We start from the raw sequence: 72,089 nt of genomic DNA on the forward strand, positions 1-72,089 counted from the left end.
ATGTTTGTTGAGCCAATGGAGCAACGGTCAACTACGCCCAACGGTCGACTGCGGTGAATAGTGCATAGTGCATAAGTCAGAAGTCAGAACTGTGAAGTCAGAACACACCGGACTGTCCGGTGTGCCACTGGACTGTACGATGCCGCAAGAGGACAAAAGACTTCATGGTCAACCGCTCCAAACCCCAACGGTCTGCTGATGTGGCACGCACCGGACAATGAACAATGCCATGTCCGGTGCACCACCGGACTGTCCGGTGTGACCGTTGGCAGCAACAGCTAGAATAGTGGTTGGGGCTATAAATACCCCCAACCACCACCATTGAAGCCATCCAAGTTTTCAGACCTCAACATTCAATACAAGAGCAAAAGAATTCATTCCAAGACACAATCTAAAGATCAAATCCTCTCCAAGCCTCAAAATCAACTCAATTGCTTAGTGACTAGAGAGAGGGTGTTTTGTGTTTCTTTTATTGCTCTTGTTGCTTGGATTGCTTTCTCCTTATCATTCTAATTCTTCTAAGTTCTTTGTATAGCTAGCAGGAGACACCTAAGTGTGTGGTGATCCTTGCGGGGTCTTAGTGACCCAAGTGATTAAGGAGAAGCACTCGACCGGCCTGTGTGACCGATTGAGAGCGGGAAAGGGTTGGACTAGACCCAGCCTTTGTGGCCTCCTCAATGGGGACTAGGTTCTTTGGAACCAAACATCGGTGAACAAATCGTCATTTTCATTTGTGTTGATCTCTACTCGATTTGTTTCCCCTTTTTCCTCTCTTTAAGTTCCCTTGCTCATATTGATTTGAGTTTGCTCCCAAGGTTATCCGCATTGATTGAGCAACTCATAGCAAGAGGAACAATCTTCCTGTAACACCCCAGGTGTTACTCATGATTTTCCCTCCACACCAACATTTGTGAACATTATCACATGTGAATTAAGTTGAGCAAACGACACCAAACTTGAAATGCTAAAACTAAATCAAGCCTTTTCATCCCAAGAATCATACCCTAACCACATCATGCACCCCAAAGTGAGCAAAATTCTCAAACCCTAAAGCTAACCTATTTAAGCCTTTTTAAGTACCACCAAGAAATTTAGTGAAAAGGCTATGAAAAAATATAAAATCATGATTTGGACCAATTAAAAAGTTGTAGTACACTAAATAAGCTACAAAATATAGTAAGGAAGTTTAATCAAAAGGGTTTTGCAAAATTCTCAAAACAGCCACTTAAGTGGAGCCTTCAAATGAAAATCAGAAATTCAGAATTCTGAAATCTAACCTTCTCATCAAAATCAACTGTGTTCACCTAGTTCCAAGGCTCAAATCTGCAAGGACCAAATAACAAATTGGCGCCAAATTACCTTAGGCATGCCCTGACAAAATTTGGAGACAAACCCCGACCGTTTGATATGATCTTGGCATGGATTTGCCTCGGAACGCAACAGCTAGACACTAACGACTCGGTGACGCGACAACTCTCTCTACACGAACGAAAACCTCTCGGCTCCCACACAAAAACAACAAAGCATACCCCAGGGAACATATCTTACAATATGATCTTGCCCAAATTCGCGAAGATATGAAGCCTATGGGTGTTGGAACAGGAGCAGAAGTAATGTGCCACATGCTCGACCGTGACTGACGCGCCGGTGCATGCCTGCCCGCGCGCCTGCACCGAGCCACACCCACCCGCGCGCCAGCACCGGTCCACGCTTGACCGTGCACCGCACCCACGCCTATAAGAGCAGCACGGCCTCGGTCGTACTCCCTCCACACCGCACCCAACTCCCTAGAGCCAGCCCGTAGCTCCGGTGACCTCCCCATGACCCGCCACCACCGCCAGAGCTCGGCCACCATGGCCAGACCCTTTCTCGACAACCTCCAATCAATCCAGTGCCTCGGCTAGGATCCCTAGAGCCCCGTAGAGCTCCCCGAAGCAAGAAACCGAACACTACCTCATCGGAAACGCTATTCCACCCTCGCCGGAGTTGTTTCCCCCGCCAGCACGTGTGGCCACGACTAACCGGTAAGACATAGTTCAATTACTCGCGCCCATGTATTCCCTGACACCCAGTGAAGCTCGTTGCATGGTTTAATCGAATCCTATCGCCGTGGTTAGGCCGGAACACTCGCCGCCGACGAGCTCCCCCGCCTGCGCACGAGGTCCGACCGACTCCGACTACCGCCAGTGACGTGCCGACCATCGACGTGACCGTCGTGACCTCCCCAGCCTCCGTGGACACTTAACCAGAGCTAGATCGCCGTCGGTAAGCCCCGTCGTCTTTTCCTCCGTCGTGGTTACTGTTCCTGTAAGGTTAGGACCGCGGTATAGATTTAGGTTAACCCTAGGGGGTTAGGACCAAGGGCCAATCTGTGAGAGAAAGGGGAACAATAGAACCAGGGACTTCAGCGCAAATATGATTTTCTTTTTCCTTTTTGAATTTCTCAGTTATTAAATCTGCAACAAACTTGATAAATACATAACTTGAAGAGTATTCATCCAAATTTGGTCAAATTAATTTTGCTAGACTTTGTAAAATATGAACTATCAAAAAAATAGTAAACCATATCTTTCCTGTACTATTTTTAGAGTTTTGAATTAAATTAGAAAACTGCACAGATCTTAATAATACAGAGAAAAATATAAATACTTCTAGACAAGGCTTGAGAAAAATTGTGGAGGTACTCACCTAGTAGTTACACTGTTTAAAAATAATAAACACTACAGTATACAAGGCTAAACAAGATATATCTATTAAAGCCTATTTCTGCCCAAACTTTAGGAAAATGAAAAAGGGGGTAGAAAATAGAAACCAGAGGGTGACCACATTTTTTCTAGAATGCCTAAGTGATGTAGTTTTTAGGAAAAATATATGGAACCCTAGTCCAGTAATGATCTGAGTTTATAATTTCAATTAGGTGTTAAGAATTTAATAAAGACCATGACTAAAAATATAAGGGCACATGCAATAATGGCAAGAAAAATTCAGTAGACCCCTGACCACTAATATACCACTGCAAAAATGATAACCACCCCAAACGATAACAATTAGTGGGTTAAACAAATAAAACTTGGATTTTCCCCATACTTCAAGTAAATCAAAAGAAGGACTAAAAATGGGAAACAATGAGCAACCCTATTTTTACCTAAGTACTATGTATACTACAAGAGAAAAATATAATACTAAGGTAAAAATGTAATGGAATACACCTCACCCCCTGCCCATGAAAAAGACCATATATTCCAAGAAATCTTACAACCCATTCCCTATAAGAAAAATTAACCAACTTTAGGAATGATTGGTCTTGCACAAAGAAGAACCTAGAAAAAATAGAAAATCTGTTGTTTGATATTTTTCAAATGGCATGATAGTAGGAAGCACCCCTAAGCCCTAAAACTTTAGAAAATCACCATTTATTAACCATTACGTATCTTTGGCTAAAATTTGGCATAAAGTCATATTATTACACCTAGATACCAGCAAAAATAGACCTTAGGGTAAAATCCACTCATAGAAGAGAGTTGTAGTTCAAAGCATCTCCTCTGTCCTAAATTTTAATATTTTTGTGTAGAGAAAACCATTCTCATTTTAAGCCTCAATTTTTGCGACTGAATTATATAAATCAGTGAAAGGTCACTGTAATTTTTACAGGATTTTTGTAAATTTTTAAATCAATGTTGTAGTTCAATCCCACTCTAAAAGCCTACTTAGAAAAAAGGAAAAGAAAGGATTAATGAAGTACTAAATTAAGCCATAATAACTTCAGCCAGAAACCCTATTAAGTCTTCACTAAGACATTGAAGGTTTGTTGAGTACAACCTTAATCCAACTTCCTAGATTGGCCACACCTACTTCTAATTACCAAGTATACCACTAAAATTTTCAATAGTAAGACTAAGACTCGTCTTGCTAACTCGAGTACTTCACCTAGCATTTTAATTATTAAACTTACATACCATAGCATACATGTATCTTACTCATTGCATTCATTTAGATTGCAACCTCGCTGACGGAGAGTACGTGCTCATCCCCGAGCAAGAAGTTGCCCAAGAGGAAGTCCAGGAGCCAGCTCCAGAGCCTGCCACCGAGGATCTCCCTACAGCCTCAGCTTTTGAAGGGAAGCCCCGATTTTATGCCATCGAGGATCTCCCTGCCACCGAGGATCTCCTAGCAGATCACGAGACGAGGAAAAACTCCTTTTCTGTCTATCCAGAAACAAGGACGTCTTCGCTTGGTCTGCCCTCGATCTGGTCAGGGTCAGCCACTCTATCATCGAGCACAGCCTAGGCATCGACTCGTTAGTGCGCCTGAAAAGCAATGACTGCAGAACATGTCAGATGACAAAACTAAAGCAGCCAAGGCCGAGGTGCACAGCCTATTGGAAGCCAGGTTAATCGAACCAATTGCTTATCCCACTTGGCTCGCTAACGTGGTCATGGTACAAAAGAAGAGTGGCAAGTGGCGCATGTGCATAGACTTCACGAGCCTCAACAAGGCTTGTCCAAAGGATAACTTCCCCCAGCCACGGATCGACAAAATAGTCGATAGCGCAGCAGGCTGCGAGGCCATGTCCCTCCTCGATTGCATTTCCAGGTACCACCAGATTTACATGAAAGAGGAGGACAAGGCAAGCACAATCTTTATCACACCCTTTGGCACGTACTTCTTTGTCTGAATGCCAGAAGGACTCAAAAATGTCGGGTCAACCTTTTCTCGCCTCACCAAGAGGGTCCTCGAAAGTCAAGTAGGCCGCAACATTTTCACTTACGTAGACGACATCGTCGTCGCAAGCAAAAAACAAAGAGGATCACATGGCCGACCTTGCAGAAACATTCGCCAACATGCACGATGCACGACTTTGGCTCAACCCTAAGAAGTGTGTCTTCCGAGTTAGCTAGGGGAAGATACTTGGTTGCCTGGTGTTGCACCGAGGGATCATGGAAAACCCAACTAAGATCCAAGCGATCATCAACATGGCACCTCTGCAGTCCACCAGGGATGTTCAGCGACTGATAGGCAGATTGGCGGCCCTGAACAGATTCATCTCCAAATCCGCAGAGCGTAGTCTACCTTTCCTCAAGACATTGTGTGGTGCAAAAGACTTCGCTTGGGGACCAAAGCAAGCGGCGGCCTTCGAGTCGCTCAAACAACACCTGTCCGATTTAGCTACCCTCACAAGTCCCGACCCTTCGCTGCCTCTTCTTCTATACATCGTGGCTTCACCATGTGCAGTCAGCGTAGCGTTAGGCCAAGAGCAGGACAGAGAGGGCACAAGTCAGCAGTGCCTAGTATATTATGTCTCCAAAGTCCTCACGGCTTCTAAGTGCAACATGACTGAACTAGAAAAAAATTCATATGTAGTTGTTATGGCATCGCACAAACTGCGACACTACTTCAAGGCATTCAAAGTACGGGTCACTTCGGACCGGGGTCTAGGAGAATTGTTCAGGAACCCGAAGGCATCCGCTAGAATCGCTAAATGGGCAACCAAACTCTCCGGGTATCACATCACCTTCGAACCTCGAACAACGATCAAATCACAAGTCCTGGAAGACTTCTTTGTCAATTGGACAGGACCACCATGGCCACAAGAAGAGTCCCTAGAGAAAGTTTGGATCATGCACTGCGATGTCGCATGGTGCCATGCGGGGGCAGGGGCCGCGACGATCGTCACATCACCCACAGGCGTTAAGCACAGATACGCAGCGCGCCTCAGCTTTGCATTAGAGTTCGACAGGTACACTAACAACATAGCAGAGTACGAAGCCATCATCCTAGGCCTTCACAAATTATGAGCACTCAGTGTCACCACATGCATAATAAGGACAGACTCCAAAGTCATCGCCGACTAGGTTGAGATGGAATACTCGGCAAAAGAGCCTGTACTCATGCAATATATCACCGCTGTCCACAGCCTCGAGAAACAATTCAAGGGTTTCACCCTGCAGCATGTCGACCGCAACAAAAATGAAGAGGCTGACGCATTGGCCAAGGCAGCGGCCAAGGGCGAGGCCTTGCCCTCCGACGTGTTCTACCACATCATTGGCACGCCAGCTGTCCGCAAAACAAAGGTCTGCAAATAACTCAGGACACCAAAGGCCACTGCATTGTCAACCTCATCATGGCCGAAGACTGGCAGCCCCAATAACACTATACCTGCAAGGCCACTACCATCCAACCGATCACAATGAGGCCAAACGAATCAAGCACAGGAGCAGAGACTTCGCACTAGTCAAGGGCCAACTGTACAAGAAGGGGATCAGTCAGCCCATGCTAAAATGCATAACCGAGACTGAAGGCATATAAATCCTCCGCGAGGTCCACAACAAAAGCTGCGGCTCCCATTCAAGACCCAGGGCCCTCGCTGCCAAAGTGATTTGTCAGTGATTTTACTGGCCCGCAAGAATCTGCACTGCCAATCGAGTCACAAGGTCTTGTGAAGCATGCCTGAAGTTCTCCCCTCGCTCAGGTCACCCTTCGCAATTCACCAAGCTCATCGCCCATACATGGCCACTTCAACAATGGGGGTAGGACAACGTCGGACCACTGCCCACAGCTCAAGGGAATCTCAAGTTCACCTTCATCATCGTTGAATATTTCACCAAGTGGATTGAGGCCAAGGTAGTCTCCACAATGACATCGAAGACTGCCCAAAAATTCTTCTGGCAAAACATTGTTTGCCGCTTCGGAGTCCCGTCCGAACTCACAGTTGACAACAGCAAACAGTTCGACAGCCAAGACTTCAGGGAATTCTGCTGTTCCAATGCCACGAAGCCTGTCTTCGCCTTTGTGTACCACCCACAATCCAATAGTGTGGTCAAGCGCGCCAATGGCAAGATTTTTAGCGCCATCAAGAAAAGGCTCCTTGACGACAAAAAGGGCAAATGGGCCAACCAATTACCCGAAGTTGTATGGTCCTTGAACACGACAGAGTGCCGGGCAACCGGGTTCACACCCTTCCGCCTAATGTATGGATCTGAGGCCATGACGCCGCAAGAGTTAAAGCATGGGTACCCCCGAACAAATAAATCAGTCGTGCCCGACGTCGATGAACAAACTTCCAAAGATCTCATCGACGGTGACCGTGTCCTCGCCCTACAGGCCCTCGACAAATATCAGGTTCAGACCAAGGCCTGGCGCGACAACACAGTCGTCCCAAGAGAATTCAACGAAGGGGACCTCGTACTCGTAACAACCACCCAGACAGAGTCACGGGGCAAGCTAGAGCCGAAGTGGGAAGGTCCATTCATAGTCAAGATGAACGCATCCCCCAGTGCTTATAGGTTGGCAACGTCATCCGGCGAGGACTTAGAACATTCCTGGAACATCGATAATCTCCGGAAATTTTTTGTTTAAGTCCCGGGCCTACGCGCCTTTGTAATTCTGCAAAAATGCTATTCAGGCTCGCACTCTTTTCCTCCCGGGGGGTGAGGTTTTTAATGAGGTGGCGCCATGTAATATACCAGTGAAAAGCCCCCACATAAAATTTCAAGAATCACCTCCATGTCGAAAAAGACTGCTCCGACGGCCTTTGGCATTCGACCGATTCGAGGTCACCGCGACAGGTAGCATAGACTACCCTCGTGTGAGACAAAATCCGTGCAAAAGTCGCCTAAGGGTGCAGCCAGACGAGCACAATAAGTGCGCGATACGAAGTCTTTACTAAAAGTCAAATCCGCGCAAAAGTCGCCTAAGGGTGCAGCCGGATAAGCACAATAAGTGCATGATGCGAGGTCTTTACTAAAAGACAAATCCGCGCAAAAGTCGCCTAAGGGTGCAGCCGGACAAGCACAATAAGTGCACGATGCGAGGTCTTTACTAAAACACAAATCCGCGCAAAAGTCGCCTAAGGGTGCAGCCGGACAAGCACAATAAGTGCATGATGCGAGGTCTTTACTAAAAGACAAATCCACGCAAAAGTGGCCTAAGGGTGCAGTCGGACAAGCACAATAAGTGCACGATGCGAGGTCATTACTAAAAGACAAATCCACGCAAAAGTCGCCTAAGGGTGCAGCCGGACAAGCACAATAAGTGCACGATGCGAAGTCTTTAATAAAAGACGAATCCGTGCAAAAGTCGCCCAAGGGTGCAGCCGGACAATCATAGCAAGCACGAAGGCCCCATCTCATTCAACAATATCGCATGGACAAGCGAAGGGTTACCGACCACATTACACACAACAATGTTGTCGCAGATTACATACATACAGTGAAGAGTCGCCAACCACAACACACGAATAAGTACAAATCGCATTTCATCGCCCTTCCCTCTTTATTCTGAGGAGGGGGAGGGCAGCGTTTTTACTCACTACCGCAAGACAAGAGTGAGGGCAGCAAACATACTACATCGGCTCAGCCTTCGGAATAAGGCCCACCTCCCGAAAATTAAAAAACATCATTTCCAACTCCTCACCCTAAAAAAGATTACGCAAATCCCCCTCACCAATACTCGTCCCGAGCGACGAGGACAACAAATCTCGTTGGCCACCTCGATCTACACGAAGGCGGGTTCGCTCCATCCCCATCTGACGACACCTACCACTTCGCGACATCTCGCCAACGCTATGTTTCGACACTACTTTTCGTCGTCGACGATCTGTCCTCACGCCAGCCGGGGGATCAAATGCTTCGCACACCTCCAGCCGCGGCGAGGACTCCACCGCAGCCACATCTAACGCAGCAAAATAATCCAAATCTTCATCCGACGACTCAGTCAACGAAAACGGGATCCCAAACTCACCACCATTAGATGACCAAGACCCAGATTCAGAACCAGACAAACTATCATTAGCAGGCACTGCATTTGCGGCCGCCATAAAATTAGTATCGTCAGTAGGGGTTGCTTGCGCAGGCCTAGACGTCGGAACCTACGCAGCAACCGACTTTCAGTATCACACAAAAGGCCCTAAACACAACACCCATAACACAACCCCGCCACTTGCGAAGGAGCGGTCGGCACTGCAGGGTCTTCGGTGGCTGTCACAGCCGCCGCTGGAGCGTCTTCGCCAGGTAGGATGGCCTCCACCGTAGGATCCTCGCAAGGGCCGGTCGGCGGTGCCGGTTGTTTTCCATCGTCCGTCCTCACGTCTTTTGCCTGGGTCACCGAGCTCTCCAAGCACTACAACACATGTGACCTTCTATGACAAATATGTGATGACACTAGTGAGAATCGTCATTAGATCGCTCTGTTTATGACGATTTCAATGAGACGTGTAAGTTTAATGACAAAAAATTAACCACCGTCATTAAAACTGTCATAACTCATTCTAACATACTTTTTGTGACGATGATCCATGACAATATGGGCTCGTCATGAGAATAAATCGTCATATTTTGCTCTACATCAGACTTGTGACAATTGTATGACAAGCTCATTCATCATTGATATATGTGATAGAATTTTTAAAATGAAATATTATATAATCGATGTAACGAGAGGTCCACCATCAAGGCTAAATGGGTTCTGCATGAGGTGCTTATTGATGTAACACATTAAATTATTTTTTTAATTTTTCATCTATTTATATTAAAGTGTCTCTAGTATATAGCTAATCTATAGGATTTTGCCTCCTATCACCTTGTTTTTTAGTCCATAATATATTAACTTGCCCACGATGACAAATCTTTCGCACCTACGCATATGGTCAAGCTACTGTTTTATAGATGTGGAGAGGCAAGGCCAACTTTGTTACACATCTTTTAATTCTCAACCCATCTAGCGTCTTTGACTAGGAGCCCTCTTCAATTGAAGAGTATTCAGTTGAATCCTATTGTTGTTTTCAACACAAGTTGCATATATATTGCATAATTTATATCTATCAAGATTTCCATGATTTTCTATTCACCCCAATAAATATAACGACGATGAATAAATATAATATATAATATAATGTCGACGAATCAGAGGAGCGCATGCTACGTTTTTTGTTGTAACACTTGTGGCACTACATAAGCCTAGACTTCATTTCCCACACCTTACAAACATGACCTGATACAACATTTGCTTACACACACGTCAGAGCAGACAAATCAGCTAGCTGTGTCGTCGACTCCTTGGTGAATGATTTTACTGCCTTTAGAAGCGACCCAGGCAACAAGGCCCAATGGCAAGACGTGTCCAGGTGCATGGACGTCCAGGTCCATAAACAATGCGGGTAGTTCTGTTGCCCAAACGTCAGGTATCCCGCAGGAGCTTGAAGCCGTCGAACCTGGGAACCCAGGCAACATCGCCCAATGTCGTCTAGTTCTGTTGCCCAAATAAACAATGCGGCTACTTGTGATCCACGTCTAGTTCTGTTGCCCAAATAAACACACGCAGGAGCTTGAAGCCGTCGACGGCTGTTCTGGCGCTATCACCGCGGCAAGGTGTTTCCTGCCGTACAAGGGAGAAGAAACATCAAAAGGTTTGTAGATCTTAAGTACACACACAGATTCACAGCTACATGCATGTCTTGGCAGATATGGCCAGTACTGAGACTCAGAGCACGCTAGCACGAGTCAAGGAACTGATCGCGCAGGGACCTCACGACGAGTGGTTGGCGGCGCGGATCGTGCCTGAGCTGATGATGCACGGGAGCAGGGACGAGGCTGCGGCGTTGATCGCCGAGTTCAACCGTCAGATGGAGGAGATCGCTGCGTTGCGGAGGGACCTTGAGACACGCGAGAGGCAGCTTGTTCAGCTGCTTTCTCTAGTACTTCGTTGACCACTCACTCCGATGATGCATGATCTGATGACTGTCAAGTCTGAACAATGTGTTTGTGACACTAGAACAGTCATCATCTACTCCTATATAGTTATAGCCTTGTTTGCAGCTTATTTCTATAGAATTTTGCTGGGAGGTTGGCTGTCTCGATCGATAATCTATCTGTCTGTTTGGCTAGAAAATCTGAACAATGTGTTTGTGACAGAAGGGCACTAGAACAGTCATCATCTACTCCCATATGGTTAGCGAGAGCGTGCCACTACCCGTATAACTTCGGTAGAACAACCAACTAGGAACTGAACCAAGAACGATGCTTTTTAGCTCTACAACTGTGATAAGAAGATCTGTTACCTTCTCTAGAATGCCATTTTGTACCATCAAATTAGTTTCCTGCAAGATGGGATTCAAATATACAGAACTTTCAGTTACTGTGTAACCTCTCAAAAATACAATCATGAGAATAATAAAGAATTTGAAGAAGTAATTAAAAATCTAAAACTGGATCAACATTCTGGCTACCTTGCAATTGAATAAAAAATGAAGCGTTATCTTCATGGCTAGTATTATATTTAGTTGGTATTAGTTACATTTATTAAGAAAATTTTTAGTGGGTTAGAATTTTAATTTATCTAACCTACATTCTTTTATTATTTCAATGTATGGCAGTTGGACAGATCTTGGATCAATTCTAGGCTTTTCAGCAACAAGTATCTCGCCGGAGTGGATGAGTTCATGAAGTTTGTTGAAGAGCGGTTTCCTGATGCTGAGGATATCCTATGCCCATGTCGACAGTGCTTGAATCAACTTTCTAAACATAAATCACAAGTAGAGGATCACTTATATATTAATGGGATGGTGAGCACATACACAACATGGATACATCATGGAGAGCCACTATGGATAAATGAAAATGCTGACCATCTAGATGAACAACCTAGTTTGAATGAGGATGCTAGTATGAATGAGTATGAACAAGATAACCCTGGTGATAGATTACCAGATATGGTGCATGAGTTATTCACATCTGAAGAAGGTACAGGGAAGTCCATGTTTGCAGTTGTGTTATATGAGATGAAGCAGACACTTCACCCAGGTTCACCATTCACAAAATTTTCTTTTGTGGTTCGGTTACTTCATATCAAGTCATTTTATCGGATCAGCAATGTGGCATTCAATGCAATTTTGAAGTTATTATCATTGTCGTTCCCACAATATAGCCTTCCAGCATCTTATAATGAAGCAAAGAAACTTATTCGTGTATTAGGACTCGGATATGAGTCAATCCATGTGTGCCCAAATAATTGTGTTTTGTTTCGGAAGGATTATGCAAAAAAAGATGAATGCCCAGTGTGTGAAGAATCTAGATGGAAAGATGGTGAAGGTAAAAATAAGAGTCCTCAAAAGGTACTGCGGCATTTTCCTTTGATTCCTAGGTTGAAAAGGATGTTTTCCTCGAAAAAATATCTGAGGAGGCACAATGGCATAAGTTGAAGAGGAAAGTTGTGGAAAATGAGCTCAACCATCCAGCGGATGGTAAGGCATGGAAGGACTTCGATAAGCAACACAGTTGGTTTGCAGAAGATCCTAGGAATATCAGGCTTGGTCTTGCAACAGATGGTTTCAATCCATTTGGGAAAATGAGCTCCTCTTATAGTATGTGGCCTGTTTTTGTTATCCCTTACAACTTTCCTCCATGGGTATGTGTCGAGCAATCAAACTTCATGATGTGTCTACTCATCCCTGGCAAAGAATGCCCAGGAAAGGATTTTGATGTCTTTTTAGAGCCACTAATTGACGAGTTGCAAGATCTTTGGTTGGGTGTCAATACTATTGATGCAAGAGCTGGAAAAGAGTTTATTCTACATGTTGCGGTGCTATGGTGCATACATGATTATCCAGCGCTAAGCACATTGTCTGGTAGAGTCACCAGAGGGTATTATGCTTGTTTGCATTGTGACAAAAATCCCTGCTCTAGAAGAATACGGAATAAGATTTGCTATATTGGGCATCGACGATTCCTTGAAAAGGATCATCCATGGAGAAAAAAGAAAGACTTTGATGGGAAAGTTGAAAACCGTGACAAGCCAGAGGCATTTAGTGAGGTTGAATTGAAGCAGCAGTTGGACAGTGTCAAGGATGTTAGACCAGGAAAGCATCCTCAAAACAAGAAGAGAAAGCGGGATGCAAATGATGGCCAATGTTGGAAGAAAAGGTCGTGTTTGTGGGATTTGTCTTACTGGACAGGTTTGAAGCTGCGACATAACCTTGATGTGATGCACATCGAAAAAAATATATGTGAGTCAATTCTTGGTACATTACTAGGTATTCCTGGGAAGTCGAAGGATACTATTAATGCTAGGCTTGATATGGAAGACATGGGCATACAAAAATATTTGCACTTGAAGCGTGATGGAGATTCATATAGCGCTCCTCCTGCTCCATACACAATGGATAAAAAGCAAAAGCTTGCTTTCTATGACTTTCTAAGAAGTGTAAAGTTTCCAGATGGATATGCTTCTAACCTAGCAACATGTATTACAGCTGATGGACGCAACCTCCAAGGGTTAAAAACTCATGATTGCCATATAATATTGCAACGTATTTTACCTGTCGCTCTTCGAGGAATCATGGATAATGACATGTACATAGCAATTGCTGAACTAGGTAACTTTTTTCAGCAATTATGTGCTAGGACATTGAAGTTAAATATTTTGCATAGAATGAAAGACGAAATCCCAATTGTTCTATGCAAGCTTGAGAAAATATTTCCTCCTGCATTTTTTGATGTCATGGTCCACTTGACTGTCCATTTACCTGATGAAGCTATCCTGAGAGGCCTAGTGCAATATGGTTGGATGTACCCCGTCGAAAGACGGTTATTTACTTTGAAGCATTCTGTTAGGAACATGGCACGACCTGAAGGCTCAATTGCTGAAGCATATGTTGCTAATGAATGCTTGACTGCTTGTTCGCGGTATTTTGATGATCTCGACACACGACATAATTGGGAGGGCAGGAACAGAGAGCGCGTTGATATGAGCAAGGGTGATTTATCTGTTTTCCAACATGGAGTCGATTTACTCGGAGGGCATAGGATTACATACCAAGAAAATATATATGAAAAGATGGTTTGGTATGTGTTAAACAATTGTCCAGAGGTTGAACAATATATAGAGTATGTCTTCGTATCCACAATTTCGCTTCATTTGTCTACAAACCTACTAATTCGATGTGCTAATTGTTTGTTTAAAAATGCTCTGCAGGTTATATAGAAAGGAGCTACAGAATGAAGGAAATCAAGATAATGAAAAAACCATTGAGAAACAATTTGCTACCTGGTTTAAGAACCATGTGAGTTGTTGTTGCATATTTTCTTTAACCATTTTTAGTGGTTGAATATGTTTTAACCAGCTTGGGAATTATGTGTACAGATTGCAACTCTACGATTTGTGAATGGTGAAGATGTAAGTGGTGACCTATACGCTTTGTCATGTCAACCAGATCTGCGAGTAAGAATATTTTCAGCATGTATTGTTGGTGGTGTAAGGTTCCACACTATTGAGCGTGAGAAAAATAGAAGGACACAGAATAGTGGAGTTATGGTTCATGGCACCCATAATGGAGAAGATGTTGAATTTTATGGTTGCTTGAAAGAAATAATTCAGCTGCAGTACAATGCAGACTCTAGCGGACATCGGTCAGTGGTTCTATTTCGGTGTGATTGGGTTGATACATGTAGTAACAGGGCAAGGATGAAAGATGATGGATTCTTTAGAAGCATCAACCATGCATGTATTTGGTACAAGGATGATCCTTTTATTCTATCCACGCAGGCGACAAAGGTATTTTACTTGGAAGACACCAAATATCGTGGAGACTGGCGAGTTGTTCAAAAATTCTCACATAGGCATTTGTGGAATGTGGCTGAAATTTCAAGCGATGAAATATCAAAGGGTGTGGAGCTGTCATACCAAGACGATGAGTGTGTTGATTTTCATATTCAAGATTGTGATGTCAATATGGACAATGACGCGTTGGTTGGTGAAAATTCTTTTACTGTTCATGCAAGTATAGTTCAAGACCTTCAAAGACAAAGGGAAGATGAACCGGAAGATTTATTTGAAGACGAAGAAGACGAAACATTTCTGCAATATGCTAGTGATAATAATGAAGAAAGAACAATCCATAACGGCAAAGATGATGATAGTGATTAATGATGGAGTAGTGCATTTCTTGCTGATTAATGATGATGCTCATAGAAAAAATAAGCATCATTATGTAAGGCCAGAAGATTGCTTTCAGATCATCCCATTTGTTTCTATATTTTTTTTACCATTTCCTAAGAGACCAATAATGTCCATGTTACCTTTCCTAATCAAATAAATATTTTATAGAGGTATACACAACAACGCTAACAGTTACGCTAATACTATGAAGATACTTGTACCCAAGGATCAAAAGACTCAGATTGACTTACTAATTTTCCATCATGATTCAGAGGCTTGAATGGACCACCAATGGCTGCAGTGCCAACTGATTGTCCACGCTTCACATCTCCATTTTGTCATACTGCAATGGTGTCAATACAAAAATACAAGTAAGTGCACAATATCTTAGTTTAGCTGATCGTTTCATGGTCAAAAGGATTGAGGTTGTCGAACTACAAAGTATCTGGCTCGTTTAGCTACCTTGAGAGGACATGGCATTTGCTGAAAATAGGCCTGCAACCAGTGAACACAATTTCAAGCTTAAGAAACATGAGCTTAACTATCACTAAACACTAATGCAAAAACAACATATACCTGCTGGCAATACTAGAAAACATCAATTTGGTGACCATACCAACCTCCGGAAGAAAGATGGTAGTGACTCATCATGAAACAAATGAGATTTGATTGGTGGCTGCAAGACAAAAAAGGGTTATGTATTGCTGTGTTAAAACTCAGCATGCATTCAAATGTTGCTGCAAATAATGGATTGCATACTGTAGTGGGGGTCACCTTTACTAGCTTCCCAAATTATGCTATTGTTGTCAACTAATGCAGACATTTCCCGTCCTGGCATCGATCTCCCATAGGAAAATTCCCCAAAGCCCGAAATAAATCAAGCAGCAACCACGGAATGGCCATTTCGCACAATCGGCACAAGACGTTCATGGCCTCCGTGCCCCAGGCCACACCGGTCGCCGTGAATGTGCACCAACAGCAGCACTTCCACCAATACCCCGCCGCCTTCTTCTAGGGAATTCAGCGACGGTGTGATGAGGGGGCAGCTCAAAATCCGATAAGTAGGTGAAGTGAAACTGTCGTCAGATCCTCACTACAGTACGCCGGAACTGCACACTACCTAGCTCCACAAGCTTCTTGCACAGACAGTGGATGGGGGGCGAGTCCTCCTACTCCTTTCCTTCTCGATTCAACGCAACAGCACAACTGCTGAAATACCTCGAGAACCCTCCGGGCAAATCGCTGCTATCGTCACCACTAAAGAAATGAGTTCACGATGCGTAGGGAAGCACGAGAACGAGCGCAAATCCTAGGAAGAAAAGGCAAGATCTGAGAGCAGGAGAAGGGAATTGAAGCAGATTCGTGATGTGCCCGCTTACCCTGTCCGAAGTGCCGGTCTCTCATCGCGCCTCGCTCGCGGCACCTCGCCGGATCCGAGTGCTCACCTCCTCAAGCAGTGGATTTGGGGAACGACTCGGATCAGTCCAGTGAAGAAAATCTTATTCTCGTTGACATGTGGGTCACCCACGGACAGCGGGCTTTTTACCGCGTCTGCTCTCCAAAAGCTGTAATCTCGCGCCACTTTTTTAAGAAGAAAAACTAATATGCTCAACCGTATTTAAACCGTATTGAAACCTTATTTAGTGAGAGATGTGACCGCCTGTGAACAATCTACAAACCAACTTTTGTATAATCCTCTGATTTTTTTATCGCAAGCAACTAGAACCAAGTTAAGACTCCATGCCATGTTTCACTATTTTTTGACCACCTTTGGTATTTATTTGATTTTTTCGGATTGGAAAGGCATTTAGACCATAGAAATCAATAAATAATCCGAAATGGGAGATCTTCAGAGGAAATACGTTTGTAGCGGTTAGAAGAACAGATGGTACACTTTTCAAGCAAAAAACAAGCAAAGGTATGAAATATGGCTCAAACCGTGAAGTACTACTCCAATGTTATGGATCTTAGTGAGAGATGTGACCGCCTGTGAACAATCTACAAACCAACTTTTGTATAATCCTCTGATTTTTTTATCGCAAGCAACTAGAACCAAGTTAAGTGATATGACCACGCCATTAAGCAACATGTTACAACCCCCAAGTCATACTACATCAACTCAAGTACAACCAACATCATCACCAACCCAAGTCTTTGATGGACCAGTTACACGTAGCCGAGCTAAGAAGCTACAGAAAGAGGTGCACGCGCTACTTTATGAATTTCATTTAAACACTAATGAGAATTTTATGCTACCTAAGTTGTGTATGTTGATATTACTTAGGTTCACTAAAGAGGAAGGACAAAACATATCAAGGGCGAATCAGCAAGAAGAGCTATATCCGAGTCAGTCCAGCGCAACAGAACCGTCCAAAAGAAACAGTCATATCTTTTGATTCCCAAAAGCTATGAAGGCCCATAAGTACTTTTTTGGAAAGCTCTTGAAGTCTACTTTCCAATGCTTCTAAAGCCGACTTAACCACATCTACCAGAAAGGCAGCCGACCTACTTTAGTGCCGACTGGTCAGAAGGTCAACAGTCAGCTTGATGACCAAGTTTTCGTATTAAACTGCATAATTCTACGAAGTTTCATTAAGCATGCTATATATGGTGAGAAAGCTTATCAAGTTAGCTTTCCAATGCAACCAGTCCCACGTCATTTGAAGATTCCTAGAAGAAGTTATTGTCAAAATACTGAAGACTGCGCAGAAGTCAAACAGCCACACGGAAATCAACTCTGCAGATCTCCCGAAGAGGCTCCTTCACATTAGCTCGTGAAAATACTTTTGTTTTGTGTTTATACCTCGCTAAGGCTGGTTGTTACTAGTATAAATACCCCCCTATGTCTATGATGTAAGGGAGCTTATGATAATCTAAAACAGAACCCCTTTGTTCAGCTGTGTGCTAACAAATATTGAGAGTGATCTCTACCCCTTTGCTCTTGTGAATTCCTTCGCGGGATTGCAGAAGCGGCGGCTTCATCCGCTCCCAATTGGTGCTCCTACTCCCTTCGAGGTCTCCTCGATTGATTGTAGGCTGTGTTGGTTGGTTCTTTGAGAGTGTGGTTGGGCGAATCCTCGATTCAGGCTGCTGGTTAAAGACGGTGGTTGGCTTCGAGTTTTATTTGTCTGGTTGCACTAGTTATCGCTGCTTGCAGCAAGTTATCTTGGCTTCTTTGAAGCTAGTTATCTGAAGATTGATCCTACGTCGTGAAGATCGGGCATCGTGACGCATCATCTGGTATCAAAGCCTCAGTTGCCACGGTAGGATTCTTTACCCTTAGCTACATATATTTGGTGTTCGTCCTATCCACCAAAAAGCCATAAAATATTTTTTGCCATAGCCTTTGTTTCAATCTGTTGTTCTAGTGAGTTTTGTTAAGTTTCAGTCCTTAGAGTCTTTGTTTAGTTGCTGATCACTCTATCCTTTGTGTTCCCTTTGAGCCTCGTATATATATCTGAAAATATCCACAAAAAGAAAAATCTGAAAACTCTCATCATTTCCTTCGCGTTAACTTTGATCCTATTTAAGTTATAGCTGCTGGTTGAGTTCTTTGTTAAGTATTATAAAGTGTGCAATATCATATCAGATCTCTGTGTTTAGTTCTATAAAAAAAATATCAAAAAAAAAGAGAAGAAAGAAAAGTACCAAAGAAAAGTGTTGAACAAGATTGTGAAAGAAAAGTAGAACAATCAGTTTGTTTATGTGCACAAGTGCTGAAAATTTTATCAAGTTATTCAACCAGTTTGCTATTGTCATTTGGTGCAAAAATTTGGTTGGATCTGATTGCAACACTTGCATTCCAATCATACTCCTTGTCTGCATCAAATCTGAAATTTCTTGCGCGTGTGTTTGATCTATTTACATCACTCGAATCTTGTGGTCAGCACTAGGCAGGGAACTTCTAGTCGGATGGTTATTTAACTTAACAACAACTAGAATTCAGATTGTATCCCTTGTTTATTAATCCCCACCAAGCTCCACATATAAGTCATCGTAATCGGTACTCTGGTCTTGTATTCGCTTAACCACCACTTTCTTGTTACCACCACACATTTTCTTGCAACCCGCAGGGAACTCATAAGATCTTTGGTTGGTAAGAGTGGTGAGGTTGTGAGATTCTATATAGCTTCATATTCCACCTATATTTGTTGCCTTGTTGCCACTAACTTCGCAGGAAGATGGATCCCAACGTTGAGATTGAAGAATGTGTCACCCTGATACAATTCAATGAGCTCAAACAAAGCATAGAAGCCAAGCAAGATCTGTTGGCACAAGATCTTCAGACACTTATGGCTGAAATCAGAGTTCGTCGTCGACTCCTCGACGGTGTAAGAAACCATGATGAAGATGGGGAAGAAGATGAAGGAAATTATTCTAGAAGAGCAAGTGAACATGGGAGGAGAAATCAAGGTGCTGCATATGGTAGAGGAAGAGGTCGGAATCGAAGAAATAATGACAATGAAGAATCTGAATTTGGGGATGATCAGTCTCAACATCGCTATGGTCGTCGTCACCATAGAGGCATCAACCAAGAAGAGAGATTTGGGAAACTTAAGTTTACCATGCCAAAATTTGATGGTAGATCTGATCCTGAAGATTATTTCACATGGGAATTGAAAGTGGAGAAAATCTTCTGCCTACATAATTATTCAGAGGAGAAGAAACTTGCAATGGCATCTCTTGAGTTTGAAGGATATGCTCTGATTTGGTGGGAGCAACTTCTTCGTGATCGTGAAGAAGATGGAGAGGACCCTATTATTACTTGGCAAGAGATGAAGCGAGAAATGAGAATTCGTTTTGTGCCGAAGCATTATCGGCGTGATCTTTTTGATAAATTGCAGAATTTGAGGCAAGGAAGTTTCTCTGTTGAGGAGTATTATAAGGAGATGGAGAAGGCCATGATTAGAGCCAATGTGTATGAAGACGAAGAGCAAACCATTGCACGTTTCATGGCTGGGTTACACCGCAACATTCAGCGTATTGTTGAGTTTCAGCCGTACCAAAGTCTTATTGATTTGGTACATCAAGCCACCAAAGCTGAACGCCAGCTGCAACAAGATGCAAAGAGCAGCAAGCCCTTGTCATATGGTGCACGAACCATGACTGGAGGAAGCAAATCGATCTCAAGGTTTACTGCTGCATCGTCAGCAACGAAAGGTTCAACTGGAGGCTTGCGATCCAATATTCAAGGCAATTCTAGTGGAAAGAACGGTGCTGCTCCAAACACGAGTTATAAACCAGCAGCATCCACTTCAACATCAGTGGGTTCAACAGCCAAGAGTAGTGGTATTCAGTGCTTCAAGTGTGGAGGTCGTGGTCATGTCATAAAGGAATGTCCAAATAATCGTGTGATCCTTGTGACTGATGATGGAGAATATACATCAGCTAGTGAAGAGGAAGCTGAAGCAGGAAATGAAGATGACATTGATAAATCTGAAGAACATACGGGATGTGAATTTGAGCATGGTACTACTCTTATGGTAACACAAATCTTGAGTGTTCAAATGAAAGAAGCTGAAATTGGACAGCGACATAATCTTTTTCAAACGTGAGCCAAAGTGCAAGACAAAGTAGTAAAAGTGATCATTGATGGAGGGAGTTGTCATAATCTTGCAAGTCGTGAGATGGTTGACAAGGTTGGTTTGAAATTGCAGCGACACCCTCATCCTTATCATGTCCAATGGTTGAATGAATCAGGAGATATCAAGATTGGTTATAAGGTGAAAGTTCCGTTCAAGATTGGAGAGTATGTTGACACAGTGGAGTGCGATGTTGCACCCATGTCTGTGTGTCACATGCTGCTAGGAAGACCTTGGCAATATGACCGATATTCTCAGCATTATGGAAGAACAAATCAATACACGCTAGATCTGAAAGGGAGAAAGTTTGTACTCAAGCCTATGACCCCTCAACAAATCATGGCTGAACATTTACAAAAGAAAACTGAAATTAGTGCAGCAAGTAGAGGAGGAGAAGAGCAAAAGAAATTGAGTGCCATCCACAATTTGGTGAGCGAGTGCTACAAGCCAAATTCAAGAGATAAAAGGAAGGAAGAGGGAGAACATCTAGTTATGCTAGCCACAAAATCTGAGCTGAGAGAAGTGAGGAACAACCCATATCAAGTACTCTTTGTACTTGTGAATAAGGATATTTTGATTTCTCCTAACGACATAACATCTCTTCCTAGTGTTGTGGCTGATCTTTTGCAGGACTTTGAAGACGTGTTTCCACAAGAAACACCGGCTGGACTACCTCCAATTCGAGGGATTGAGCATCAAATCGATCTTATTCCAGGGGCTGCACTTCCTAACCGTCCACCATATCGAACCAATCCCGAAGAAACTAAGGAAATACAAAGGCAAGTACAAGAACTTCTTGATAAAGGTTTTGTTCGTGAAAGCTTAAGCCCTTGTGCTGTTCCTGTGATTTTAGTACCTAAGAAAGATGGATCTTGGAGGATGTGTGTTGATTGTAGAGCTATAAATAATATTACCGTTCGCTATCGCCATCCTATTCCACGACTAGATGATATGCTTGATGAATTAAGTGGTTCCACAATTTTTACTAAAATTGATTTGAGAAGTGGATACCATCAAATAAGAATGAAAACTGGAGATGAATGGAAGACTGCATTTAAAACAAAATTTGGGTTGTATGAATGGTTAGTAATGCCCTTTGGGTTGACTAATGCTCCTAGTACTTTTATGAGATTAATGAACCATGTCTTAAGAACTTTCATTGGAAAATTTGTTGTTGTCTACTTCGATGATATTCTAATTTACAGCAAGTCTTTTGATGAACATGTGAAACACATTCGACAAGTTTTAGATGAGCTTAGAAAGGAGAAATTATTTGCTAATCTTGAGAAGTGCAGTTTTTGCACAGACCATGTTGTGTTTCTTGGCTTTGTTGTTTCAGCAAAAGGAATAGAGGTGGATGAATCCAAGGTGAAAGCCATCAAGGATTGGCCAGCTTCAACGAATGTAAGTCAAGTAAGAAGTTTTCATGGTCTTGCTGGTTTTTATAGAAGATTTGTGCGAGATTTCAGTACCATTGCTTCTCCTTTAAATGAATTGACAAAGAAAGGTGTTGAATTTAAATGGGGAACTCACAAGAAGATGCTTTTCAAGAATTGAAGAAACGTTTGACTGAAGCACCTGTACTTATTCTTCCTGATTTCACTAAAACTTTTGAAGTAGAATGTGATGCTAGTGGGATTGGGATAGGAGGAGTTTTAATGCAACAAGGAAAACCTATAGCATATTTTAGTGAAAAATTGGGAGGTGCTCAATTAAATTATTCTGTATATGACAAAGAATTGTATGCTTTGGTCCGAGCGCTTGAAACATGGCAGCACTACTTATGGCCAAAAGAGTTTGTTATTCATTCCGATCATGAAGCTTTGAAGTATTTGAAAGGGCAAGCCAAACTGAACCGTCGCCATGCCAAATGGGTTGAGTTTATCGAAACATTTCCATACATTGTGAAATATAAGAAAGGTAAGGACAATGTGGTCGCTGATGCCTTGTCTCGAAGGAATGTGTTGTTGAATCAACTAGAGGTAAAAGTTTTGGGTCTTGAAAATTTGAAAGAAATGTATAATGATGATCCTGAATTTTCAGAACCATACAATCATTGTAAAGATGGAAAAGGTTGGGAAAAATATCATATACATGATGGATTTTTGTTTAGAGCTAACAAACTTTGTGTACCAAATTCTTCGGTTAGATTGCTTTTATTGCAGGAGTCACATGGAGGCGGTCTAACAGGTCATTTTGGACAAAGGAAGACTTATGAAATGCTCAGTGATCATTTCTATTGGCCCAAGATGAGGAGAGACATCATCAGATTTGTGGAGCGTTGTGTCACCTGTCACAAAGCTAAGTCAAAATTGAACCCTCATGGTTTATATACTCCTTTACCCGCTCCTAAAATTCCTTGGGAAGACATAAGCATGGATTTTGTTTTAGGACTGCCGATGACTCGAAAAAAGAGAGATTCTATTTTTGTTGTGGTTGATAGATTTTCAAAAATGGCTCATTTTATTCCATGCAACAAGAGCGACGATGCTTCACATGTTGCTAATTTGTTTTTCAGAGAAATCGTGAGACTACATGGAGTGCCCAAGACCATCGTATCTGACCGTGATGTGAAGTTTGTGAGCTATTTTTGGAGGACATTTTGGGCAAAGCTTGGGACTAAACTTTTGTTCTCCACCACATGCCACCCCCAAACTGATGGCCAAACTGAAGTGGTGAATCGTACATTAGCAATGCTCCTGCGAACAATGGTAAAGAAGAACTTGAAGGATTGGGAGGAATATTTGCCACACGTGGAGTTTGCTTATAACAGGGCAGTACATTCTACAACTAATTTATGCCCCTTCGAAATTGTATATGGGTTCAAACCTATTGCTCCCATAGATTTGTTGCCCCTTCCATTGCATGAAAGAACCAATATGGAAGCTTCCAAGCGTGCTGCATATATAAAAAAGATACATGAGAAGACTAAGGAAGCAATTGAGCTCAAAGCAGTGCGCAAGGCTGCAAGTATGAACAAGCATAGGAAGAAAGTGTTATTTGAGCCGGGGGACTTGGTTTGGATTCACTTGCGCAAGGAGCGTTTTCCTGATCAGCGCAAATCCAAATTGATGCCACGAGGGGATGGTCCATTTCGTGTTCTTGCCAAGATCAATGATAATGCATACAAGATAGATCTTCCACCAAGCTATGGCGTGAGCAACACGTTCAATGTTGCTGACCTCTTACCATATACAAGCGAAGACATTTCAGAGTCGAGGACGACTCCTTTTCAAGGAGAGGAGGATGATATGACCACGCCATTAAGCAACATGTTACAACCCCCAAGTCATACTACATCAACTCAAGTACAACCAACATCATCACCAACCCAAGTCTTTGATGGACCAGTTACACGTAGCCGAGCTAAGAAGCTACAGCAAGAGGTGCACACGCTACTTTATGAATTTCATTTAAACACTAATGAGAATTTTATGCTACCTAAGTCGTGTATGTTGATATTACTTAGGTTCACTAAAGAGGAACGACAAAACATATCAAGGGCGAATCAGCAAGAAGAGCTATATCCGAGTCAGTCGAGCGCAACAGAACCGTCCAAAAGAAATAGTCATATCTTTTGATTCCCAAAAGCTATGAAGGCCCATAAGTACTTTTTGGAAAGCTCTTGAAGTCTAGTTTCCAATGCTTCTAAAGCCGACTTAACCACATCTACCAGAAAGGTAGCCGACCTACTTTAGTGCCGACTGGTCAGAAGGTCAACAGTCAGCTTGATGACCAAGTTTTCGTATTAAACTGCATCATTCTACGAAGTTTCATTAAGCATGCTATATATGGTGAGAAAGCTTATCAAGTTAGCTTTCCAATGCAACCAGTCCCACGTCATTTGAAGATTCCTAGAAGAAGTTATTGTCAAAATACTGAAGACTGCGCAGAAGTCAAACAGCCACACGGAAATCAACTCTGCAGATCTCCCGAAGAGGCTCCTTCACATTAGCTCGTGAAAATACTTTTGTTTTGTGTTTATACCTCGCTAAGGCTGGTTGTTACTAGTATAAATACCCCCCTATGTCTATGATGTAAGGCAGCTTATGATAATCTAAAACAGAACCCCTTTGTTCAGCTGTGTGCTAACAAATATTGAGAGTGATCTCTACCCCTTTGCTCTTGTGAATTCCTTCGCGGGATTGCAGAAGCGGCGGCTTCATCCGCTCCCAATTGGTGCTCCTACTCCCTTCGAGGTCTCCTCGATTGATTGTAGGCTGTGTTGGTTGGTTCTTTGAGAGTGTGGTTGGGCGAATCCTCGATTCAGGCTGCTGGTTGAAGACGGTGGTTGGCTTCGAGTTTTATTTGTCATGTTGCACTAGTTATCGCTGCTTGCAGCAAGTTATCTTGGCTTCTTTGAAGCTAGTTATCTGAAGATTGATCCTACGTCGTGAAGATCGGGCATCATGACGCATCATTAAGACTCCATGCCAAGTTTCACTATTTTTTGACCTCCTTTGGTATTTATTTGATTTTTTCGGATTGGAAAGGCATTTAAACGATAGAAATCAATAAATAATCCGTAATGGGAGATCTTCAGCGGAAGTAAGTTTGTAGCGGTTAGAAGAACAGATGGTACACTTTTCAAGCAAAAAACAAGCAAAGGTATGAAATATGGCTCAAACCGTGAAGTACTACTCCAATGTTATGGATCTTAGTGAGAGATGTGACCGCCTGTGAACAATCTACAAACCAACTTTTGTATAATCCTCTGATTTTTTTATCGCAAGCAACTCGAACCAAGTTAAGACTCCATGCCAAGTGTCACTATTTTTTGACCTCCTTTGGTATTTATTTGATTTTTTCGGATTGGAAAGGCATTTAAACCATAGAAATCAATAAATAATCCGAAATGGGAGATCTTCAGCAGAAGTAAGTTTGTAGCGGTTAGAAGAACAGATGGTACACTTTTCAAGCAAAAAACAAGCAAAGGTATGAAATATGGCTCAAACCGTGAAGTACTACTCCAATGTTATGGATCTTAGTGAGAGATGTGACCGCCTGTGAACAATCTACAAACCAACTTTTGTATAATCCTCTGATTTTTTTATCGCAAGCAACTCGAACCAAGTTAAGACTCCATGCCAAGTTTCACTATTTTTTGACCTCCTTTGGTATTTATTTGATTTTTTCGGATTGGAAAGGCATTTAAACCATAGAAATCAATAAATAATCCGAAATGGGAGATCTTCAGCGGAAGTAAGTTTGTAGCGGTTAGAAGAGCAGATGGTACACTTTTCAAGCAAAAAACAAGCAAAGGTATGAAATATGGCTCAAACCGTGAAGTACTACTCCAATGTTATGGATCTTAGTGAGAGATGTGACCGCCTGTGAACAATCTACAAACCAACTTTTGTATAATCCTCTGATTTTTTTATCACAAGCAACTCGAACCAAGATAAGACTCCATGCCAAGTTTCACTATTTTTTGACCACCTTTGGTATTTATTTGATTTTTTCGAATTGGAAAGGCATTTAGACCATAGAAATCAATAAATAATCCGAAATGGGAGATCTTCAGCGGAAATACGTTTGTAGCGGTTAGAAGAACAGATGGTACACTTTTCAAGCAAAAAACAAGCAAAGGTATGAAATATGGCTCAAGCCGTGAAGTACTACTCCAATGTTATGGATCTTAGTGAGAGATGTGACCGCCTGTGAACAATCTACAAACCAACTTTTGTATAATCCTCTGATTTTTTATCGCAAGCAACTAGAACCAAGTTAAGACTCCATGCCAAGTTTCACTATTTTTTGACCTCCTTTGGTATTTATTTGATTTTTTCGGATTGGAAAGGCATTTAAACCATAGAAATCAATAAATAATCCGAAATGGGAGATCTTCAGCGGAAGTAAGTTTGTAGCGGTTAGAAGAGCAAATGGTACACTTTTCAAGCAAAAACCAAACAAAGGTATGAAATATGGCTCAAACCGTGAAGTACTACTCTAATGCTATGAATCTTAGTGAGAGATGTGACCGCTTGTGAACAATCTACAAACTAACTTTTGTATAATCCTCTGAATTTTTTATCACAAGCAACTAGGAACAAATTATGACTCCATACCAAGTTTCACTATTTTTAACCATGTTTGGTATTTATTTAAATTTTTGGCTTGGAAAACCATTTAAACCATAGAAATAGAGTTGTTTCCATACAAATAGATTTGTTTCCCATACATCAACGAATATCTCAGTTAATGCAATGGTATATCACAACATCTCACGCTGCAAGACCTCCCAGGTTCGAATCCCGGCTGCAGCGGAGAACCCATTTTTTTGATTAATTACAGAACCATTTTTTTGCATTTTGTAATCGCTGAACCCGCACGTCCAGACCCCACGTCTGCTGAGCAGCATCTTTTCTTATCTCCTTCGCAGCATCTTTCCTTATCTCCCTGCAACTTCCCCAAACGGCGGTGGCGGGAGGGACTTCCCCAAATGGCGGCGGCGGGAGGGACTTCCTCAAACGGCGGCGGCGGGAGGGACTTCCCCAAACAGCGGCTTCACGGCTCCAGGGAGACACCACCTGCACGGGCGACTTCACCTGCACGGGCGACTGCACGGGCGACTTCACCTGCACGGGCGCATCCTTCGGCCGATCCGAAGACACCATGCCTCCAGGGAGGAAGGGAATACGAAGCACAAGGGAACCCCCACCAGGTAAATTTCAATCGCTCTCGGATTCGACAGGTCCAGTCAGTAAGAATCCCCACCTTTTGTATCTCTTTCAGTTTAGGGTACTGGATCTTGTTTTTCCTATGCTGCAAAGTGTACCTTATTCCTCTAATCAGGCGTTCATTTGTTCTAGTGATGGGCATGGTTCAGTACATAGCGAGTAAAATGTATGGATGAGGTATCCAAAACTAACTATGCCAATAATGAAGCAACCGAACAAGGATAGCAATTTTATTCAGTGTATTAGTCAGAATATTACATCATAATTGTAAAGCTAGAAAAAAACATTGACATAAAACAGTGAGTCATCTTTATAAAATACTAAAAAGGATGTTTTCCAATTACCTTAAGAGTCATAAACCCTCATCATGTATCTGATGTCTTGACCACACAGGGGGCACAATGGATGAGGTGTACGCTCTATTGTTAATGCGCATTCGGAACAGCAGACAAGATGCCCACATGGAATAAAAGCTGCTCTCCTTCTCTTCCTTAAGCACACAACACATAGTTGCCCGTCTCCTATTTCATCATCATCACTAGAGTCATCCCTGTGAATAGCATCTTCAGCCTCCTCAAACATCTGTCGTGCCTGCCTAGCCTCTCTTCGTAGTTTGATTCTCGTCCAGCCCCTGCAACATTATAAACTTCAAATTGTCAGAGGACTGCAAAAACTGAAATTGAGTCCGAGATTGGTACCCACGACTGACCAATGAGCAGGGCCTATTCAGTTTGTTCCTTTTATATAGTAAGTAGTAATAAGTATTAATTGTAATTTTTCAGTCGAAAGTTCTGAGGCTTGTACAGACCGTAAATATTGAGTCCGAGAAATCTCACTACGTTCAGTGTTCTGAGGCTTGTACAGACTGTAATTTTTTCAGTCGAATGAATATGAGTAAGAGTCTTCGTTGGATCAATTGGTAGTTATTTGCTGGGGCTTAGTCCAAATTACATGAGTTTTGCAAGCTAGTTTTCTAAACAATTAGTTGAAAGTTTTGGCTAAAAACTTAGCCCAGTTGTGGCAGATACACTCCAACTAATGTTCTTAAGTGCATCCCTTGAACATTTTTTACCTAGTTCAAATGTGGTTTCTTTGTTCAGTATTTTTTACCACTACCAGCCAGTTTTTATAAATGTCTCATATATCAAAGAATAGTTGTTGCCTTGCCACTAGTAATAATAACATACCAAAGAAATTTCTCTACTGTGTACAGTACTAATACATTATCTAGTGATTATTCCATCCATTTTCAAATTGGGATTTCATTCCTTCTTTTCTAATGTTTTTAGTGTTTTCTTTTTTTGCTACTGTGCTCTTGTGGGTCAGTACATGCATTTGTATTCTATTAATTTTTAGAGTGATTTATTATTTATCAAATCATGTCATTAATGTACAGAAATCACTTCTACTGAGTATGAGAAACAAAGGGCAGCAAATGTGATGAGGAACAATCAGATGTTCCAACGGCTTGGGATTAATCAGTTACGCACAATGATGACTGCTACAAGAGTAAAGAGCAAATATGATGGTCCAGAGGAATCAGGGTCTTTGTTTGATGGCGAGGATAGTGAAGGCTCTGAGCCAGAGGAGGTAAGCAAGTTTCTAATTCATCTATTTGTTTCCTCATGTTATATATCATTACACTTGCATTTGCAAACAAATTGATATGCACATGATTATTGTGTTATACCTACAGGATTCCCATGTTGCACAAGGTGTACGTAGCCACAACCCAACTCATGTTGCTGACAAACCTACACAACAAACACGAGATTCCAAAAGGGTTGTGGCCCCTGATGTTCATGGACAACAGATTAGATTCACTAGGCAAAGGAGTGCTGCCATAAATCAACAATCCTCCCTAAGCCTAACTACTACTACACAAGCTGGTTCAAGAGCCACCACAAACCAAGAATCCACCCAAAACTTGGCTGCTGCAACACAATTTACTTCAAGTGTTGCCACTGAGCAAGATTACACCGCAGGCCTGACTACTACTGCACAACCTACTTCTCCCACACAAGCTGAGGTCAATGACAACAATAGAGATGAAGGCAAGTGATTATTTGTTATTCAATGCATTTATTAATGTATCAAATAATCTAAAATTTCTCAAATAAATTAATCTGTCTTTCTCATGATCTGTAGTAGCTATATATAATATTGATAAAAAGCCTGAGCACAAAGATCTTCGTGTAACAGAGTGCCTGTGTAGGTAACAAATCCTCTATATACAGATTTCAGTTATAGAATGCATGTGTAGGTAACAGATGCAACTAGTACTTGATTTTTGATTATTGGGCTGTTAAACATAGAGCAAGGCTAGAGCAATGAAGTTGCATGTTTGTCTAGATATTACTGTATGTTCTGCTCTGTCTAGGGAAAATGCTCACATGCACCAGAACCCATTTGATCTTTGCCATTCACTAGATTGTTTCTGCTAGTTTGAAAATTTAATATCTTTTTGCCTTTTATGATGCTAATCACCAGAATTGGTACCAAGGCAAAGAAGTAGGGGCAAACAACTTGAATCCTTGAGCAGAGGGTTAGGCACTAAGATTCCAATCCAAATCTCTAATGGGAAGCGAAGGCCAGAGCCACCTATTCAGACTGCAAAGTTTGCATCGGAGGGTGGGATCATATTGAGGCAACACATTCCAATATTTCCGCACTGGAAGGAGTACAAGAAGCAAGAGAACGAGGGTAAAATTACAGACTACATTGGGAAGCTTGCTGTAAGTCATTTTTCCCTCACTTGTTCAGTTACAGTTCATTGCCCTTTTTAATTGAGTATCATAGAGTCACCACTTCTTTGCTAGGGTCAATTCACCATGGATGTTGAGAGTAATGCAGTAAAAGATGCATGTGTTGATATGCTAAAGGGTGGACAGCGCCAAATGAGGTATAGGCTGAAAAAAAAGTACTTCACTGGAGTTCCTGCAAATCAAGTGAGGACTACATCACCTGTTTCATGTATCACTGATGATCAATGGAGAGAGTTGGTACAAATGTGGTCTAGCCCAAACCACAAGGTATTTGCGATCAAGCTCCACTTATCCGTCTATATAAATAATATTTTCATTTATGAAGTGTTTGGAATGCAACTTTTCTTTTTCTTGAGAAAATTGTTCTTTGTTAGTACTATTTGAGAACCTAGTGGTTGATTCCACCTCCAATAGTTCAGTAATCGTTTATGTGTGGCCTGTATTGATCATTATCAGAGCTTCTTGCATGTTACTTCATTTAGGACATGAGAACACTAGTTTGCTACAAAATGAGCAGTTTCCTATTGGCTACAAAAACACCTTGTACGTCACAGAGATATTTTTTTGGCCAACATAATTTAATTGAAGCAGCAAGAATTCTGATGCTAGCAGCAAGCAACATGATTTCTAAAAATTATGATTAGCAACAACAGCAAGCAGCAACTAGTTCATTTTCAATAGCAAGCAGTTCACTTGCAAGCACACCAAAAATTGTTTTCTGATAAGCAAGAACAGCAAGCAGCAACCCGTTCAGTTTCAACACCAAATGGTTCAACAACTGTTTCAGGTTCAACCAGTTTTCTGTCTTACTCGCTGCAAGAACAGCAAGCAAGCAACCATTTCAGTTTCAACCAGTTTTCTTAATTTCTGAATTTTCCATGTGATATATGAGTTGACAGACTTATTATTTACCTTCACTCAATATTAATGTAACCCAAGACAAAATTATTGAAGTGTCTTATATGCTTTTCAATGTCCATATTATCTTCTAAAAGTAGTCTGTTTTTGTTCTGTATTTATGATGAAAAGATAGCTCCTACAATTTTGAAAATATGTTGCAAGCTGCACTAGTTTCATGACTCACGTTGATTGTATATTCATAAACATAATATATTAATTTATTATCGCTATTTTGTCTACCTTACAATTGTATTTTACATACAGAACAATTGTGTGAAGAACAAACTTAATCGTGAGAAGGTGCAATTTCCACAGTGCACAGGATCTCAATCATATGTTGCAAAAGCTTATGTAGTGGTAAGAAACTAATTATGTTATGCTTGGAGGAACTTGTTGCTTCTCACAATCTTGGTTATTGTATGAATGGCTACTGCTACCAACACAATCGCTTCATTATCTCTAATATTTGAGTCACATCTTTTGTTTGTTAGTGTATACACTGATTCCTGGTTGTCTATTTTTTTCAACAATATTTTTTGTGTATTTATAGTAGTGTAGCTGCATCTATTTAAGTGGCTTTTTGCTAGCAGCAGTGTGTATTTATAGCATTGTTCCTAGTTCCTGGTTCCTGTTTGTTACCGTATACACCTGAATGAAGCACATAATCATGTTCATGGCATTGTCCACTGTTGTGTGCCAATTGTCTTCCAACATGTTCACTTGTTATTGTTTTGGAAGCAATTGCATCCTGCTGCTGCATTGCAGTAACATCAGGCCAACAACAGTTGCACTGTAGCAACTGTAGGCGAACAACACTTGATGTATTAGTTGTTGATAGCTGATGTATAATTTTGCATAGCAGCTGATGTATTAGTAGCTAAGAATTCAGATCTGATAGTTGTATTAGTAGCTGATGTATACTTTTGCTGTCATTTAATTACTCATGAGAAAACCTTGCTATAGTTAGCTTATGTTTTCATCTCCATGCTGATCAAATTGTTGCATTGAAATTAATTTATGTTTTGATCTCCATGCTGATCAAATTTATTTGACTTCATTTCAGAGACAAGAAAAATATAAAGATGTCGAACCTAGTGCAATTGATCTTTTCAAGGAGATGCATTGCAGCAAGAAAAAAGGATTTAGTGAAGTTGTTCAGAAAGCCATAGTAAGTACATGTTTTTCTCTTTGTTACTACATTCCAATTTGTATTACACTATATTAAGTTTTAATACTTATGCTAGGGTGATATGGAAGCAATGGTGGCAACACCAGCTGAAGATGGACAGCTTACAAAGTCTGCAACAGAAGTTGTTTCCAATGTACTGCCTGGTTCAAGTAAATTTCTTCACAATGCTGGCCTTTTGCCCTCCTCCAAGAGAAGCAACACAGGGACTGTTTCAGCAAGAATGCAAGAGCTTCAGTCTCAATTGGACAATGAGAGGCGAGAAAAAGATGGACTTCGAGAAGATATGGATACCTTAAAAGCCAAGTCACAAGCATCTGAGGCAACCATTGCTAATCAATCAACTGAGATTGCAGATTTAAAGAAGTCCTTAGCAGAAAATAGCATCCTACTTCGACAGATATTAAGTATTAGTCGTGATCAGCTGAATCCTTAAGCATGCTTGCTAAGATGCTGGTGTCAACCATCCTGAATACACATCTCACAAAACTGTGGACCTCTTTTTATCCTTATGTTTGCTATATGGAACTGCAACTTACAGTCTATTATATGTGTTCTCTTGCTATAGAGTTTTAGTACTTGTCTGGTTAAAGAATTATGAACCATGTTCTTTTGTGTGTTGGACATATTATGCTTGAAATATATGGATGTTGGAAAAAGTTGTGACTTTGGATGATTGTGAAATATATGCATTATGTTTTGGATGGTTGTAGGCATCAATGTATTTAGTGATGAACCAAAATATCAGAATATGATTGCCACGTCACCTGCCATGTCATCAACCATACAAGTGTTTTGTGACAATAAATTTCGTCATAATTTATTTGACACGTCATCTGCCACGTCATCCATTTTATGATGAAATTTATTGTCACAAAGTTATTGCCACATCAGCATCCACATAAGCTTATTTATGACGAATATATCTGTCATAAAATTTTGCCACGTCACCTGCCACGTCATATCGCCACGTCATCAGCCATGTGGCAACCTGTCCAGTGCTACACTTAATGACGTTTTCCCCTCATCTATGATGATTTGGAGCATCATAGATTTAATGACGAAAATATGTGGTCGTCATTAAATCTGTGACGTTTCTTAACCATTCGTCATAAAAGGTGCTTTAACACGGCACTTCTGTGACGACAGTCTTTTTGTCATAAAGTCGTCACAACCACTTATGCTATGACAAAAATACCATTGTTGGTGACGTAATCTAAATGTCATAGAAGGTCTTCATTGCTTCCGAAATAGGAACAGTCTCAGTAGCTTCGGTCTCATCTCCCTCACGATTGACCTGAGCAGTAGAGCGAACTCTGGCCATTTGATTATGACTTGAAATTTTTTGTGTTGACTTTTCTGTTTTTTCCAAAGCTATTACTCTTGTGCCGAAGCAGAATCACAAGCGAAGTTTCGTCTGAGCACGATGATTAAGCTTCGGCTATGACTAAAAATTTGGCAGCAAAATAGTGCAATAGCAATGAATGCAGTGGTAACTTCACACCTACCCATCTGTTTATATAGTGCCGCAGGTGGGAAGGTGAATCAGCAAGGTCTCCAGCACCGAACAAACAGTCACCCGCACTCACTGAACGGTGGGCCATAGGGTCCGAGAAGGTGAATCGCTGGCGCGCGCGTAATTGGTGCAAGATGGGGCGCGCGCGACGATTATTTTAATCGTTTCTCGCCAACGAGCTCAGGGAAGGTGTTTTTGGATCTTCGGCGTCCCGAAGCCTAGAATACTTTTTCACAGATCAAGCTCGTTACGAAAAATGATCTAGCACCGCGAAGGGGCTACTGTTGGGGGTATGCTTCGTAGCCGAAGATCCTAAAAAAGAACACCTTCGAAAGGTCTTCTCAGAAGCAAGCGCCGAAGCTATTATCTATAATGCTTCGGCACAAAGACAAATCTCAAGATGAAGGGTCGAACCGACTTAAAGATGGATTGACTTAAAGACCCATGATGTTTTGTGTCATTATTATAGTCGATTGTAAAGGTCATAAATGTAATTTTGCGCAGGTTGCATCCTGTGCCTATAAATAGGTGAACAGTATAACAACACTGTTCACACGATCCTGTAATCACTGACACGTCACGCTTGGATTATTGCTATCCATCAAGGCGAAGGTATAAATGTGCCTAAATATTATGTTTTAACACTTGGATATTCATATAATAAAACATGTGAATATATTTTATACTTTATATTTCGTTTTTCATTGCTTGTTGTCTTACAAATATGGTCACGAAGGTGAAATCTTCGTGATACTTTACTTATGACCTTCGTCCGAAGCTCATTAAATCCTTAGGGAGATAATGCTTCAGCGGACGAAGGGCATTTATACTTAACATCTTTGTGTTGCCTTGTTCTTAATTTGAAGCATTTGAGAACAAGTCCCCAATAGCTAGTATAGGCCAAGTGCTTGATCTAGAATAGAAATAAATCTAGATGCATGCGCAGGTAACTACTTAACCTGATAAGTAAAACGAATTCTTAAGGATCCACTCATAGTAAGCTTTTTCTGCAAAAAGAGTCTTTGAATCTTGATAAGCTTTACCTTGATTCCTAACAACCAGCATATCCTTGAGAGTCTTTTTCCTTTGACGAGTAAGACTTGCGAAAGTACACTCCGTACTCAGGGTTTCCAACCCATGTTGTTGTAGGTGATGAAACGGTTGAGTTCTGCTGTTTCTGTTCCAAGGTGGTTCCCAAGCAGGAGAATGAAAACTAAGACTTATTTGGGAAGGTGTTTTGCCTTCTTGTGATGTAATAATAAGTTTACGCACTCAAGTACCCGAATATGTAATAACCACTCTTTCTATATTTTTCTTATGAATGTAAATTATGTTATTGTAATCCTTTCCGCTTACTCCTTATTTCGATGATGTGTAATGTCTGTGTGATGGGTTAAGCGCTCTTGGGCGATGTGATGGAGATATAGATAACAGAACATGTTGAATCATTATGCACACCTGCATGACTGTCTGAGGTCCTTAGGACACGGACATCTGTAGGTGGGCCTAATACCTTCGGAGGTTCCATGACACTAAGGCCCTTTTCAGAGTTCGTGTCCAACCCGCCCGTTCAAGATGGGAGCCCAGACGATAGAGTGCAACCTTCTTCGGATGAAATTGAGGTACTCATCACCGCACACAAGGGTTTTCCTGAGGAGGAGAGACAGACCCACTTCCGGATGCAATATGTTGCTAATGATGCTGATACGAACGCTGTTCTAAGTGCATTGGCTGGGGAATCGTCTGTGTCTGTTCGAACTGAATCAGTAGATGCTGTACTCCAACGTCTATGCGATGGGGAGAAAGGAATTTGCAGCCTTGGTAGTGCTCGTAAACGGACACGCCAGGTGGGCTCCCCGGTTGTGTTATCCGAAACGAAGAGGAGAAGAAGAAAACTTCGGCGCTTGTCCGGCTTGGAACTGGAGGCTGACTCCACAGCTCCAAACCCTGGTGATGACACAGTGAATGCCGATCTTGAAGATGACATGGAAAATTGGGGTGGCGTTAGGACCAGTAGATATGTTTCGGAAGAGGAGGAGGATGAAGAGGACGTGCCCTCCTTGGTTCATAGAAATCGTCATAGTAAGGCTAGCAACGATGTTCCAGACCAAGCTCTCTCGGGGCTAGTTAGCCTCCAAGGAATGACAATGTCTGCCATTGACAACGTGCTAGAGGAGGTTATTCCTGAGGACCTTTTGTTGGAGCTTTATTAAACTGGAGCTACCGACGTCCGTATAGAGAGCCTGGACGGCGCACCCTCTGCTAGTTTTCTGGCTGGATGACAAGCAACCCAACTAGCTTGTCATGTATCTCCAGCCATCGAGGGTACTCCGGTTCATGAAGATGCTTCGGCCCCCGAGGGTGCAGTTGAAGATGATCCAGCCCCTGAGGGTCCTAGGACCGGTTCTCCTTCAATTGTCTCCATGGATGTCCGTGTTGGGTCACCGCTGATTCGGTCTGAGGAAGATGTGGTGATGGGTTCTGGTCTTCCTGTTAGCCAAACTGGCCTGGTGACCTTAGAGGTTGATGGTCCTGGCACCGAGGATCTGATGGATGCTCCTGGAGCCAAAATTGCACTAGGCGTCACGCTTAGCATGGACTACAATCTTCCTTTGGTGTCTAACCCTGCTCCTAATACTGCTGATGTCAGTGCTTTTCCGTCTGATAGTATCTCGATGCCTCTGGCCCTGGGATTTCCCATGTTCCTTTCCAACCTTCAGGTATGTGCATCCCTACTCTGCTCTACCCTTATTAGTGGATGTTTTCCTTGTTGAATTTTATATCTACAGAGTATTCTAGACTCAGTATCGGCTCAGCTGAGGTCATGAGGCACTCCTATTCCTGAGTAGATTTCATCTCTATCACCATGGAACCCTCTTCTTCTTTAGAGGCAAATAGATGATCTGAAAGCTTCGAACGTCGGTTAGTGAATTGATAACTCTTGTTATGCTTGTTGCTTTTCTAGTTGTGTCATAGATTAATTTTGCTCGTTTTTTCAGCGTTGATTCGGCGGTGTTCTGATGCTGAGGAAAGGTGTGCGTAGAATAAAGCAGATCTTGATCAAGTAACCATGTTCCTTAATGGTGCCCGTGCTATGAACTCTTCCTTGAATGCCAAACTTGAGATGGAAAAGAGAGCCCATGGGGTAACTTGTTGAGGACTTCAAGTATCTTGTTCTGTGTTTTTGCTTTGATATCTTGGGTCCACAGAAGAAGATGCAGAAACTTCTTGATTCTCGGGACAATTTGGACAAGTTGTATCGAGACGACAGCACTTCTCTCACTACCTTGGAGAGGAGCCACCGCTTTACTATGTCGAATCTGGAGTGCTAGAGAGTTGAGTTAAAAATCTCCCAGGATGAGGTATCAAGACTCAGCAGGTCATTGTCTTCAAAGGATTCCATCATCAGAGAACTTTGCGCCTCAAATAAACTTGTGTCACAGGAGCCGGAGGTTGCTCGTCGCGACGTGGAGGCTGCTTGTCATGATATCATGGTCTTGGAGGACGACCGTGCTATCATGAAGGCGTCGTGTGACCAAGCAATGGATAAGGCAGTCTGAGCTGGCTAGATTTTGATGAAGAGGTCTGGCGTTGTGGTGCCTGATGACATTGTAGCTGATGTACTCGCTGCATCGGGTACTTCGAGTAATCCGTCTGCTTCTGGTGATCTTGTGTACAAGGTTCCTCACGAGCATGCTCCTACACAGTAACCAGAGAGTGAAAGCGAACATTGATTTGTTCAAACAGAATACAACTTTTCATTGAGATGGTATTTTTTTCACGGTTTTTGAACTCTTGTCGAACATTGAGTTACTCTCCTTCGTTGAGTGTGAGTAGGGCATAGTATGCGCTCTGAGCTTTTTGCTGTTTAATTGATCGCGTCGCACCGACTTAAGGCATTTCGACTTAAGCCGATTGTTGCGTTGGTGGTGCATAGTAATCACCCTAAGTCATGTATGCATGAACATGTCGCACTAACTTAAGGAGTTTCCGTATTAAGCCAATTGCTCCGTTAGCAGGGTATAGTAGTCACCCTAAGTTATGTATGTGTGTGCATATCGCACCAACTTAAGACGTTTCCGACTTAAACCGATCGCTCCATTGGTGGGGCATAATAATCACCCTAAGTTATGTATGCCTGAGCATGTCGCACTGACTTAAGGCATTTCCATCTTAAGCTGATTGCTCAGTTAGCAGGTTATAGTAGTCATCCTAAGTTATGTATGTGTGAGCATGTCGCACCGACTTAAGGCATTTCCGACTTAAGCCAATTGCTCCATTGGTGGGGCATAGTAATAACCCTAAGTTATGTATGCATGAGCATGCTGTGTCGGCTTAAGGCGTTTTTGACTTTAGCTGATCTCTACTTGAGAGTTTGTTTGTATGTGGACGAACACAGAAGCTTTATTGATAATGAGATCTCTAGTTTACAATGTGTAGCTCACCATCTGGAGTTTATGGTGTTACTACGGGTAAAATTTCCTGAGATGCTCGATATTCCATGAGTTTCCTACTTGAGTCCCGTCCATCTAGGTTAGCTGGTAGGACCCAGGTCGGGTGACTTATGCGACGATGAAAGGTCCTTCCCATGGCGGTGACTTATGCCCAGGCCGAGCACCCCACGAACTGGCCGCTCTTGGGTTTTCACAGAGTCGCTCCACTATAAATCATCGGATTGTCCAGCATGCTCCGGACATGTTCGTTGAGCCAATGGAGCAACGGTCAACTACGCCCAACGGTCGACTGCAGTGAATAGTGCATAGTGCATAAGTCAGAAGTCAGAACTGTGAAGTCAGAACACACCGGACTGTCCGGTGTGCCACTGGACTGTACGATGCCGCAAGAGGACAAAAGACTTTATGGTCAACCGCTCCAAACCCCAACGGTCTGCTGATGTGGCACGCACCGGACAATGAACAATGCCATGTCCGGTGCACCACCAGACTGTCCGGTGTGACCGTTGGCAGCAACAACTAGAATAGTGGTTGGGGCTATAAATACCCCCAACCACCACCGTTGAAGCCATCCAAGTTTTCAGACCTCAACATTCAATACAAGAGCAAAAGAATTCATTCCAAGACACAATCCAAAAATCAAATCCTCTCCAAGCCTCAAAATCAACTCAATTGCTTAGTGACTAGAGAGAGGGTGTTTTGTGTTTCTTTTATTGCTCTTGTTGCTTGGATTGCTTTCTCCTTATCATTCTAATTCTTCTAAGTTCTTTGTATAGCTAGCAAGAGACACCTAAGTGTGTGGTGATCCTTGCGGGGTCTTAGTGACCCAAGTGATTAAGGAGAAGCACTCGACCGGCCTGTGTGACCGATTGAGAGCGGGAAAGGGTTGGACTAGACCCAACCTTTGTGGCCTCCTCAATGGGGACTAGGTTCTTTGGAACCAAACATCGGTGAACAAATCGTCATTTTCATTTGTGTTGATCTCTACTCGATTTGTTTCCCCTTTTTCCTCTCTTTAAGTTCCCTTGCTCATATTGATTTGAGTTTGCTCCCAAGGTTATCCGCATTGATTGAGCAACTCATAGCAAGAGGAACAATCTTCCGGTAACACCCCAGGTGTTACTCAGGATTTTCCCTCCACACCAACATTTGTGAACATTATCACATGTGAATTAAGTTGAGCAAACGACACCAAACTTGAAATGCTAAAACTAAATCAAGCCTTTTCATCCCAAGAATCATACCCTAACCACATCATGCACCCCAAAGTGAGCAAAATTCTCAAACCCTAAAGCTAACCTATTTAAGCCTTTTTAAGTACCACCAAGAAATTTAGTGAAAAGGCTATGAAAAACATAAAATCATGATTTGGACCAATTAAAAAGTTGTAGTACACTAAATAAGCTACAAAATATAGTAAGGAAGTTTAATCAAAAGGGTTTTGCAAAATTCTCAAAACAGCCACTTAAGTGGAGCCTTCAAATGAAAATCAGAAATTCAGAATTCTGAAATCTAACCTTCTCATCAAAATCAACCGTGTTCACCTAGTTCCAAGGCTCAAATCTGCAAGGACCAAATAACAAATTGGCGCCAAATTACCTTAGGCATGCCCTGACAAAATTTGGAGACAAACCCCGACCGTTTGATATGATCTTGGCATGGATTTGCCTCGGAACGCAACAGCTAGACACTAACGACTCGGTGACGCGACAACTCTCTCTACACGGACGAAAACCTCTCGGCTCCCACACAAAAACAACAAAGCATACCCCAGGGAACATATCTTACAATATGATCTTGCCCAAATTCGCGAAGATATGAAGCCTATGGGTGTTGGAACAGGAGCAGAAGTAATGTGCCACATGCTCGACCGTGACTGACGCGCCGGTGCATGCCTGCCCGCGCGCCTGCACCGAGCCACACCCGACCGCGCGCCAGCACCGGTCCACGCTTGACCGTGCACCGCACCCACGCCTATAAGAGCAGCACGGCCTCGGTCGTACTCCCTCCACACCACACCCAACTCCCTAAAGCCAGCCCGTAGCTCCGGTGACCTCCCCATGACCCGCCACCACCGCCAGAGCTCGGCCACCATGGCCAGACCCTTTCTCGACAACCTCCAATCAATCCAGTGCCTCGGCTAGGATCCCTAGAGCCCTGTAGAGCTCCCCGAAGCAAGAAACCGAACACTACCTCATCGGAAACGCTATTCCACCCTCGCCGGAGTTGTTTCCCCCGCCAGCACGTGTGGCCACGACTAACCGGTAAGACATAGTTCAATTACTCGCGCCCATGTATTCCCTGACACCCAGTGAAGCTCGTTGCATGGTTTAATCGAATCCTATCGCCGTGGTTAGGCCGGAACACTCGCCGCCGACGAGCTCCCCCGCCTGCGCACGAGGTCCGACCGACTCCGACTACCGCCTGTGACGTGCCGACCATCGACGTGACCGCCGTGACCTCCCCAGCCTCCATGGACACTTAACCAGAGCTAGATCGCCGTCGGTAAGCCCCGTCGTCTTTTCCTCCGTCGTGGTTACTGTTCCTGTAAGGTTAGGACCGCGGTATAGATTTAGGTTAACCCTAGGGGGTTAGGACCAAGGGCCAATCTGTGAGAGAAAGGGGAACAATAGAACCAGGGACTTCAGCGCAAATATGATTTTCTTTTTCCTTTTTGAATTTCTCAGTTATTAAATCTGCAACAAACTTGATAAATACATAACTTGAAGAGTATTCATCCAAATTTGGTCAAATTAATTTTGCTAGACTTTGTAAAATATGAACTATCAAAAAAATAGTAAACCATATGTTTCCTGTACTATTTTTTAGAGTTTTGAATTAAATTAGAAAACTGCACAGATCTTAATAATACAGAGAAAAATATAAATACTTCTAGACAAGGCTTGAGAAAAATTGTGGAGGTACTCACCTAGTAGTTACACTATTTAAAAATAATAAACACTACAGTATACAAGGCTAAACAAGATATATCTATTAAAGCCTATTTCTGCCCAAACTTTAGGAAAATGAAAAAGGGGGTAGAAAATAGAAACCAGAGGGTGACCACATTTTTTCTAGAATGCCTAAGTGATGTAGTTTATAGGAAAAATATATGGAACCCTAGTCCAGTAATGATCTGAGTTTATAATTTCAATTAGGTGTTAAGAATTTAATAAAGACCATGACTAAAAATATAAGGTCACATGCAATAATGGCAAGAAAAATTCAGTAGACCCCTGACCACTAATATACCACTGCAAAAATGATAACCACCCCAAACGATAACAATTAGTGGGTTAAACAAATAAAACTTGGATTTTCCCCATACTTCAAGTAAATCAAAAGAAAGACTAAAAATGGGAAACAGTGAGCAACCCTATTTTTACCTAAGTACTATGTATACTACAAGAGAAAAATATAATACTAAGGTAAAAATGTAATGGAATACACCTCACCCCCTGCCCATGAAAAAGACCATATATTCCAAGAAACAACCCATTCCCTATAAGAAAAATTAACCAACTTTAGGAATGATTGGTCTTGCACAAAGAAGAACCTAGAAAAATTAGAAAATCTGTTGTTTGATATTTTTCAAATGGAATGATAGTAGGAAGCACCCCTAAGCCCTAAAACTTTAGAAAATCACCATTTATTAACCATTACGTATCTTTGGCTAAAATTTGGCATAAAGTCATATTATTACACCTAGATACCAGCAAAAATAGACCTTAGGGTAAAATCCACTCATAGAAGAGAGTTGTAGTTCAAAGCATCTCCTCTGTCCTAAATTTTAATATTTTTGTGTAGAGAAAACCATTCTCATTTTAAGCCTCAATTTTTGCGACTGAATTATATAAATCAGTGAAAGGTCACTATAATTTTTACAGGATTTTTGTAAATTTTTAAATCAATGTTGTAGTTCAATCCCACTCTAAAAGCCTACTTAGAAAAAAGGAAAAGAAAGGATTAATGAAGTACTAAATTAAGCCATAATAACTTCAGCCAGAAACCCTATTAAGTCTTCACTAAGACATTGAAGGTTTGTTGAGTACAACCTTAATCCAACTTCCTAGATTGGCCACACCTACTTCTAATTACCAAGTATACCACTAAAATTTTCAATAGTAAGACTAAGACCCGTCTTGCTAACTCGAGTACTTCACCTAGCATTTTAATTATTAAACTTACATACCATAGCATACATGTATCTTACTCATTGCATTCATTTAGATTGCAACCTCGCTGACGGAGAGTACGTGCTCATCCCCGAGCAAGAAGTTGCCCAAGAGGAAGTCCAGGAGCTAGCTCCAGAGCCTGCCACCGAGGATCTCCCTGCAGCCTCAGCTTTTGAAGGCAAGCCCCGATTTTATGCCACCGAGGATCTCCCTGCCACCGAGGATCTCCTAGCAGATCACGAGACGAGGAAAAACTCCTTTTCTGTCTATCCAGAAACAAGGACGTCTTCGCTTGGTCTGCCCTCGATCTGGTCAGGGTCAGCCACTCTATCATCGAGCACAGCCTAGGAATCGACTCGTTAGTGCGCCTGAAAAGTAATGACTGCGGAACATGTCAGATGACAAAACTAAAGCAGCCAAGGCCGAGGTGCACAGCCTATTGGAAGCCAGGTTAATCGAACCAATTGCTTATCCCACTTGGCTCGCTAACGTGGTCATGGTACAAAAGAAGAGTGGCAAGTGGCGCATGTGCATAGACTTCACGAGCCTCAACAAGGCTTGTCCAAAGGATAACTTCCCCCAGCCACGGATCAACAAAATAGTCGATAGCGCAGCAGGCTGCGAGGTCATGTCCCTCCTCGATTGCATTTCCAGGTACCACCAGATTTACATGAAAGAGGAGGACAAGGCAAGCACAAGCTTTATCACACCCTTTGGCACGTACTTCTTTGTCTGAATGCCAGAAGGACTCAAAAATGTCGGGTCAACCTTTTCTCGCCTCACCAAGAGGGTCCTCGAAAGTCAAGTAGGCCGCAACATTTTCACTTACGTAGACGACATCGTCGTCGCAAGCAAAAAACAAAGAGGATCACATGGCCGACCTTGCAGAAACATTCGCCAACATGCGCGATGCACGACTTTGGCTCAACCCTAAGAAGTGTGTCTTCCGAGTTCGCTAGGGCAAGATACTTGGTTGCCTGGTGTTGCACCGAGGGATCATGGAAAACCCAACTAAGATCCAAGCGATCATCAACATGGCACCTCTGCAGTCCACCAGGGATGTTCAGCGACTGATAGGCAGATTGGCGGCCCTGAACAGATTCATCTCCAAATCCGCAGAGCGTAGTCTACCTTTCCTCAAGACATTGTGTGGTGCAAAAGACTTCGCTTGGGGACCAAAGCAGGCGGCGGCCTTCGAGTCACTCAAACAACACCTGTCCGATTTAGCAACCCTCACAAGTCCCGACCCTTCGCTGCCTCTTCTTCTATACATCGCGGCTTCACCATGTGCAGTCAGCGTAGCGTTAGGCCAAGAGCAGGACAGAGAGGGCACAAGTCAGCAGTGCCTAGTATATTATGTCTCCAAAGTCCTCACGGCTTCTAAGTGCAACATGACTGAACTAGAAAAAAATTCATATGCAGTTGTTATGGCATCACGCAAACTGTGACACTACTTCAAGGCATTCAAAGTACGGGTCACTTCGGACCGGGGTCTAGGAGAATTGTTTAGGAACCCGGAGGCATCCGCTAGAATCGCTAAATGGGCAACCAAACTCTCCGGGTATCACATCACCTTCGAACCTCGAACAATGATCAAATCACAAGTCCTGGAAGACTTCTTCGTCAATTGGACAGGACCACCATGGCCACAAGAAGAGTCCCCAGAGAAAGTTTGGATCATCCACTACGATGTCGCATGGTGCCATGTGGGGGCAGGGGCCGCGACGATCGTCACATCACCCACAGGCGTTAAGTACAGATATGCAGCGCGCCTCAGCTTTGCATTAGAGTTCGACAGGTGCACTAACAACATAGCAGAGTACGAAGCCATCATCCTAGGCCTTCACAAATTACGAGCACTCAGTGTCACCACATGCATAATAAGGACAGACTCCAAAGTCATCGCCGACTAGGTTGAGATGGAATACTCGGCAAAAGAGCCTGTACTCATGCAATATATCACCGCTGTCCACAGCCTCGAGAAACAATTCAAGGGTTTCACCCTGCAGCATGTCGACCGCAACAAAAATGAAGAGGCTGACGCGTTGGCCAAGGCAGCGGCCAAGGGCGAGGCCTTGCCCTCCGACGTGTTCTACCACATCATTGGCACGCCAGCTGTCCGCAACACAAAGGTCTGCAAATAACTCAGGACACCAAAGGCCACTGCATTGTCAACCTCATCATGGCCGAAGACTGGCGGCCCCAATAACACTATACCTGCAAGGCCACTACCATCCAACCGATCACAATGAGGCCAAACGAATCAAGCACAGGAGCAGAGACTTCGCACTAGTCAAGGGTCAACTGTACAAGAAGGGGATCAGTCAGCCCATGCTAAAATGCATAACCGAGACTGAAGGCATATAAATCCTCCGCGAGGTCCACAACGAAAGTTGCGGCTCCCATTCAGGACCCAGGGCCCTCGCTGCCAAAGTGATTCGTCAGTGATTTTACTGGCCCGCAAGAATCTGCACTGCCAATCGAGTCACAAGGTCTTTTGAAGCATGCCTGAAGTTCTCCCCTCGCTCAGGTCACCCTTCGCAATTCACCAAGCTCATCGCCCATACATGGCCACTTCAACAATGGGGGTAGGACAACGTCGGACCACTGCCCACAGCTCAAGGGAATCTCAAGTTCACCTTCATCATCATTGAATATTTCACCAAGTGGATTGAGGCCAAGGTAGTCTCCACAATGACATCGAAGACTGCCCAAAAATTCTTCTGGCAAAACATTGTTTGCCGCTTCGGAGTCCCGTCCGAACTCACAGTTGACAACAGCAAACAGTTCGACAGCCAAGACTTCAGGGAATTCTGCTGTTCGAATGCCACGAAGCCTGTCTTCGCCTTTGTGTACCACCCACAATCCAATAGTGTGGTCAAGCGCGCCAATGGCAAGATTTTTAGCGCCATCAAGAAAAGGCTCCTTGACGACAAAAAGGGCAAATGGGCCGACCAATTACCCGAAGTTGTATGGTCCTTGAACACGACAGAGTGCCGGGCAACCGGGTTCACACCCTTCCGCCTAATGTATGGATCTGAGGCCATGACGCCGCAAGAGTTAAAGCATGGGTACCCCCGAACAAATAAATCAGTCGTGCCCGACGTCGATGAACCAACTTCCAAAGATCTCATCGACGGTGACCGTGTCCTCGCCCTACAGGCCCTCGACAAATATCAGGTTCAGACCAAGGCCTGGCGCGACAACACAGTCGTCCCAAGAGAATTCAACGAAGGGGACCTCGTACTCGTAACAACCACCCGGACAGAGTCACGGGGCAAGCTAGAGCCGAAGTGGGAAGGTCCATTCATAGTCAAGATGAAGGCATCCCCCAGTGCTTATAGGTTGGCAACGTCATCCGGCGAGGACTTAGAACATTCCTGGAACATCGATAATCTCCGGAAATTTTTTGTTTAAGTCCCGGGCCTACGCGCCTTTGTAATTCTGCAAAAATGCTATTCAGGCTCGCACTCTTTTCCTCCCGGGGGGTGAGGTTTTTAACGAGGCGGCGCCATGTAATATACCAGTGAAAAGCCCCCACATAAAATTTCAAGAATCACCTCCATGTCGAAAAAGACTGCTCCGACGGCCTTTGGCATTCGACCGATTCGAGGTCACCGCGACAGGTAGCATAGACTACCCTCGTGTGCGACAAAATCCGTGCAAAAGTCGCCTAAGGGTGCAGCCAGACGAGCACAATAAGTGCGCGATACGAAGTCTTTACTAAAAGTCAAATCCGCGCAAAAGTCGCCTAAGGGTGCAGCCGGATAAGCACAATAAGTGCATGATGCTGTCTTTACTAAAAGACAAATCCACGCAAAAGTCGCCTAAGGGTGCAGCCGGACAAGCACAATAAGTGCACGATGCGAGGTCTTTACTAAAACACAAATCCGCGCAAAAGTCGCCTAAGGGTGCAGCCGGACAAGCACAATAAGTGCATGATGCGAGGTCTTTACTAAAAGACAAATCCACACAAAAGTGGCCTAAGGGTGCAGTCGGACAAGCACAATAAGTGCACGATGCGAGGTCATTACTAAAAGACAAATCCACGCAAAAGTCGCCTAAGGGTGCAGCCGGACAAGCACAATAAGTGCACGATGCGAAGTCTTTAATAAAAGTCGAATCCGTGCAAAAGTCGCCCAAGGGTGCAGCCGGACAATCATAGCAAGCACGAAGGCCCCATCTCATTCAACAATATCGCATGGACAAGCGAAGGGTTACCGACCACATTACACACAACAATGTTGTCGCAGATTACATACATACAGTGAAGAGTCGCCAACCACAACACACGAATAAGTACAAATCGCATTTCATCGCCCTTCCCTCTTTATTCTGAGGAGGGGGAGGGCAGCGTTTTTACTCACTACCGCAAGACAAGAGTGAGGGCAGCAAACATACTACATCGGCTCAGCCTTCGGAATAAGGCCCACCTCCCGAAAATTAAAAAACATCATTTCCAACTCCTCACCCTCAAAAAGATTACGCAAATCCCCCTCACCAATACTCGTCCCGAGCGACGAGGACAGCAAATCTCGTTGGCCACCTCGATCTACACGAAGGCGGGTTCGCTCCATCCCCATCTGACGACACCTACCACTTCGCGACATCTCGCCAACGCTATGTTTCGACACTACTTTTCGTCGTCGACGATCGGTCCTCACGCCAGCCGGGGGATCAAATGCTTCGCACACCTCCAGCCGCGGCGAGGACTCCACCGCAGCCACATCTAACGCAGCAAAATAATCCAAATCTTCATCCGACGACGCAGTCAACGAAAACGGGATCCCGAACTCACCACCATTAGATGACCAAGACCCAGATTCAGAACCAGACAAACTATCATTAGCAGGCACTGCATTTGCGGCCGCCATAAAATTAGTATCGTCAGTAGGGGTTGCTTGCGCAGGCCTAGACGTCGGAACCTACGCAGCAACCGACTTTCAGTATCACACAAAAGGCCCTAAACACAACACCCATAACACAACCCCGCCACTTGCGAAGGAGCGGTCGGCACTGCAGGGTCTTCGGTGGCTGTCACAGCCGCCGCTGGAGCGTCTTTGCCAGGTAGGATGGCCTCCACCGCAGGATCCTCGCAAGGGCCGGTCGGCGGTGCCGGTTGTTTTCCATCGTCCGTCCTCACGTCTTTTGCCTGGGTCACCGAGCTCTCCAAGCCTCCGAAGTCGTCGACTTCTACATCATTGGCCATCTACAAAAACATCACCAAATATAAATATCCATTAAAAACCACACACATACACACATCACACACCTACTCAAGCGCCCGGTCCGACCTCTCCCGAACAGTATCGCGGTCGTTCGGGCCCCACATCCTATCGTAAAGCGCCCAAAGGTCCGCTTTAACACCTCGTCTTCAACCTGGAAGATCCCACGGTCGAAGTCCTTGTTGGATCGGTCAAACACTTCGTAATGCCTGCACCCCTCGCGGGATAAGGCATTCGCAGCGCCTTCACAGGTGATGAGCGAGGCAAAGGACATGATACCCGTCACGATAGCCGGGAGGATCTCCAGTTCCACCTGCAACCACGTGAGGAAGCAAAGGCCCACCTTCTCGCCAGACGAGTCAAAAGGGGCGGTACACGCAGCAAGCTCGCGGTATGCGTCCACAAGCAATTTATGTGCTCGATCGACGCCTGTGCGAGTGGAGGTCTCCGTCCTGTCCAGATAGCTGCGAAGACTCCTATGCCCCGACACCGCATCGGCAGCGCGCTAGAGAGCGAGGTTGGCCTCGGCACGAGCATCCTAGGTCTCCGTGTGGGCCCTATCACGGGCGGCCAGAGCCTCCACACGGGCCCTCTCCTCGTTCTCCTTTTCTACGGAAAGCTAGCGGCCGAGGTCCTCCTTCTTAGCTTCCACCACCGACATCTTCTCAAGCAGGTTGCAACTCTTGTTCTCCGATGCTGATTTATCTCGCACCGCCTCGGTATGCTGCATTCGGAGGTGCTCAATCCTCCCTTCGAGTCGCCGCCTCTCGGCAGCAAACTCTGAGGTCAGCGCCCACGACGCAATACGCTCGACGAAGGCGAGAACCTGGCACAAAGGACTGTCAAATTCGAAGTCAAAATATAAAAAACATTCCCAGAGGCAAAGATTACTCACATGCTTCAGCTGCTGCACAGCTGAGCCGACCAAATCCTTCGCGGCGGCGGCCGAGGCAATCTCTCCGCTAGCACAAAACCTGGCCCAAGGATTCTGCGTAGGACCCTTCGCAGCCACAGCCACAACGCTAGTCGCCGCCGGTGCCGGGACAGCAGCCAGCTGCCCAGTCTCCGCTTCTGCACCACGGTCAAGTAAGACTTCGTCCAAAGAACAAAAAAAACGCATCGGCTGGCCACCGTCCTATATGGCGTCGAATATCGTGACCCCGCCCATCGTGTAGTCTCCCACGGAAATATCTAGGGAGACTTCGGCGCCGCTCACCGCCGCCTCGGCAGCATGTGTTGGCGACACAGGCCTTCGTTCTTGTGTGGGCAGGGCAGGCAGCGACGCGCTGGGGCCCGGCATGCCAGGCGGAGGCATGTTGGCGCCAAGGGCGGCAGGCTTTGCGATTGCCCGCGCCATTTTGACCTCGTGTCGTGGGTCACCAATCCTCGCGAAAGCCCGACGTTTCCGCGGCGTGTCTTGGCGATCCCTCTCCATCACTGCCATCACAACAGTAGCAACATTCCGTCCGTAAGGAAAAATTTTCATCTCACGAGCTAATCGAGATGTAAAAACGTCCTTGCCAGCCGCCCGAGGAATCGGAACATTCCTAGGCCAGCGACCTCCGGTGACCTTCAACATTCGCACAGAAGACTCTTGGAGCTCGAGCAAAGACATCGTCTCCTCGGGAGCTACGTAGGTCTCCAACAATTCCACAGCAAAACGTTCGAAAGCCCACAACCCTTCGGTCGTTGTACCTAATTTCCTCTTCCTGGCGGGCGCGCTCGGCACTGTTCCCCGCGACGAGCCTTCGTCAACCGTCGACATCGCCTTCTTCCCCCGGCGGACAGCAGCATCGATGTCGTTGTCCCCCGGGTAGCCAGCATAAGGCAAACTGTTCAACTCAAAGACGCGGTTCAACCGAACGTTTGACCCGCAGATATCCCATCTCCTCAGGGTCTCCGTCCTCGACACATACTTCGCCCAGCAGCCAGCCATGTGCCAAGGGCCACACACCATACCCGATAAACTCCTCAACCAAATCGTGCCCGCTACTCAAGCGGGCAGCATACCGAAGGGCCCCCTCGTCCTCATCATCTTCCGCCACCTCGAATCGAGGGAATGCTACGTAACAATGGGAACAAAGAACGACCGAAGAAACATAGAACCAGTAATCCCACCAGTTGCCCCACTTGAACCTGGCGCAAGGAACTATCTCAACGACCTCCACCGAAGTCTTTTCAGTACTTGGCGTGAAGGTGCACGATCCAAATTGAGCAATCTTATTCCCTATCTTCCTCTTCTGCGAATGCAGGCAATAATTCTTGGTGAAGACCTCCACAGACGGCCGCCCGTCGTAAGAAGCAACCGCCCAAACATACTTCACCAGTGCAACCACGACGTTTAGCGTCAACTGATGAACCTGCACTTCAAACCTCTGCAACACCTCTGCCCCGAAGCGATGTGCCGGGAGGCGAAGGCAGGCGACGAAAAAGCACTCAAAAATAACCAACTCGCCTTCTGGCTTGGGGATCTTCTCTGCCCCCGGCACCCGCCCGACGCCGTCACCAAAGTACCCAAGCCGCTGCATCTCCAGCACGCGAACCGAGGAAATCCATGAGGTGCCGAACTCTACGGTATGACCAGGCAGCTACTCCCTCACCAAATCTCTCAAAGTATCCTTAGACGATGGCACGACCGACGATGCACTCACAGCAGACGAAGAAGAATTCATCGAAACGTACCGTCGGTGGCGGCGCGCGGTCTGCTTGATGTGGGCTAGAATTCCGAAGCGAGAGACAAAGGAGGGCAAGCAAGCAGTTCAGGAAAGCTAGGGTTTCTACAGCACGAGCAGAAGACGGGACCAGGCTAGCCGCGGTCGCCTTTTTATAGGCAGGACGCGACGCCTCGGAAAACACACAGTCCAACAGTAACATGTCCATCAACGGTCATTTCAAAAACCCCCGCGGGACCACTTCAAGCGAGGGCATCGTCTTCACCATCTAGCGACATCTTCGGCACCAGCTGACTTGGTTGAACTGGTCCCTCGAAGGGCAAATATTGGGGCAAAGGCGAACACGCTACCCTTCGCTCTATGACTTCGCTTGCTGCACATCCACAACGCGTCCGAACATGCCGAAGGCGCCGACCAGACGGAGACCTGTGCGGTCCCCTTCGTGGACAGGTTGCAAGACGAAGGCTTTGTCGAAGTCTACAGGTCTCCCACATCGTCACCACCACGAGAGGCCCATGTGGGATTCGGCCCATTGTAATGGGCCCCACGAGGATAAGCGCGTTAAGGGCCGTCTCTGTAATAGCCTTATCATAATGACTGTCTGTAACCTCCCCTCGTGGGAATATTATGGGGATAAACCAGATACTCGAGGGCATAAACATCTTTGTCAAGGGACAAGCAGTCGCTCGAGTGCCTATAAATACCCCTGTACAGTGCCCGCAACAAAAAAAAGAGAAAGCTTTTGGCATTCCAAACTAAACCCTACAAACACACTTTTCGTTTCCCCGTTGGATTAACCTGCCCGGACAGAAAGGTTCCCAACACCGAGCTCCTCTCCTCCATGGCGCCCTGGGACTTCTCGTCCAGAGCCTTGCCCCTCTCCTACCTCAAGCAGCAGGCTGGGCGTCCCCATGTCTGCGCTCTTCCCTGCTCTTGCCGTGGTCGAGCTAACCCCCTGCCAGGAGCTTGCCCCATTTCTCCCTGGCCGAATGTTCCCCCTATTGCTAGCTCTGCACCCATGGCGAGCAGCCCCTCCCCCTCGGCTCCTCCCCTCCAAGCCGAGCTCCAATGCCAGGGACGGTTGCTCCACTTGGTCGGCTGCTCCATTTTTGTCTCTCTCTCTCTCTGCTCTCTCGGCCGCTGGTAGCCATGGCCGGACCTCTGCCCCCTCTAGCTCGGCGCCCCTCTATTGCAGACGTCGGCGCCTTCCTTGCTTTTCACCAGGCAAGCAGCAGCTCCTCCAACTCCCTATGACGCCCCTACCTAGCTCCATTCCTCCCTGCTTGCGTGCTGCTACGCAGTGCACCGTTGGTGCTTGCTATGTGCTCGACAAAATGTGCAGCAAGCCACGCGTCATCGATTCCCTACAGCAGCTCTGTCCCTTGCCTTGTGTCGTCATCGAGCTTCGCTACTGCTCATCTCCCATGGAAACCAGCAGCCCCTCCGTGTCACGTGCTCGACTCACTACGCTCACCCACGTGGTGTCGCAGTAGGACAATAGTAGTGTCGCGTTCGCCATCGACCTCGCCTTCGTGTACACCTCCTCGCAGCAGCGCCAAAGTAGTAGCCGCGACACACTTCCCTCCACCCCGCACTCACCACACTCAACAAAAATTCCTCCCCATTCGTCGACCTCGCGTGGATACACACTTGTTGTCATTGCACGTTGTTGGTCGACGCGCAGCCCCTTCGCTTCCCTGTCGGTGCATAGCCCCAACTCCTCCCCTTCGTTCGCCTGCACATACAGGTGTCGTGCTGCTAGTACCCACACCATCTTTGTTGTTGTGCCTAGCAACGCCTGGCTGCGATTCGCCTCGTCCATTGGCTCCTCGTCTTCAATGGTAAGTTCAGGTTTGGATTGCGAAGTTCAATATTGAAGTATGTGTGCATGTCTCTCAATTTTATTTTAAGGAGGAGGTCGATGTCTAGGATGCGCTTGTAATTATGTGTGTGAATATGTTGTATGCGAATTGAAAGTCATGGAGGAGAAAGTGGTACGCGTAGGTGTGTTTGCGATTGGAAAGCCCACAAGTCTATGTGTGGCTGCGATGGTTCATTTATGTGTCGCGAGGATGGTTCGCGGATGTATTAATTGTTTTTTAAAATGATTAATCGTAAGGCAGTGTGTTAGTTGTGGTAAATTTAATAAAGCGTAAAGCATGCTTGGTAACTTCCGCAGTCGGCTAATGAGTTAGTATATGATAATTATATTTTGTATATTCGTTACTGGGGTAGGTTAGAGTGGGTTGAAAATGTAAATTACGTGACATATAATTGGTGTGTGGAAGACGAGATAGGTTTAGTTTGAAATGTGTGTTATCAAACATGTGTGCCGATGTACGTTGTAGTAGTGATTGCGTTAAGTTGAACCGAAGTGTCTCAAGTGCATGTCGTGATATGGTTGTAATTGAGATAGTAAATTATAAGTGTTGCGTGATATGATGTCCGATCGATGTAGTTAATATTGATTTGGTCTGTAGAGAGGTGGTGACATGCCGAAGTAGTCATCGCTTCCTCTACGGTTAAGTCGAGGTCATGTGTGGTGATGCTATTTATGTGGTGAATGCGTTTGTTAAATGTATGTGGTAATTTTAGTGCACGAAATGACTTGATAAAATTTGTAAGTTGACTTGTTGGTCCTCATTTGATTATTTTAACTCTAACAAATGGTAAAATGTTAGAGTAAGTCAAGTCCCTAGAACACGACAAATTCTTGAAGTAAATAGGAGCTGAAATTTATTAGTTGCTGTTTTGGGCTGCACACACTGTTTTCGCCGTGTTGTTTGTCTAATGAACTAAATCATATTTTCTGTAGAAAATCCATATAGAAAAGTTGTAGATAACTTTATTATCTTGTTTGGGTTAAAATTTGACAGCCATAAGTCTGATTGTTTATAAGTTATGCTTTTCACAAGTTCAGTAACTAAATCTGTCCAATTTCTGTACAGATTTCAGGAATTGCATTGTTTGCTTAAGTTAATTTTACAATCAGTTCATGGTTGTTATAAGAAAGTTGTATATTCTTTTCTTATCTTGCTTGTGTTAAAATTTCATAACAATAGGCCTGATGATTTAAGAGTTATGAATTTTACAAAATGATTGTTGTGTTCTGTCCACTCTCAGAACAGATTTCGAAAACTGTATTGTTTGATTTAGTTAAACATAGAATCACTTCTTGGTGATTATAAAAGTTATGTAGTACATTTGCTAATATTTCCAAAAAGTCTTAGATCACTCTTTTTGGTGGTCTGAAGATTAAGTTATAGGTGTTTGAAGTGTGAAGTCTAAATCTGTCCAATTCTGGACAGCCAAGACTTCTAGTGTCTTTTACTCTTCATACATGTTAAATCAACCTGAGATGTGTATAAATGATATGTAGACAAGTTCATTATCTTTCCAGAAAGTCTAGGATCACTTTGTTTGGATACATGAATCTCTAGTTATGAATTTTTGAAGTCGCAAGTCTGAATCTGTCCAAATCTGGATAGAGCTGTTGTGTTAGCACTTTTGACCTTGCTAAGTGTTGAATAATGTTGAGATAAAAATACCAAAGTTGTAGAGCACTTTTTAAGATTTCCATAAAGTCCTAGTTTGCTATTTTTGGATTAATATTTGAAGAGTCATGATTAAAACAAGTAACTGCTGTGTTGCTGTCCAAAAATCTGCAAGTGCTTATTTGATTGTTGAGTTCACCCTTTTTGCTAAAAATGTTTGGTTAGATCTTAATTAATGTAGACTTGTCATGGCTATGCTTGAGATAACACATGTGTTTTTTTTATATGTTTGTTTCTCTAGTTGATTGTGATATAGGAGTTCCATAGACATTGATGCATATGCCCTCTGTTAAACTTGTGTTTGGGATGCTTTTGTGTGATTAATAGAAGAACTAATGAAAAGTCGTAGCAAACTAAATAAATTTTCATACTTGTGAGGTCATGTTTGTGTTGGTTAAGTATAGTAAGTGTCGTCATCTTTCCAGTGGTAGTGACTACGTACGCCGATAACATGTAGATAACTAATGCTAGTGTGTGGTTGTTTATGGTGTCTTACAATTTAACGTTAGTTCGCTACCGTGTATTATATATCTTGTGATAATTTTCATTATATTCATACATGTGCATCTTGCATCTTATTTACGACCGAGAGATGATGATTGTGCAAGTGATGTGGTGCCAACAATAAGATGGAGTTGGTGGATGACCTGAAGAATGATGGACTTAACCAGTGAATGCTCGCCAAGCAAGTGTCATCTAGCAAACACTATCTAAGTGTTGATTCCAGGCAAGCCCCAGTTTTATGCATAACCGTTATATATGTTATTTTATTGCACTTAATGTTTGTAGGCTTGTAATGTATACTTAAGTGTAGGAGTTGCCTGAAACCCTAGTTGCATGAACTCAGGAGTCCTTTTGAGATGGATACTAGTATGCTAGGTCGAGTAGCTGCTTTGCTAATTAGGGATCTCGGTAGAAGTCGAGTGATTTTTCTAGAACTCGCTTGAGGTCAGGAATTGGTTGTATCCATTTTTATATTGGAATGATGATGGTCTATGGACAATGATCCATGGGGATGCATTGTCTAAGAGACAAAAATTGGAATCAGGATTAATGTGTGGTACCGTGAGTCAAGCGTTTGAACGTACTAAACACATGCCGAGAAATATGGTAAATCGGTAAGCCTAGTACCTGAGTAAACCTGCCCGCAGATTGCTCTGCTCACTCGTCCTGAGACGTGGTCTCCCATTCCGGATATGGTGGGTACAAATGTGGTCACTGCACGGCGGCAGCCGGGGTCAGTGGGGCATTGTATGCCAAGACAGTGAGCTCCTTTCTGTTGCCAGGGAATCGATGGGGACAGTTGATGTGTGTGGGGATGGAGTGCCTGGCCACGTCGTGTGTTTAGGTTTACCTTGTAAGGTTAAAAAGTCGATTCGAATCGTCTGCTTCTCACAGCTAATGAGACTGCTTGATCCATGCTGTTGCATCGAGTAAGAAGTGAAATGAGGATTCCTTGAGAAAACATGTTGATTGCACTAAAGGATTGTTACCATGTATGCTTAGAAAGGAGCAAACCTAGCTTAATTAAATATGCTAGAACTGGAAAAGCTAAAACTTGTTTTTAGACTAAGCTAGTGCTTTTGGCAAACCAAATCCCTCAGCCAAACAGTTGCATGGTCTAGAGGTAGAGGAGTAGACTCCTCACACTGAGTAAGTCTAGCTGAGTATTAGTATACTCAGCCTTGTTTGTGACATAATTTGTGTAGGTGCCTCCTTGATTTGGTTGATGGTGTGACTTGGCCTCCATCCCTACCACCGGGATAGACGGTCGAGTGGGTTACTACTTCCGCAGGAGAGGACCAGGAGGAGTAGCATGGCCAGGCTTCACCATGTTACTTGATTTTCTCTGTTAGTTATTTATGCTGCATTAAAATTTATGGTCATTATTTCTAAAACTCCGATAATGTAATCACTAATGATACTTTCTTATTTTATGGTATTATGCTTTATTGTATTTCTCTGTGCCTCACCTTCGAGTGAGCTAGTGGTATTCGATCCTGGTAAGTGTCTTTATCGGACTAGATCCGAGGGACTGACGAGTTATTCCGGTTTAAGTGTGTTGCTGCCTTTAAGGATGCGACTTGGGCACTTAAGCTAGAATAATCCAAGTGGTTCTGCCACAATACAAATTGAAGCTACCTCCAAAGATGTCTGCCATCCACAATGTGTTCCATGTATCCCAATTGAAGAAGTGCGTTCGGTTACCAACAGAGGTCATAACCGAGCTAGATGTGGAGATAGAGCCAGATCTATCATACCAAGAACACCCCTCCAAGGTTCTGGATTGCAAGGAAAGATCAACTCGTGCAAGAATGATCAAGATGTATAAAATCCAATGGAGCAACCATTCGGAGGAAGAGGCTACATGGGAGACTAAGGATTTTCTACGCTCGAACTACCCCGACTGTGTAGCTAAGGAAATCGGTATGTAACCATACCCCAGGCCCCCTGCACTCTGAATCCAAATATAAGAAAGATGATCTTACCATAAACCAAGTTAAGCTATAAAACTAGAACAAGAAGGGCTTCCTTCTGAAGTTGCAAAGAGGATGACATTCGAAGAGCTTATTTTCTAAAGAACCTTATTAAGCAAACCAATACCATGAAAGAAAGCCATAACCTTTTCCTCACCCCTAGAGGACCCCGACCTGAATCTCGGGGCGAGATTCTTTTAAGGGGGAGGGCTGTAACACCCCAGGTGTTACTCAGGATTTTCCTTCCACACCCACATTTGTGAACATTATCACATGTGAATTAAGTTGAGCAAAAGACACCAAACTTGAAATGCTAAAACTAAATCAATCCTTTTCATCCCAAGAATCATACCCTAACCACATCATGCACCCCAAAGTGAGCAAAATTCGCAAACCCTAAAGCTAACCTATTTAAGCCTTTTTAAGTACCACCAAGAAATTTAGTGAAAAGGATATGAAAACATAAAATCATGATTTGGACCAATTAACAAAGTTGTAGTACACTAAATAAGCTACAAAATATAGTAAGGAAGTTTAATCAAAAGGGTTTTGCAAAATTCTCAAAACAGCCACTTAATTGGAGCCTTCAAATGAAAACCAGAAATCCAGAATTCTGAAATCTGAACTTCTCATCAAAATCAACCGTATTCAACTAGTTCCAAGGATCAAATCTGCGAGGTCCAAATAACAAATAGGTGCCAAATTACCTTAGTCATGCCTTGACAAAATTTGGAGACAAACCCCAGCCGTTTGACATGATCTTGGTGACGCGACAACTCTCTGTACATGGCCGAAAACCTATCGGCTCCCACACAAAAACGACAAAGCATACCCCGGGGAACATATCTTACAATATGATCTTGCCCAAATCCGCGAAGATTTGAAGCCTATGGGCGTTGGATCAGGAGCAGAAGCAATGTGACACGTGCTCGACCAAGGCTGACGCGCCGGTGCACGCCTGCCCGTGCGCCCGCGCCGATCCACGCCCGATCGTGCACCGCACCCGTGCTTATAAGAGCAGCACAGCCTCAACCGTACTCCCTCCGCACCGCGCCAAACTCCCTAGAGCCAGCCCATAGCTCCGGCGACCTCCCCGTGACACGCCACCACCGCCAGAGCTCGACCACCATGGCCAGACCCTTTTCCCGGCAACCTCCAATCAATCCAGTGCCTCGGCTAGGTTCCCCAGAGCCCCGTAGAGCTCCCCGAAGCAAGAAACCGAACACTACCTCACCGGAGACGTCGTTCCACCCTCGCCAGAGTTGTTTCCCCCGCTGGCACGCGTGGCCACGACTAACTGGTAAGTCATAGTTCGATTACTCGCGCCCATGTCTTCCCTAACACCCAGTGAAGCTCGCTGCACAGTTTAATCGAATCCTACCGTCGTGGTTAGGCCGGAACACTCGCCGCCGATGAGCTCCCTCGCCTGCGCACGAGGTTCGACCGACTCCGACCACCGCCAGCGTCGAGCCGACCATCGACGTGACCGCCATGACCTCCTCGACCTACATAGATCGTCGCCGGTAAGCCCCGCCGCCCTTTCCTCCGCTGTGGTTACTGTTCCAGTAAGGTTAGGACCGTGCGATAGATTTAGGTTAACCCTAGGGGGTTTTCTACAATGTCAGTGACTCACATGAATAGTATACCGAGGGCTAATCTGTGAGAGAAAGGGGGAAAATAGAACCAGGGACTTCAGCGCAAATATGATTTTATTTTTCCTTTTTGAATTTCTCAGTTATTAAATCTGCAGCAAACTTTATAAATACATAACTTAAAGAGTATTCATCCAAATTTGGTCAAATTAATTTTGCTGGACTCTATAAAATATGAACTGTCAAACAAAAATAGTAAACCCCATGTTTCGTGTACTATTTTTTAGAGTTTTGAATTAAATTAGAAAACTGCCCAAATCTCAGAAAAATGGAAATACTTCTAGACTAGGCTTGAGAAAAATTGTGGAGACACTCACCTAGTAGTTACACTGTTTAAAAATAATAAACACCACAGTATACAAGGTTAAACCAGATATATCCATTAAAGCCTATTTCTGCCCAAACTTTAGGAAAATGAAAAAGGGGATAGAAAATAGAAACCAGAGAAAGACCACATTTTTCCTAGTATGCCTAAGTGATGTTGTCCATAGGAAAAATATATGGAACCCTAGTCCAGTAATGATCTGAGTTTATATTTTTATTTAGGTGTTAAGAAATTAATAAAGGCCATGATTAAAAATATAAGGACACATGCAATAATGGCAAGAAAAATTCAGTAGACCCCTAACCACTAATATATCAGTGCAAAAATGATAACCACCCCAAACCATCATAGTAAGTGGGTTAAACAAATAAAACTTGGATTTTGCATATACTTCAAATAAATCAAAAGAAAGACTAAAAATGGGAAACAGTGAGCAACCCTATTTTTAACTAAGTACTTATGATGTATACTACAAGAGAAAATTATAAGACTAAGGTAAAAATGTAATGGAATACACCTCACCCCCTACCCCATGAAAAATACCATATATTCCAAGAAATCTTACAACCCATTCCCTATAAGAAAAATTAACCAACTTTAGGAATGATTGCTCTTACGCAAAGAAGAACCTAGAAAAATTAGAAAATCTGTTGTTTGATATTTTTGAAATGGAATGATAGTAGTAAGCACCACTAAGCCCTAAAACTTTAGAAAATCACCATTTATTAACCATTAAGTATCTTTGGCTAAAATTTGGCATAATGTCATGTTATTACACCTAGATACTAGCAAAAATAAACCTTAGGGTAAAATCCACTCCTAGAAGAGAGTTGTAGTTCAAAGCACCCCCTCTGCCCTAGATTTTAATATTTTTGTGTAGAGAAACCCATTCTCATTTTAAACCTCAATTTTTGAGAATGAATTATATAAACCAGTGAAAGTCCACTGTCATTTTTACAGATTTTTTGTAAGTTTTTTTAAATCAATGTTGTAGTTCAATCCCACTCTTAAAGCCTAAGTAGAAAAAAGAAAAGAAAGGATTAATGAAGTACTAAATTAAGCCATAATAACTTCAGCCAGAAACCCTATTAAGTCTTCACTAAAACATTGAAGGATTGTTGAGTACAACCTTAATCCAACTTCCTAGACTGGCCACACCAACTTCTAATTACCAAGTATACCACTAAAATCTTCAATAGTAAGACTAAGACCCGTCTTGCTAACTCGAGTACTTCACCTTGCATTTAGTTATTAAACTTACGTATCATAGCATACATGTATCTTACTCATTGCATTCATTTAGATTGCAACCTCGCTGACGGAGAGTACGTGCTCATCCTCGAGCAAGAAGTTGCCCAAGAGGAAGTCCAGGAGCCAGCTCCAGAGCCTGCCACCGAGGATCTCCCTGCAGCCTCAGCTTTTGAAAACAAGCCCCGGTTTTATGCATAACCGTTTATATATGCTATTTTACTACACTTAATGTTTGTAGGTTTGTAATGTGCACTTAACTGTAGGAGTTGCCTAAAACCTTAGTTGCATGAACTCAGGATTCCTTTTTGAGATGGATACTAGTATGCTAGGTCGAGTAGCTGTTTTGCTAATTAGGGATCTCGGTAGAAATCGAGTGATTTTTCTAGCACTCGTGTGAGGTCAGGAATTGATTGTATTCATCTTGAAAATGGGATCTATGATGGTCTATGGACTTGGATGCAAGGTGGATGCCTTGTCTATGAGACGGAAATGGAATTAAGGATTAATGTGCGGATACCTTAGTCAAGCGTTTGAAAGTACTAAACACATGTCAGGAAATATGGTAACCGGTAAGCCTAGTACATGAGTGAAGTCGGGAACGGACTTTCCTCATCACTTGTCCTGAGACGGGGTCTCCCATGCTAGCTATGGTGGGTGCAAGTGCAGCCACTGCACGGCGGCAGCCGGGGTCAGTGGTGCATTGCATGCCAAGGCGGTGAGCCCTGGCCATGAATGGGGAATTGATGTGGAAGGATGACGTGTGTGGGGACAGAGTGCCCCTACATGTCATGTGTTTAGGTTTACCTTGCAAGGTTAAAACTCGATTCGAATCGTCTGCTTCTCGCAGCTAATGAGACTGCTTGACCCCTTGTACTGCTTGACCCCTTGTACTGCATTGAGGTTTATTGAGATAACATGTTGATTGCTCTAAATGATTGCTACCTTGCATGCTTAGAGAGGAGCAAACCTAGCTAAATTACATATGTTAGAACTGGAAAAGCTAAAATTGTTTTTAGACTTAGCTAGTGCTTTTGGCAAACTAAACCCCTCAGCCAAACAGCTCATGGTCTAGAGGTAGAGGAGTAGACTCCTCACATAGGGTAAGTCTATATGAGTATTAGTATACTCACATTTCCTTGTGGCATATTTTTTTCAGGTATGCTACATGATATGGTTGATGGTGTGATTTAGCCTTCTACCCTACCACCAGGTTGGATGGTCGAGTGGGATGCTGCCTCGTCAGGAGAGGACCAGGAGGAGTAGTGGGCTAGGCCTTGCCCTATTCCTCAGTATCATCATTATCGATTATCCGTTGCACTATTAAAAACTTGTTACCTTTTATCGAAACTCCAATTTATGTAATAACTCCAGTACTTTAAGTTGTGGTTTCATGTTTATTGTATTCTCTCTAGGACTCACCATTGTGTGAGCTAATGGTATTCGATCCTTGGTAAGTGGCTTTATCGGACTAGATCCGAGGGACTGACGTGTTATTCCGATTTAAGTGTGTTGTTGCCTCCAAGTCGTGACTTGGGCACTTAAGCTGGAATAATTTGGGTGGTTCTGCCACACTTCCGCATGCCGAATTTATTTCTAACCCTAACCTCAAGTGTAGTGCATGTTCAAAGTTTGTAAATTTCAGGTTTTGCCTATTCACCCCCCTCTAGGCGTCTTTCACTGATGTTCTCATCGTTCAACCCCAATCCAAGAACCTCCCCTCTTAGCCACGTCTGTGTGTCTAGTGTCATCAGATGCCATGCCATATGACCACTCTGGTCCCACATGCGCCATATACCCAAACCCCTAACCTACGCACGACCTTAAAACCGCAAGGGTCGGCTCTGATACCACTTGTAACACAACGTCCAATCCCTGGACTGGCAGTACTTGCTCCCGACAGCTCTCTAGGATCATATATTGCCCTCACAGACCAACACGGGTCTTTTGTGCACACTTTGTCCTCACTCATGCGCACCCGAGAAAACTTCTCGGTCGGTTACCCATCCCAAATTGCTCCAAGCCAAGCACGCTTAACTTGGACGTTCTTTCGAGATAGGCTTCCCAAAAAGAAGTTGCACCTTGTTGGTATGGATACTCTATTAATTCTATTAAGCCTTGGGTCAGGATATCACCATCCTAGGGGCCAGGATATCACAGGAACCTGGGCCCGACTAGACCCTAGTTTTGACAGTGCATCTACTGCAGCTTTGTGATCCCTCTCTACATGATGGAATTCCAAACCTTTGAATTTGTCCTCAAGCTTTCACACCGTGGCACGGTAGCTATCCATTGAGTCTGTGGAGCAATCCTAGTCTTTGTTCACCTGACTGATGACTACTAGCGAGTCGCCATATACCATTAGTCTCTTGATGCCTAGTGATATGACGATGCTTAGCCCATGAATTAGGGCCTCATACTCTGCGGCATTATTGGAAGCTGGGAATAGGAGCTGAAGCGCATATTTGAGTTGATCTCCTCTAGGGGCGATGAAAAGAATTCCTGCCCCTGCCCCTTGTAGCCTCAACGAGCCATCAATGTACATCTTCCAGACTTCAGCTACCTCAGAGTTTTCTGGGACCTGATGCTCAGTCCACTCTGATAAGAAATCTACCAAGGCTTGAGTCTTGATTGCGGTGCGAGGTCGGAACTCTATATCATGACCTCCAAGCTCACATGCCCACTTGGCTGTTCTTCCGACTGCTTCTATGTTGTGGAGAATCTGCTGTTAGTCAAGCAAAGTTGACCCACAAAGAGCTCAAAGCAAGAGGTTCTTGCTACTACTGCAAGAATGAATGACATATCATCTGCCAATGCCACAAGAAGAGTCTAGTCCGACTTGAGAAGAAAATCGCAAAGCAATAAGTTCCTTAAGTTTGGAAGAGTCTGTTGTGAAACAAGAACCTATAAGTAACCATGTATCACCATTATTTTCTTGCTAGCCTTCCCTAATCTCGAGGACAAGATTCTTTTTAGGGGGTAGATTTTGTAACACCCTAAATTCATCACCTAAACGTAACCTGTTAATTTATTAGTTTCCATTAGAGAGGAGAAGATTATTGTTTTCAAATAATAAAAATGGTGATATAAATAAATTGAGTAATTTCTTGAATATATAAAATTTTGCTAAGTGTTTGGTGCATTCATGACGAGGCATAAATTTTGTTTGCTAAAGAATTGCAAGGATTATATTTTTTTATTTTTTATTTGAATATTTAAAACATATTATTAATGAATAATGTATTCTAAAAAAATAAAAGAAATGCATTTCGAAATTAGGAAAAAAAACTCATCGTACTAATGCACGCATTAAAAAAAGAAACAAAATTTGAAATTTGAAAAAAAAAAACAACAAAGAATGGACGTACGGACCCAAGTCTCCCAAACCAACTCAGTGGTAGCCGCCTCTCACGTTCTCTCACCAGCGCTTGCGTCCCATATTGTCAGGCATTTTTTTTATGTTTCTTCTCCCTTGCATCTTTTGCTCGGCAGTCGGCAGTTCGGCACGCAGTCTCTCGCCGCTTATCAGCCTCTCGCCTGATTTGCTACGTCCGTTACCGAGCACCCCCTCATCTCCACAGCAACACAGCCAAGCAACACCGCCGCCTCGCCTGCTCAGCTCGGAAATGCAGCACCTCTACCGTCGCGACCTCACTCCTTCCTCTCTCTCTCTCTCCCACCACGACGTTGATTCCTCTTCACGCCATTAATGGCTGTGACCGCTCTGATCCCCTCAGCGCCCCTCGCCTCCTCTGCTCCGTGATGCTACAGCTTCCGCCAGCTCTCTAACGTCTGGGCGTCATTCGCTACACACTGCTGCCAGCCGAACAGTTGTCGAATCGCCATCAATGGATACTACGTGAGTGCCCGTGCGTTGCAACAGGGACATATAATACCACAGTAACTTATATACAAAATGTGTGTTTTACTGTTATGAGAAAAGGTTTCATAATCTATATGTGATCCTGGCCATACATATATTTTGTTATTTTAATCTAGCAGTTTCACCACTGCATTGCAACCATCAGTATCATGCAGACTTTGATATATGTCATGATTTCTATGGTCTCATCATTGAAGAGCACGTCCCACATCTGCCGGAAGAAGTTCTCTCGTACATCGTCAGCCATCAGGCACACACCACCATACGCGTTTGCTCAAACAAAAAGCAAGTGTGTGTGTTTGCGAAGAGATTTAAAAGCAGACCAACACAAAAGCTACCCCGACGGTGGCGAGGATGGCGAATTGATCATTGCTGTCGGTCCTCCTCTGCATCACCTCCGGCGTCGAGATGACACCACAGTCCATGATATAGTAGTCGTCGAACGCGCGCGACATGGCGAGTACCGATGACTCTTGGCTGGGCTGCCAGATGAAGTGCACCTCAGGCTCATCAGCAAGGTAGTACACCTGGCCGTTGCACCACCGGATGCGCTACTCCTCTACATACATTATGTTCGAGGACACTCACACAACGTCAGCAACGACCGTCGTCCCAGCGCACAAGAATTCATGGCCGAGCAGTAGCGATTTACATGGCAGGTTGGGCTTCAGATGGACGATGAGCTGGACGACGAGCTGGACGGCGTGATGGCGCCACCGTTGGATGCTATGCCCAGAACAACCCGAGAGTTGCCGACGTTGACAACGACCATGAGGTCCCGCTGCTTGACGATGGACAACGCGGTACAGCCGCTCTGGACCGTGTCCAAGCGGCGGCTACGTCGGAGCTTGTCATACACAGTGGCTCATGCGGCCATGTAGGACTGCTTCCAGAGGTCGAACTGGCAGTTGTCAAGCTTCTTCTCGTCGTCGACGAGCGACGCCAACGTGAGCGCCTCCTACTAGTGGTGTTTGTTCAGGATATCCAAGCAAGAAACATGGATTCATCCTTGACGTTGGTTTATGAAAATGACTCACAAGTCAGATCCATGGAAAAAATATTACGGAGAATAAATGTCACACATGCAAAAAAAGAATTTAAGTTAAAACATTATTCAAACAAAAGAAATTGCATGCAAGGCTCTTCTAAATACTACTCCCTCCATCCAAAAATATAATTCAAGAATCTCTGTGAATCTTATATACTACTACGCATTGTGAAAGGGTAGAAGGTAGTCTTGGGGAGAGATGTAGTAGATGTTTTTTCTGTAATAGATGTAGACATAAACACACATGTGGTGTAGCGATAGCTACTGCTTGCATTTGTCTGAAAGGTCGCGGGTTTGAATCCCTTTGGGATCATTTGTGTTTTTTGATTTTAGCTAGACGTGGGCTATATGTGGGAATGGAATGGGAATGGGCTTTGCGGGAAGTGGGAATGGGAAAGGCAGAACAGAGAATGGATTGTGCGGGGAGGAGGGAATGGGAAAGATAGAACAAGAAATGAAAATGGCAGAACACAGAATGGTAGGCTACTCTTGCAGCCTGAATAAGTAGTAGAGATATGCATAAAAAGTTCCATAATGCATGCATGATGCCATCACCAATCAATTAAAAAAATCAATGCTCAGGTCTCAAAGCACATGACAAATGGATGACACCTACTATTTCTACACCATAGAATTGGGATCCTGCATTTTTTATAAAAAAAGATTAGAAAAATATGTCTGAACATGGACACCAGGTGAATTCCGATTTACTGGAAGATAGATATAACCTTTTTATTTTCTTTTCTTTTTGTGTGTGTAATTGGTCTAAGGTTGATGGCATCACCCATCTCACTTTCAGTCGTTTAATTAGAAATTTTAATACTGTAGACAACTATTCGCTTCGGATTAAAGCCAACTGTTTAGATTGCTGCAGCTACAATCCATAAAGACAAAAATACTATAGAAACAGTAGAAACTGATATAAATTAAAGCTAAGCGAACAGGCTAGGATAAGGCAAACAGCCTCTAGGGAATGGCCGCCGATGTCGTACCTATATAAACTAACCCAAGGGAAATACATAGAACTGTTCATGATATAAAGCTTTGTTGATCTGATGGAATGGGACAAATCACCATTCATCAAACAGGTAGGTCAGATGTGTGTAGGCCTGGTAATGGGTCACAATCCGGCCCCAACCCCACTCCAATCCTATAAGTTTAAAAAGTGAACCTAGCCCTACTTAAATCCAAATTGATTTGATACAACTCAATTCAATCCGTTTTTTAATGCCTCGACATCCTAATCCGCCTCGATCCTTTTAAAATCCACGGGCCAATCCAAGGGCCTTCATATACAAGTAAGCACCACCATAAGCTAATGAATTAGTATAATCCATGGGCTCACAAACAAACGATAGAAAACAACCACAAAGTGCAACCATGAAATTAGTATCCTCCATTATACTAAAATGTTTATCAACTCACAAGCAAAGTCGCTCCAAGCATGAAGAGAAACTGCTCGCAGTAGGACTACAATATCCATTATACTAAAATGTTTATCGACAGCCATGATCCAACTGAATTCAGATAACTGAACTTAACAATGTTGCTCGGCAGGACTCCTCAATGAGTGAAGGCGGGTCTCCTCAATGTGTAGAGGCACTCGCAGGAAAGCTGCTTTACAACAGAAAGAGAATCACCGGAAGCACCAAGGAACTCCTTAGCCTGGACAAATGTAGAGAATCAACAGAAAGAGAATCACCGGATAGCCATTGTAAATGGTGCTTTACAACATAAGGATATTTATATACACTTATACAGGCAGTTTACCTTGCAGCAGAACCACTGAGCTTATCTGCCTCCTCCATACTGCAGATGACTTCCTTTCGCTTGTCACCGGAAGCACCAAGGAACTCCTTAGCCTGGACAAATGCAGAGTTAATTGATTCAGAGTTAGTGTTTTGCATGAATTCACAAATGCAGTAGCATCAGTTGAGATAGCCTCGTCAATTGATGAAACCCCCTCCATGGCCTAGGCTGCAAAATTACCAATTCAAATCATTCAATTGAAATTGTATCGGTTATAATTTATACACACACAACAACATGCTTATAACAATATTTAACTCTAGAACATGTACAATTAGCTATCCATATATTGACGATCAGTTTTTAGTGATACAATTTTTTATAATATTTACGATCAGTTAATTTGGCACATGATGGTATGTCCTTATACTGAGTTGATTTCAACCAAATTAGGAAAACAATATACAATAATATCTTGGGCTGGGGACAAAAACAACCTACACTGAACAACAAAAGCCAAAACTGATCTGCAAAGGCATTATACTTTCTGCATTTGTAAGCTCTTGTGCATCATAAACTAAAAGCTCAGGACACATAGTTGAAATAGGGTCTAGTTAATTATCTTACATATCGAGCAGACTGAAACGGTAATGAAAGTAGCACCAAGAGTAAGAGCTGTCAACATTCAAACTAAAATTAATCTAAAATAGACTCAAACAATAATTAAAGTAGCACCGAGAGCAGGTGATGGCAGGTAGCTGCTTAAATGGAGAGATTAAACTGAAGCTTTCCTCCTAGAAAGAACTGCACCTATTGGATGACGTTGCAGCAGAGATCTGAGTTGGGCTACGGCTGGGCTACGGCTGCTGGGTCGAGAGGAAGACCTCCACGATAGGGACAACGTCTCCACGAGGCCGCCTACAGGTATCGCGTTGCCTCCTTGCGAGCGTCGCACCGCCGCCTCCCAGCGAGCGCCACCTCCCTGTAAGCAGCACGACGGTGCGGGTGCCTGAGAGATTGAGACGTAGCCCTTTCACATGATCCACGGGCGTATGCCCTTTCATTCGATCCAGTAGCACATTTGGGCTTTGTTTGATGATCGATTCGTGTCGGTCCTTTAGTGGAGTGTCTTGATCCAACTCTGCCCTAATCAGTGGAGAACCCAAAAAAGCTCAAATTTGTTAGCCCGCGAGTTTAGAGCCCCTTTCTATCCATGAGTTTATATGGCCCATTCCCAAGCCTAGACGTGTGATTTCCAAGACAGAATAAAATCCCATCTCTAGTGTCTACTTTGATATGGTGCTACCTCCCATATCTGCAAGAATATCATCTCCTCATGTCACATGCAACTTTTATCCACATCTACTATCCATCAGGAACAAAAGAATTGAGTTACGCGATATTCCGAGGTGAGATTTTTCAACAAAGTTTACTGGTCCTGAGTCTAGGCTTTGCTGCTACCAGCAATGGAATAATAGTGTGCAATGTTGGCTCGAAGAGCAAGGACCATGAAGCACATGTGAGATTTCGCTGACAGATTTGAGTAAACATTGGGCCTGCAACCTTTCAGGCTTTGTGTAAATGAGCCATCGATGCGAGTTTCTTGTATGGAAAATCAGAAAAAAACATGGAAATAACTCCTTTTTCTCTATATGAAAAAAGAACTTGACGATTGGTAGCTAAAATTTTAGAGGGAACAATCCAACTTTATTCAGAAAAAAGTCGCGCCCAGTCTCTCCGGAAAACTATATAGCAAAATAAAAAGTTCAACTAATAACTGAGCATATGATAGTGCCAATTAGTTCCTATTGACATGTAAATAAAATGGTAGCGACCAAGAGGAACAACAGAAGTATCATCTATTTTTCAGAAAAAGCCTGGCTGCAGTTGTACATAACAGAATGAAAAGAACAGCGACAACAAGAGTTGTTCCCAACTAACTTGTCGCCATATTAAGGAGATTCTATGCTACCTTCTTAGAGGATTTAGCTCCCTCTGCTATCTACCCCTCTGAACCAAACTGCTTTCCTCGTCTGCTTCTACTTTGCTCTTCATCTTCAGAGTGAACTTTGGTCCAAAGATTCAGAAGCGAAAGCTGCTAGTCGGAGTTGTACAACTGAGAGAACAGTTCCAGAGGTAAGATGGTGGCTGTGCTTTGGTTTGTTTTTTCTGTTTGTGATCCATTCATTCTACTGTATGCATAGGCCTCTAACAGTCTATTCTGGAACATGAACATCTAGGACACATGTGTATCCTTGTCATTCATGCAAATTGCATCCTTGTTTGTTGTCTCTCTCTTTTTTGTGTGTTTCTTCCTTGCCATGTTTTAGTGTATATTTTGTAGCATGAAAGCTAAAATCTTCTCTTTGTACTACAAGGACATTTTGATCTTATTCTACATTCTTACAGGAGCTCTCTCTCTCTTCCTGTCGAAGGGTTTCACCAGTAATGGCGATAAAGATGAAGGGGATCTTCAAAGGACTAAAGATAATCTCTCAAATGTTCGGTAATACTCTCATCCAGATTGTTTCTGCATTTTTTTCATTACCTGACTTGAGTTTCTGTGGATTGGCTACTACATCCAGATTCTAAAAACTATAAAGGTAAAATGCATAAAAAAAGCAGCACTAACCAACTCAAAAGCATACGGTGAAAGCACAAGTGTACCTGACCAGATACCTACTCTTTTGCAGTGCACAAGGAGCACGAGATGGAGATCGGGTACCCTACATATGTGAAGCATGTGGCCCACATAGGTCTGGGCACCAGTGACACATCCCCAAGCTGGGTAAGAATGTGTGTGCGTTTTTCATACAGTTCTTCAACTGATGGCGATGTGTGTGTGTCTTTATTTTTAGACGGCTGAATTCAAGGGGACAGATGATTCATCAGCAGGCTCTGTGAGGAGCACGGCTGCGCAGTCACGGCAGACTTCTTGGACCTCTGCAGGTGATTCTTTTCAGCTCTCTGCTCATAATCATACAGGCAGCACGAGTAATCGTCTGCGCTTATGATTAGGGGGGCCTGAATCTTCTCGTCCTATTTCATACGGAGTAATGATTATTAGTGGCACGTCTATATCACATACACCAAGAACAAGAGCCTTGCTAACTGTCTCAGCGCTGCCTAGGTGGATCAAACAGGGGCAGCAGACCAATGGATTGCCATGGTCCGCTAGGGGACTCCTTGTTTTTCTCAGGTACTTCCTATGGTAAGGTCACAATTTGAATGAGAAAATTGGCTCACCGATCACCAAAACACACAAAAAAAGAAAAGGAGCATCCACCAATATATGTCTGGCAACATCAAGCAAAAAAGAACACGCTCGACATACTTGACGATAATAGCGTGCACCTTTCGCCTCAAATTATCCTTGCATTGGCATATGTCAAGAATATGTTTGGGTTTCAGCACAGGAGCAATTAATTAGTCACACTGAATGAACAAAGTTTTTTCATTCCAGAATAAGCAACGTGGTTGCAAATTTCCTCACCTATTCAGGAGCACCCTTGCTGACACGGTGTAGTTGCCATCGGCGTCAATATATGTTAGAGCAGTCCTCTTATCAATAGGGTTGAAGGGCAAAAAGTGGATTTCTCTTATACCAGTCATGGCCTCCTTAGGATCAGCAAGCATGCCATCCATGGCAGTATCGAAGGTGTCTTGGTTCTCAGTCCTTGACGCCCTTACAGCCAAGAGCAACACGTGACGATGATCTCGACGATGATGCCGACCACAATCGAGCAAATGCAGAAGTTACTGATTGCTGTCAGGACTCGGTGGAAGTGTCCAACAGCTTCGGAGCCTTGAGGAGGTTGCCTAGCTGACCGTCTTTCCTGGCACCCATGGACGCAACAGGGGTGGCGCCGTCGCTGGTGGCGATGGGGGAGCACAGATCAAATGATTGATTCCGCATAATCTTGGGAGGTTTCTATATACATAGAAAAATCGATTTAACCTCAAACAAAAACATTGAATTTAATGCAACTCTAGTTTTTGTTAATGAGAAAATGTACTCACATGTACTTAAGTTTAGGCATAGTGGAAACAGTTTATGGCACAGATTCAGAGAACTTTTTTCTGCAGGTTACCTGAAAACATAACATAGTTCGACTTCCCCTTGAACAACGCCTTGTCTACCTTCAAAGATTGCGCCTCACCTACCATTCAATGATTCACCATCTTTAAATACATAGAGCCTCCATCTAATCTCTGATTTTGAAGCCGCTAGAGAATCTGAATATAATAGTTTTACACCAGAAGTTGGAACAAAGTGTCATCTCCAAGGATAATGCAGTGTGCCCACAACACAATAGACACACACTATTTGCTGCCTATAATTAATGGTTTTACCATTTCAGCAATTGGATTCGAATGATTTATTTTGCTACAAAACAAGCAAATAGAATGTTTATTAGAAAATGGCAATTATTTATTAGCAAGGGAAACAAAGATCAGTGAATGGAGAAGTTTAAGTATTTTCAGATAGATAAATTGCTATAATCATCATCTATAATATTCATCATGGATCACGCACCACCTCTTATTTTGCTTCAGGAGCTTCTGCGTCTGCTTTAATTCTTGCCAAAGTATCAGGATCTCCCTCTTGACCAAAATAAGAGTTCACTGTTACCAAGTACAAATCACCGATCATATCTAACGGATTAAGAACAGAGGCTCATAACATGACAATCAATATAGATGATGGATATATGTGAAGCTAAAAGATAACATAGATACATTTTTGTGTCCAGATCTATATTTGAACTTACCATGTTAATAAGAGTGGTCTCTCCCAAGCCATTTGGACCAAGAAAGCCAAAGCGCTGACTATGTGACATGGCAATGGATATCACAGATTTTATCTGCATTTTCATATTTTCACTGGTACACTTTCTCAAGATTGTCGCATATTTTTGAATAGGATCTACCAGATTCTTCTGATATCACAGATTAATCTAATTCTAAATTTCAAGCTCTAATGTTTTAATGAATCCTAGTATTTACGGTTACATTAATAACCACTAAGCTAAAAATAATCTTAATTGTGACTTTTTAGGTAGTACATAGTTTAAACTCATGGATTATCTCAGCAACCTGCTGAATCTCTTTCCCAAAAGAAATTAGACTTCTGGATATGTATGAAACTAATTGGAGTGTACCAAAGAAGAGAGTAGAGCACACCTCATTTACCAAATATGTTCTCTCCAACCGAATGGAAGCTCTCATCTCCTGAAGCTGTATGTTCTACTGCTGAGCTGCTTCAAATGGTTCCCATCTATGCGGGAGCGAACAAGTAGTGCTACTTTTCTCAATATGTATATGAAGGAACATAAGTGATCCAATAGAACACAAATAAAAGGATTACACCTGCCAATCCACTTTCATGATTACTCATACAACCCACTGAATCCCTGAGGAGGCCATATAATTCTCAAGTTGGGCAAATCGTGAGAATTCATAGACAAAGTGATACAAGGAAAATCCAGGTAGAAGGCACTACATCAGCTTCCAGCAAACTCAAGTCCAACGAGATCAAAACCAAAATCCCTCACCGTGCTGAGTACAATCTCGCACTCTAACACTGCGAGGAGGAACATGTTGACCCAGCAAGAATTAGAATTTCCATCACATTATGTTGCTCAAATAGCCACAAGTACTGCCTTACATCATCTGAAGTACCCTGAGAAAATATAAAAGAAAATCAATACTTGTCGTAAGCTAGTGAAGTGCGCTAGCAAAATTCATGTAGATTAGAATGCATTTGCAAGGCATGATGGTATAATAATATAATTCAAAGATCAAAGGTAAGTGCACATATCAAAACCAGAGATCAGTTTGCCGGGGAACAGAGCAGAAGAGATCTCTGGAGGTCGATGGAAGCAGTGACTCCAAACGTCCTAAATCTTACATGCCATAGTATGGGAAAAAATAAACTGATGACTGCTATGTCCTCCGCGTCCGGTGTAGGTTTAGGAGTGTAAAAGATTCACACCACAAATCAAAAAAGAATAGGAAGACGAGGGTTCGATCGGAAATCGGTGCTCACGTGGATATCGTGGGAGAGGGG

General features: G+C 43.5%; 1 protein-coding gene, 2 long non-coding RNA genes and 2 pseudogenes across 5 annotated transcripts; 2 read left to right on the forward strand and 3 right to left on the reverse strand.

Moving 5' to 3' along the window:
• Window positions 1–9,864: 9,864 nt before the first annotated feature.
• Window positions 9,865–16,675, reverse strand: LOC103632419 (uncharacterized). 3 transcript variants are annotated; one of them, XR_555903.4, is made up of 6 exons: window positions 16,308–16,675; window positions 15,505–15,604; window positions 15,391–15,423; window positions 15,180–15,271; window positions 11,054–11,092; window positions 9,865–10,371 (listed from the first exon to the last, which is right to left on the reverse strand). It is a non-coding gene; the product is annotated as an uncharacterized lncRNA (long non-coding RNA). The 3 variants fall into 3 exon arrangements; XR_002748904.2 differs by having other exon boundaries at window positions 11,054–11,510; window positions 16,308–16,612; XR_002748903.2 differs by having other exon boundaries at window positions 15,703–16,612.
• A 2,908-nt stretch (window positions 16,676–19,583) lies between these two features.
• On the forward strand, window positions 19,584–23,644 carry LOC118472931 (uncharacterized; annotated as a pseudogene).
• A 3,209-nt stretch (window positions 23,645–26,853) lies between these two features.
• LOC100274682 (uncharacterized) lies at window positions 26,854–32,700 on the forward strand. Its single transcript, NM_001149000.2, has 8 exons — window positions 26,854–27,174; window positions 28,587–28,780; window positions 28,887–29,244; window positions 29,681–29,925; window positions 30,010–30,222; window positions 31,120–31,212; window positions 31,919–32,023; window positions 32,100–32,700. The coding sequence occupies exons 1-8, from the start codon at window positions 27,126–27,128 to the stop codon at window positions 32,475–32,477; spliced, it is 1,635 nt and encodes a 544-aa protein (NP_001142472.2). The 5' UTR covers window positions 26,854–27,125; the 3' UTR covers window positions 32,478–32,700.
• A 30,057-nt stretch (window positions 32,701–62,757) lies between these two features.
• Window positions 62,758–70,860, reverse strand: LOC103633903 (plasma membrane ATPase-like; annotated as a pseudogene).
• On the reverse strand, window positions 65,644–67,209 carry LOC109940921 (uncharacterized). The gene is made up of 3 exons (XR_002263662.2): window positions 66,830–67,209; window positions 66,041–66,132; window positions 65,644–65,935 (listed from the first exon to the last, which is right to left on the reverse strand). It is a non-coding gene; the product is annotated as an uncharacterized lncRNA (long non-coding RNA).
• Window positions 70,861–72,089: the final 1,229 nt, after the last annotated feature.

The sequence above is a fragment of the Zea mays genome, chromosome 7, assembly GCF_902167145.1.
Source record: "Zea mays cultivar B73 chromosome 7, Zm-B73-REFERENCE-NAM-5.0, whole genome shotgun sequence".
NCBI classification, from domain to species: Eukaryota; Viridiplantae; Streptophyta; class Magnoliopsida; order Poales; family Poaceae; genus Zea; species Zea mays.

Coding starts and splice junctions, on each gene's coding strand:
- LOC100274682 (NM_001149000.2), top strand. CDS start 27,126: ATGCCTCCAGGGAGGAAGGGAATACGAAGCACAAGGGAACCCCCACCA. Junction 29,245..29,680: donor TGACAACAATAGAGATGAAG/GCAAGTGATTAT, acceptor GCTAATCACCAG/AATTGGTACCAAGGCAAAGA. Junction 31,213..31,918: donor TTGCAAAAGCTTATGTAGTG/GTAAGAAACTAA, acceptor ACTTCATTTCAG/AGACAAGAAAAATATAAAGA.